Below are 72089 nucleotides of genomic sequence, written 5' to 3' on the forward strand. Positions count from 1 at the left end.
TTTTCTGAAGTCCAACTAAGGGCTTAGTAAAACCATTCAATTGAGGCAGTACAAGACTCCACTCTTATTATAAGGCTGTACCACCTGAGTTCAGGGTAGCGTAGACAGAGCAGCCAGGCTTATTTTAGGAGGGAGAGAGGGCAGTAGACACAATACAAATGAAATTGTAATACAAATGATCCAAAGAAACACTGAAACACTATGTATTATAAAAGTAAAGGATTTATTTAAATACAGCTAGTCCCAGATAAATCTAAGGGTAAGTAAGTACTAACATTATATGAAATCACAGTATAAAAACACAACACTATACTTGAAATCCACAGACCCAAGTATAGACCTTATTTGGAACACCTAACAGTAGTTCTAGGGAAGTCAAAACCTTGTTATACACATGTAGTATAGGTCAAGCCTATTCTTAGGGAGTAAAAAAAACAATGGTTACTTTCATAGTGCATTCAGTAATACAAGGGCAGTAGGCCTTTCCAGTTGTACAGTGACTCCTGGAACAAATCACATAAACAGTCAACTGGACAACATACTTTTGATGAATAGTGAAACACTTATCCTAGGTGCAGTAAAAACCTATAACTACTTTTGTCATAAGTATAAAGGTTTTTTTGAGGGATAAGTACAGGTACAGCTTCTTCTGTCTGCGACCTTATTAATTGTTTAGCTTTTCAACCGTGTCGCGTCCGTGTGGCAGTTGTTTGGAGGAACCAATCCCCTACCTCCTTGGTTAGTAGACAACACATGTGGTTTGCCACACAATGAAACGCGCCACACCAAAGTGTGGCACGTTTCATTATGTGGCAAACCACTTGTTTTGTCTACTTTTGTCATAACACACAGTTATACAAGGTGAGTAAACTTTAAGGATGTAATACACAGTCACAGATGATTTGGAAATCAGGGAACCCCAGATTGAGGTAAGCAAGAACTCTGGTAACTTATTTTGGATGGCACATAGCTAACAAAAGGTAAGTAAAACCCACATATTTTAACTTCACAATGAAGGGGAAAGTAAAACCCAATGTCATACTTTACTGAATAGTTATTCTAGGTAGGCAACAACTTAATGTAGGCTTATTCAGGACAGGCTAGCAGCAGGTCAGGGTAAGCAGGACCCAGTTGGGGGACACTCATACAGTTATCCTAACAGGACTAACCTGGTGATACCAACAGCTGGAGGACACTCATACAATTTCCCTACAGAAATAATCTGGTGAAACCAACATGTTACTTTTGTAAAGAGGCACAACCTAATCACAGGAGGGTAAAATACCTTCACATCTACTTTCTATTAGAGTGTCAACACAGTGGCTAAGGTAGAAAAGATAAACCAACAAAAGGTGGGAACCTCCAAAATCCGACACCGCGAGGTAAAGCAATACATATGAAACAGGTAATGATGCCAGAAACAAGAGAGCAACTGAAGGACAAGGCAAAGGGTGTTACATCAAATCATCATTTTCTTTTATTATAAATTGTGATAAAAAATCATCTTAAACATCTTTACTAAATTCATTTTTATAAAAAACATCCTATATAGCAGACATTCATACATTCATTCAACTTATGCAACTCTAAAAATAATACATTTGATTTTTTTATATGGAAATGTGAGGCAAATGCAACAACAGTTCCATTATTTAGATAAAAGTTATACTTTCAAAAAAGACAATTAATGTTATCAAAAAAGCATTCGGTTAAACAAATACAATTTCTATATAAAGGGAATGTAAAAAACCCTTCCAGTATTTTAATAATAGTGAACCACTATTATTAAAATGCTTTTTTGATAACATTAATTGTCTTTTTTCAAAGTATAACTTTTATCTAAATAATGGAACTGTTGTCTTTCCTTCATCATCCTCTTTGATTTTCTGTTCCAGTGGTCGACATGATTTCAGCTTCTAGGTTTCTGGTATTTATCAGGAACTACAGCACAACCTCTGCATTCTCTCCCCGCATTTTACAAGAAGGGGCATCTGGTTGTCCAATCAGGATAGCCAGCCCTCCACTGGGAATTGTCCCAGTTGAAGCAAGGCGTAAGACAAAGGATGGGGACTCCTCCCCCACTTCCTTTGCTTACAGACTGACTGGAGCCTGGGCGGGGTGTCTAGGGGACTCCCACCGAAGACAAAATCACACAAAGGAATTTCCCACCATGGATGTCAGGGGAAGGAACAAGAAATGAAAAGAAACACTAAAATGGCAGAAAAAGAAGACAGGGGCCATTTTGGTAAAATGAGCACTCTTAGGTGCCTTTACTGCAGCTGTGATCACAGCCTGCATTAAAGGTGCACCAAATTAGTAAAAGGTATCACTGCCACCAGCCATTAAAGGTAAGCTTGTCACTGTAACAGAACTGTTACAGTTTTAATGTGAAATGGGATACATTGTATCTCCCCAGCGCTCGACATAAGGTGGGGTGTGCTGGTTTCACCTAACAAAATGTAAAAGGGATCCAAAGGTCCTTTCTACCCTTGGGAATTGTAGTTCACTCAAGGTTAGCACAAGAAAGTTAAATGGGGAGCCCCTAGGGCAACCCAGCAACAACAGGCGCTTATTGCCAATAAGTTGTTAACCATGATAACTTTAAAAATACACTATGGAGAGTCTTAAAAATGACACCCATAAAAAGAGTTAAAGATTAGGTGAGTGTGGAAAAAGGTTCCCACTCACTGAGGTATTAATGAAAAATATCCCACTAGAAAAGCAAAAAGTTCTGGGGTTGAACCAGTAAGGGAAGATTTACCAGCTCTGTGGAAATCTTACCTAACATGCACTATGATTGCATGAATTTCAGCCCATCCCTTCATTTCAATCACTGCAACCTTGTCTAAATCATTTTGCATATCCCTGGGGAGTCCCTTCCGTAGCATATGATAAAATATCACTTTATTCTTGTCCCAGGGCTCACCTGCGTCCGCCTTCCACATTTTTTGTATCTGGTTTGTATACAATGAAGGGTCTTCATCTAACTTCATGGTAAGGGCCATAATGAAATTGATATCTGATGTGTCTGGGTATGCTGACCTTAACACGTTCCATACTCTCAACTGGTCATTAAACTGTGCTCCATCATGACTGTAATGTTTTATCTGTACCCCTGGGTACCACAACTTTTTCCATATGTCATCTGCCTATTTTCCGTGCAGTGCAGTGTCTTCCTCCATCCTCATGCTCGTGATCAAAGCTGGATGCAGGCTGATGGAGGCGAATGTGGCGGTAGCGCAACCTAGCCCAAGTGCTACGCCCGTCATCCCTGCGTTATGGCTTGTCGGATGCAGGCCCTCATTGCGACCGGTGCTTTGACCTGCTGAGCTGGAGCTGCTGGGAGCGGGCTTGCTCAGATGGATGAGCAGGCTCAGTAGAGCTCTGCATCGGACCACCAGACCTTTGGGGATTCCAGTTGCCACTGTGTCCCTTTCCTGTGTCGCCCATGTATAGGGGGCAAGGTGTGCTGTCATGCCCTGGAGGTGGAACAAGGAATCAGAGATTGGCTCTGGTTTTAGGCTTCACTTCCAGGCCATGGCAAGTTCAGGCAGGTGACATGTTGCATCAAGTTTGCGCTATGTATTTGTTTTATGCCTTATGTTCCCACGTCCTATGACTCTCTTCAGAAAAACATGTATGCGTAATTTTCAGATGGTGTCTTTGAGTGTTTTTGAGCATTTGAGTACCTTGTCTGCTGCATTTGTAGTGGGGCATGGCTCTCTTCATTCTATAGTCCTCATAATATGACTTAAATTCCTTGACCCCTCTGTAATTAACTTTTTGGGAGAAACTGTTGGAGACCTTTTGTTCTCCCCTTTCTGAAATATTTACTATGCCTATTGCTGGGTCTCATACTGCTAAAGTGATGTTTGGACAAATAGTTGAGCATTCTCCTCAGCCCAAGATTGTCTGCATATGGGTTACTAAGGAGCCTTCCCAGCAAAGGCCTACACCTAGGATAATAGAACAGCTGTCCCCAGAGCATGGTACTCCTATTATGAATATAGGCTCGAGTAGTAGTCATGTGACTGAGGTCATTGTAAGGTATACCTGCAGAAGACAGCACCTTATAAAAGAGAGAATGGATCTAATTGAGGAGGTTAATTGATCAATACTGGCCAATCCAATGACAAGCCTGGAGCAGATAAAGAAGAAACTGTTTGTAAGAATTACCATGTAAGTGTATCAGGGGAAGTACCTGCTGAGGGCCAATCGGGAAACTTCGACAAACTATCCATGGCAGTGTCTACAGCGTTGCTGTCCCTTTTGAAGTACATGGAAAATGTTATTGCGGAAGCCCTTTCACAGTTCCACCCGTATAGTGAAGGTCTGGATGATGGTTCCACCTGTGTTGGGAGTTGGTAATCCGTTAAGGAGAAGATTATCTTTGATAGCTGATCCAACAGCACCATTCTACCTCACCCAACCAATGCTGCACACACTCCCCACATCCACTCCCAATGCCCCCTCGACCTAAACCACACACACCTTATCCCTTCCCGCTGAAACACACACTTACCACACACAACCCTATTCATACAACTAAGCAACCATCACCCACACCACAACAATTCTATATACACATTAAACCGCAATGTACATCACAAACATTGTCTCAGGATGAACTGGACAGAGTCACAGCTCCATGTTAAGCAAAAACGTATCCTGTAATATGCCCTGAAATCCAACATGGTGGAACTCTTCTTACCTTAGCCCTCACATCTTGCCTTTACCAAAACACTTCTCTGACTCCATCTCATATGACTACCTGTGTCATCTACCTACCGCAACATCCCTGGAAACATAAAACCATCCACTACCGCAAAATGGGGTAATTTAAAAAATCTGAGTATGTCGGAAGCAGCCTTGCTTTGCATCATGGTGCGGCTTGACAGAGTAGCTACGTGCATGCTAATGCCTGTGGCATTCAGGGGCCTCTATCTTTAAACTATTTCGGCTGTTGTCTGGGAGTTGGTATGGAGAGCGGAGATTAGAGAGCTGAATCACCATCAAAGAGCCTCTGCCAGCATCGCCTTGGTAATTGGAGCGGGGTCTACTGGGGACTGAGTCCTCAGTGCCCTGGGTTGCCGGGTAGCGGGCTTGATGCCACAGCGGCCTTGGCAGCCTTGGTGGTGAGTCCCCCGGTCACCTCAGCTGTCGGCACAATACACTGCAGCCACAGTGTGAGCCAGCATTGGGTGCACCTTCCCTACGCCCTTCCCCTTGTTTTCCTCTGACACTACCCCCACCTCAGCTTCTGAAGGGGAGTCTGCATTGTTTGTTTGTTGCTGAGGGTCGGCAACTTGCTCATGGGCCTCTCTCATCACATATGGATGGGAGCGTGCATGGGGAGGTTGCCAGTAGAGTGGGCACAGTATGCAGTATACATTGTGTGCACTAGGAAACCCATCAGTGCCGACGCCCAGGGTGAAAGCCACCCCATTTCGAATTAAAACCCTTTTGAATTAAAAAAAACTAAGAAGCAGCTTCCTACTCCCATTGACCACGGTGACTGTCAGGCTTTTCCTTCGAGCCATGGCCTATAGTTTCTGGTGGGGACTGCAAGTCTCCTCTCCTGGGGGTCTCAGGAGCAGATGGACGAGCGTCTCTAACTACGAACAGATTCCCCCCGCTGAGGGAGAGGACCTGGTACTTGATCATTAAATCTAATGTCCCGTTCTCGTGACGTTAACATTCCCTCTCTCACAGCTGTGTTGCATGGTGCTCTTGAAGAACCGGGACCAGGTTCAATGGTCCTGTAGCGCTCAATCCTCACACTGGCAAGCTACTCACGGGCAAACAACCTTAGGCTGAATAGTGGAAAAAGTAAAATAATGATTCTAGATTACAGGTATAAACAAAACAACTACAAACGTTTTTTTTTTAAATGAAAGTCCATTGTAAGTAGTAGGCAACTACACCTATTTAGGTTTCTAAATATCTAACCTGCCTTTGCAGGTTTTGTACTCCAATTCGGTGAGCTCTAAGGTCATAAAAAGTAGCTGGTGTATAAGAAGATTATGTGGCTAAAAGGTGGGAACAAAGCCAAGTAGCCTTGTATAGCAAGAGTATTATCCCAGCCATAGTGTACGGGTTGGCCATTCTTCCGGAAGAACTGATTTCATGTTTGTACAAGTTAAAATGGAGAATACTCAACTTACTTATAATTCCTGTCTGTCTCCTGTTTAATTCCTCCTGTACCTGAAAATGGGAACACATACTTAGAACCAACCTATCATATACCAAGCAATCACTGGTATCCAGATATCCATGTTGCTCGGGATCTAGGACTGTGACAAGGAAAGGCAGTACTCATAGTGATGTAGATGACTGGTAAGTAATAGAAGCAATATCTCCTCGTCTGCCTTCAAAGTGAAAGCTCTTACTCGTCACGGATTTTCCAACCAAGATCATCCCGCTAGTTCCAGCGTAGCTACTACGTGTAATAGATATCTGGGATGGAAACATCATTTGAATCAAGCAAGATGAAAAATAATTGCCCGCCTGATTTGTTTCACAGAATCCAAGCATTTGTAGCAAATACATTTGAATTAGATCCCCAACCCTAGCAGCGTTGCACAAATGTGTTGTCAATGTGAGGCCCATGTTGCTGAATTATAAATAGCCATTCCATCCACCTCTGCAGGTTCCACCCAAGAGGCAGACATTCCTCGTGTGGATCCGCTTTGTATCTGTCTAGGGGAGGACTACCCAGCTTTTGTATTTGCAGTAGTAATAGTCAGCATTATGCAACTACTTAACATGCCAACTGACAGCTTTTTTACTTGTTCCAGCAAGTCTACACGTAACAGAGATGGGGTTTCATTCACAGAGCTACTGATGCACTCAAGATAGATCACAAGTGCCTGCCGGACACAGGAGTGCACGGCTACCTCTTCTGAGGAGGCTGGAAAATGTGCTAGTACTACAATGTCCTAGTTTAACTGAAGGAAGAGAGGCACTTAGGTTTAATTCCTGGCCCAGGGCCAATCTGGCCTTATCAGGGAGAAAATAGAAATAAGATTGTTTGATAACTCAAGCTCTCTCTTCACCCAGCCACCTACCAGAGGAAATTGCAACAAAAAAACCGACCTTTGCTGACAGTAATAGCAATTGGGAATCCATAAGAGGTTCAAAGGGAGCACCTTTTAAGGTGAGCAACCACATTGGTAAGAGGATGCGATAGGCGAATGATAAAAGGGTCTTTTTTATTTTATGGAATATGGGGAAGCCTTATTAATATACTGGAAATTGGCTCTACATGATGTCCAAAGAGTTGATACTGAGAGTCCATCTCAAAACCTTGAATAAGAAAGTTAAGGATCAGAAATTACTCACAATTCTGTACATTCCGCAAGATCCTGACATCATTTGTAAAAATGAGCCCAGTATCTTGAATAAGCAGCTAATAAGTTGAGGGAACTTCTTGCCTGCTGGATTAACTCTACTACCCTCAATCGCCATACCGCTAGGCAGAGGCAGTGTAAAGCTGATACTTCCTGGACAGACTAGTGAAGAAGAATGGAGGGGAAGAACTGTGACGAATCCAATAATCTGCATTTGTCAAGAGAGGGCAGGAATCCCCATCAGCCGGCCTTACCAGGGAAAAATCCAGAGTCATTCCTGCCTCTGGGGTGGCTGATAGCAGCATGCACAGCCCCAGCCAGCTGTGGGATGCCTACCATGGAAAATTCCATAGCCAAATCTGCCTCTGAGATGGAAGCTGGCAGCAGAGAGGGCCCGAGTTCCTGTCCCCTTACTTGTGCTGAAACGTTTGTGTGCAGACCACAGCTAACTCATGCCTCTTCAAGTTGGTCTGTAGTCTTCTCTGATCTATTTCTGAAACATCACATCTGTGCAAGAAGAGGAGAAAAACCAAGTGTGCGCCATGAAAAGAGAGCAGACTGTTCAAGCGGAATTGTGCTTTACCTCAGAGAACGGAAACACCGCCCAGGAGAGACGAAGATACTACTGCACTACTGATGCATGCCCATAAACCAACACAGGAAGAGAGGGATGCTGTGTCTATACAAGCTTGTGCAACAACCAAACATCCCATAGACAACCAGGGATGAAAAGGGAAGAAGGATCCACCCTCCCAGAACTGATTTACCAAGGGACCCCATCCAACCAAGTCCTGGAACTCGAAAATAAACATTGGCATTTCAGGGCTGCCATCTTTTGTGTGTGTCAAGCTTACACAGAGAAAATGGGTGGGGCTTAGGCATATTGGCAAGGGAAATCTACTCAATCCTTAGAAAGAAAAAGAGATGTTGTCCCGGGAGAGGAAGCACAAAGAGTGGGTTATTCCGATGAGGTCAGAGATGGAGGATAATCAAGAGACCAGCAGGTAGAAGGAAGGAACGACCACACTGGGACTCCAGCTGAAGACACTGTCCCAGTGCTGGCATTCCCTTCAGAGCTGAAACGACTAGCTTGGGTCCATTTCTATCCCAGTATCTCCGGGTCCCAGTAGGTGACCCGGAGATCGCTTAATCCAGTGCTAACTCCATAATAACCTCAGTGGCTGTTGAGTCTCTCAAGAGTAGGCACCTCAGGGGCATAAGGCCTTGACAGGGAGTTACCAGTGAGACTGGTCTCTCACACTCTTCGGCAAAGAAAGTCTCAGGGTCTAGGACCTCAAGTGCTTCCTCCTGTGCATCTTGCAGAGCTTGCACTAGTTATGGCCTCAACTATGTCTGGGCCAGGCTTGCCATTACCCAACAGACCCGCTAATTGCATAGAGTGTTTGACTGTGACACAGTGATAGGAGGTGTTACCCCTCTGACTAAGCTCTGCCATTGACAAGGGACAGTATGTACGACCATCCAAGGGACAGTATGTAAGACCATCCAACTCCCTTAAAAGCTGCTTTGGTCCTGATATTTACTGTTTTTCCTTCACCCATTGTTGCCTGGCAGCTGTGACCCTCGCAGCAGCATCAAACATAGCAGTAGACTTGTCCCATTAATGGTAGCATGGTTCAGAAATATTTGAGTACTGGCAGGTGCTGCAAACCCCTCAAAGGTTCTAGCATTTTTGCCATTCAGAGTTAGGGAACTGGGTGTTGAGTTATTGGGTGCCTCAGTATTAGAGTTGCCCCAACTCTGGTATGGGATCTCCCTTCAAGTTCTTGAGGAGCTTTGTTGGAATAAGAGACAGAACTTGTATCCTTTCCCTCCTTATGGTTGCTGTGTTTCTGTTCCTCTAAGGCCAGGCTCCTCTCCTCTAAGAGGATCTTCCTCTCAGACCGTTCTGCTCCATAAGGGGAGGCAGTAGCCACCCTAGCCACTAAATGTTGCAACAACTGCAGGCGGGTTATCAACCCAAGGTGTTGTGGTAAGTAGAGTGCATTGCAATAGTTGATCCGACTGGTGATCAAAGAGGCCACTACCAGTGGTCGCAAATGTTCAGGCAAGAAAGGCAGAACTCTGTGCTGCTCTAAGAAGGAAATGGCAAGTCTTACAAACTGTGCTTACTTGAGATGACATTGACAAGTCGGATGACAGAAAGATCCCTAAATTCTTGACCACCTTCACCGGAAAAGGAAAGTCACCCAAAGTAGGGGGCAAGAAACAATCATACCATTGAGCAGTAACTGAAGAAGATCCCACCACCAGAATTTCGGTCTTGTCCCCCTCTAGCTTCAGCTAATTTGCATTCATCCAGTTTCCCACTGCAGAAAGGCACTCCCGTAGTTCATAGACTACAGTCCCCTGGTCCCAATCAAGACAGACCAGGACCTGGGTGTCGTAGGCATAGGAATAACAGCAAAAGCCAAAGGAATGGATGTGGTGAATTAGCGGCTGGATATACATGTTGAAGAGCATAGGCAACAAGGCCAACCGCTGCGGGACACCACAGAACAGAGTGCGAGAGGAAGAAAGAAAAGGAGGAAAAGATAGTGATTGGCTCCTGTCAGCGAGGAAAGATGCAAGCCAATACAAGACGGGCCCAGAGACGCCAGCAGTCTTGAGGCGAGATAGCAAGATGGTGTGGTCGACCGTGTTGAATGCTGCTGACAGATTTAATAAAGTCAGGGCTCCCACTCCGCCCTGGTCCACCAACATGGTGAGATCATCGACCACAGACACAGGACACTCTAAGTGCCCCGCCCCGGATGAAAACCTGACTGAAAGGGGTCAACGAAAAGTGATGATTCAAGAAAAGAAGAAAGAAGATGTGGTAGTAGAGGCTCCAGTAACTTCATGAAAAAAGGGAGAAATGAAATGGGACGAAAGTTAGCCAGCACCGACACATCCAGAAAAGGGTTTTTAAGAAGAGAAGCCATCGTAGACTGCTTCAGCTGAATTGGAACCATACCCATCCGGCAGAAGGAATTCACTGCCTCCACAACCCAAGGATCATGGCCTGCAAGATCGTTTTAAGCGTGGCCAGAGGAATGGGGTCAGATAGAGCTGCTGACTTCAAACGCTCCACTGCCTGTGAAACTTCAATAGCCGAGAATTCAGAGCTAGATGCAGAACAGAAATGTATAAGCACTCTGGATACATTGTCATGGAGGACAAACAGGCTGGAAAGTCAACAATGTAGTTGAAAAGTGGAGGTCTAACTGGTAAAAGGTGCAGACGGGACTTAACCATCCGCTAGTGCCACAAATTGTTGTGCACAAGGTGACAGGGTCACTCTGAAGTGCCTATTCCCAATGTTAGCCAGTTAGGTCTTGAGCTGTTGTGCTTGTGAGTCAAACCAAGCTCAAAGGCATTGAGTCACATTGATCCCAGGTGGAGAGTGGGTGGCGAGTTGGATTTGAGTGGGTACTCTGTGCGATTCGAGGCAGCGTTGAGCAGTGCTGGTCCAATTAATCACCAGGAGTGGTACAATGATTGAGCATGGTTCAAAACGATGAGCATCGCTGGCACAGGTCAACAAGTGACGTAATGGTTCAGCAATGGATTTGAGGAAGAGGTGAATGCTCCTGTGACCAATGTGCTCCGTGGTATGGGATAGCAATGGCTTCTTCAATTCCTAACATTTAAAAATGGCAGATGGAATGCCAGGTACTTCTGGACTGCATTTGATTTGCATTAGTGCATCCATATCTGGCTGTCACGACCCACATCCAGAAGACCCCCTGGCAAGCCCATGGGCCAGGAAGGGTCTTGACTCGGGTCTCCACTAAACCCAGGCATCCTTGGCTTAGGCCTTCTTGGGGCCAGTCCTGGCGCCTTTGGCGCCAGGCTCATACTTGATAAAGGACTTGTGTTGGGAACTACTTTATTTCAGTGCCAGTCAACATGGAGGCATCCACATAGTTTGATTCCTTGGAACCAAGCTATGCGGTAAAGTATTTTTGGGTGTGGTACCATAGGAACTATTTAACCGGGACTACTTTCTTGAAACTATTTAAACCACACCGGACTGGGATAAGACTGCGAGACTTGTCCTTGGCCTCAAGCCCTGGGATTGTATCTCTCCAGCTCTGAAATCGCTTCACTGGCTCCCAGTGGAGGCAAAGATTAAATTCAAAACCCTCTGCATTGCCCACAAGGCTTTCTGGGGCCTAGGTCCAAAATACCTATAGCTATCCCTCTGCAAATACCTCCCCTCTCGAGCTCTTCACATCTCTACCTCCAACTCACTCAGGGTCAGTCGTTTTTCTAAGAAACGAGCTGGGGGTAGATCTCTGTCTTCGGCTGGGGCCTCCCTCTGGAACAGCCTCCCTGCCACTCTAAAACTTGAGGAGAACCATCTCTGGTTCCGGGAGCACCTCAAGACCTTCCTCTTTTCATCTGCCTTCGCTCCCCCTCTCCCCTGCTGATCTGTTCTCTCTTGGCACCGTGCACCTGGCCACCCTCTGTCTTTTGGGCCCAGGTACCTGCTCATCCTGTCACCCTCCCGCACTGCCTGCGGGTCACCCCTTGCACTGGGGTCTGTATCTGTACCCATACAGCACCCCCTTTTTCTTCCTGCACTTATCGGACCTACCCAGTCTGCTGCCTTAAACCTAGCACATGCAAATTGCTGGCTGCATTACCACTGTTTGTTGCCTTTATTATTTATTTATTGTTATTTATCTGTTTCTCCTCTGCTTTGCACTTTCCACCTCCCCCCCTTCCATGCACTTTTCCCCTCCCCCTCTCCCATGCACTTGTGCTTTCTCAATGTCACTGGGCCTAGTAAGATCGCTATTTTGTTCTCCCCTGTTCCCCTCCCTTGCCTTTTCGCGCTCTGAAACACTTGTGTACGAGCGCGATAGAAAAAAAATATCAATCAATCAATCAATCAACACGCTTCGCGTTACTTTGCAATTCTGCAATGTGACGCTCACCGTGTTCAGCTGCACCCGCGAACCTCGGAAGAACAGCATCTGTTGAGAAGGAAAAGGACATCGTTAGCAGCATGAGCTTACCTGTAATTTCATCGTTAGCTGTCTATAGCTCTTGCGATCAGCATCCTGGAACCAGCACTCCTCCCGGACCGTCGGATCTGCAAAAAAGGAAGAAACAAGGCATTAGACATTTTACAATTTAATGAACAGTGCCGAAAAGCTTACCTCGCAAGCCGCTCCTCGACCAGCATCGCCTCAGGAATTCCATGCACTGGGTGAGCATCGCGACCTGTGGGGAAGAAAAGACAACAGGTAAGCAAAAGGCAAGGCATCATAGCGCTGCGCATAGCGCCAACTCACCACATCAAGGTGCTCTAAATACGCCATTACTTACCGGCGAGACCCAATTCAGTCTATGCCACATATTGGACTTCCACGCACCTAAGGAAGAGAAAAAGACATTAGTTAGACCAAAAAAGGCCTGCAAGGACAACGATATACCACAGCAATAAGACCTACCTGAAAGACTCAAAGCGGGCCGGCATCAGTGAAGTAACTTGATCACAATTGCCCACCAAGCACAATGCGCCCCTGCCAAGAAGGCAGGACGGAGAGCACACCTGCATTAAAAACAAGGTGAGGAGAGGTCCAGAGAGGCCGCGGGTATATGGGGTGGTGGGGGGCTGTTTACCCCAGATGCCCAGTCTTGAACATTACCCACCTGTATTCCAGGCAGAACCCTCCCGCTGGTCAACCTGGAAACCGCAGAGAAGGACACCTGAGTCCCAACTGCTAGGTGGCCTCCTCGTGGAACCAGGTGAGCGTAACAGAATGCGAAGACTGCCAAACCAATCCACCTGGGCGCCATGGAGACCTCAGAATTAGACCAATTGGCCCAATTAATAGGAGAACTGTGCGCTGAGGTTATTCTGCCGACAGGAGACTAACGCTCTCCGAAGAGTTTTAATAGTGACTAAGGAGCGCACTGAAGACATTAGCAGACAATTCTTCCCATCCCCCCTTAAGCACTCCCTTGTGCACCCTCTTCTTAAGAAACCCTCTTCTGACCCCTCCAGATTCTACTCATCGGCACACCCACTCCCTCCTTCCCTGCAGCTCTCTGGCCGGCCTCTCTTGGCCCTCTTCCTGCTCCTACCTGCAAGGCAAAAAAGCCCTGGGGTTATCTTCGACTCCACACTCTCCTTCTCTCCTCATATATCTGACGTCTCTAAGAAGTCACACTACCAGCTGCACCTCCTCAGGGGTATTCTTCCCTTCCTCTCCTTCCCCCAGAAGCTTGCTGTCTCCCGAGCCCTGGTTCTCTCGAAGCTGGACTATTGTAACAGCCTCTATCTTAATCTGCCTGCCTCCACACTCCGCCCTCTACAACTCATCCAGAACAGAACTGCGAGACTTGTCCTTGGCCTCAAGCCCAGGGACCGTATCTCTCCAGGACTGAAATCTCTACACTGGCTCCCAGTGGCTGCGAGGATAAAGTTCAAAACCCTCTGCATTGTTCACAAGGCCTTCTGGGGCCTGGGGCCTAAATACCTTCAACTCTCTCTTCCTAAATATCTTCCTTCCCGAGCACTTTGCTCATCCGTCTCCAACTCCCTTAGGGTCAGCCGCTTCTCGAAGCAACAAGCTGGTTGTGGATCTCTCTCCGTGGCAGGGGCCTTCCTCTGGAACAGCCTTCCTGCCCCCCTGAAACTTGAGGAAAACCATCTCCGGTTCCGGAAGCACCTCAAAACTTTCCTCTTTGCTTCTGCTTTCTCTCTCCCTCTCCCCTGCTAATTCTTCACTGAAACTGCACTGAATCTGCAACTGGGCCACTCTCACCGACCTCGGTCCTGGGCCCAGCCACTCTCCACTTGCACTGCCTCCCTGGCAACCCCTGCACTGCGGGACTGTCTCTGTATCCCTACAGCCCCCCATTCCCAGCACTTGTTCTGCACTTACCTTGCACTTGCCACCAGCTGGCCCTTTTATTTATTTATTCTACTTACCTTGTACTGCACTTCCCCCCTCCCCATGCACCTCTCCCTTCCCCCTACCCCTGCACTTTCGCGATCTGAATGACACCTGGCCTAGTAGGATCGTTGTCTGTCTTCCCCTTGTTCCCCCCTCCTTGCCTCGTCGCGCCTTGAAACACTTGTGTATAGGCGCGTTACAAATGCCTTATCATATCATATCAAACTTGCAATCACAAGCAGGACAGACACCTCTACCTGGAAGCAACCCAACGATGCAGAATCCTACTCTGCCATCCACTTCCTCTACTCCGGTACACATTACGCTACCAGGAACAGTTCCTTTGGCACCACCGGAGCGGTTTACAGGTGATCCACGGAAATATGCAGCTTTCATGATCAGTGTCGCCTTCACTTTATTTTCAGGCCAGGAGCATTTCCAAATGACCAAGCTCGGGTAGCCTTTGTTTTATCATACCTGAGCGGTAGTGCAGCAGATTGGTCTGTACCATTGGTGACCCATGATGATCCTTTATTACATGACTTTGGGGGATTTCAAAGGGAAATGGAGAAACATTTTGCTCGCCATACCCGAGAGCAAGCAATGGACAATTAACTCCTTTCCCTCTGACAGGGGAATCAGGACTTGTTAACGTACATTGCTACTTTCAACAGGTTGGTTGCTGAAGCTAGGTGGCCTGAAAACAAAATAACCATGTTGTTTCAACAGGGCTTACGAGGCGAATTAAAAGACGTTCTAGCTCAAGTAGTTGATCCTCCTTGAGACTGTTCCGACTTCATAAATCTGGTCATACAACTAGACCACCGGTTGCAAGACCGAAAAGCAGATCGTTCCAAAATGGATCCTCGGGCTAGTGGACCCCATGCAAATTGGGGGGGGTGACCTCCATTAACAAAACAAGAGCGAGATAAAAGAAGGCAACAACAACTATGTCTGTATTGCGGAAAACCTAGGCATTTCCTCAAGGACTGCCCGGTGAACAACCCAAGGAAGATCGTCGGGGCCATGGAAAAAAGATGAAGAGAAGGAATCTAAATCGGAAAACTACCCAGCTCGACAAATGTAGAGGTCAGTTTGTAAAGTGAGAGAAAGAGACGCCGACTCACACTTTGCAATACCAGTGATCTTAATCAATAACCAACAGTCGTCAAGAATGCATGCCGTTGAGGCATACATCGACAGCGGGGCAGTCGGGAATTATTTAGATCAAGACCTGGCTGCATAGATGGGGCTTCCCTTATGTTTTAAGCCGACTACAGACAAGGTGACTACGGTGGATGGGACAGAAATCGCTTCCAGACCCGTAACCCAATGCACAGCCGAGATAACCTTGCTGTGCCAGGACGAGCATTGGGAACTCATTTCGTTTGATCTCATCAAGGCACCTCAATTCCGGCTTATTCTAGGGATGCCATGGTTAGTCGCTCACAAACCTTTGATTGACTGGCGGGCCAGGAAATTAACCTTCCCCAGTGACTGCTCTGCAGCCAGTTATTATTAAGAACAGAAACCAGCTTTCACTATTTCTACAACTCCCAGAACGATAACATCAACCCTGGGTGTAAATAATACCTTGCCAGAGAAATACTGCGATTTTCAGGATGTATTCCAGAAGGACCAAGCAAACACCCTGCCGCCGCACAGGACCTATGACTGTCAAATCAACCTTGTTCCTGGTGCTCAAGTCCCTTGTGGTAGAATCTATGCTCTAACGGAACCTGAAAATCTTCATCTGAAGTCTTATTTAGACCAATACCTTGCAAACGGATTCATCCGTTCATCGGAGTCCCCTGCAGCCAGTCCTTTGTTCTTCGTGCCGAAAAAAGAAGGGGATTTAAGGACCTGTATTGACTACCGCGCATTGAACCAGATCACTGTAAAGAACCGTTACCCCTTTCCACTTATTCAGGAAATGCTGGACCAGGTCAAAGATGCTCAGATTTACACCAATTTGGATCTTCGAGGAGAGTACCACCTGGTCTGAGTCAGAAGCAGAGACGAATGGAAAACTGCTTTCCGTACCAAATATGGTTTATTCGAATATCAAGTCATGCCCTTTGGGTTATGCAACGCTCCGGCAGCATTCCAATATTTCATAAATGACGTCTTGAGAGAGTTGATGTCTGCGCTCTAGTGTGCATAGATGATATCCTAGTGTACTCAGCCTCAAAACAGGATTGTATCAAGCACGTCCGTTCAGTCCTCGCCAAGCTCCGTGAACATCGTTTATATGCAAAGCTTGAAAAGTGTTTTTTTCACGTAACTGAAGTAGAGTTTCTAGGATTTATCCTTACTCCCGGAGGCATCAGGATGGACCTGCACAAGGTTGACGCCATTCTGAAGTGGCCATCACCAATGTCAGTAAAAGGAGTACAGAGTATGTTGGGCTTTGCGAACTTCTATCGCCGGTTCATACCAGACTTCTCCCAAGTTGTACACCCGATCACCGTATTGCTACGAAAAAATAACAAAAAATTTGCCTGGACCGAAGAAGCAGAAAAAGCTTTTCAGGAACTCAAGAAAAGGTTCACCTCAGCGCCAATCCTGCGACATCCACGTCCAGATCTTCCTTATATCGTGGAAACGGATGCTTCCAGTATAGCAATGGGAGCTGTCCTCTCACAAAGAGATCCTGAAACTGGCCAGCTACATCCAGTGGCCTTCTGGTCGAAGAAGTTCTCACCTCCAGAAATAAATTATGCCATCACGGACAAAGAACTCTTGGCAATCAAATCCGCCTTTAAAGCCTGGCAACACTACCTTCTGGGGGCCAGACACACCATTACAGTTATCACGGACCACCAAAACCTGCAATATCTTAAAACAGCTAAAGCCCAGTCTTCACGCCAGTTGCAATGGGCTTTTTTCTTCACCAAATATGATTGTCATAACATTTCGACCAGGGGTCAAGAATGGAAAAGCTGACGCACTCTCTCGTACTGGCACTGATGACATAGTTTATACGGCCCCAGACCCAGTCCCCATCATACCCGAAGACAAACTCTTAGGCCTCACTACGGCCTTAACCCAAATCGATCTGAGAAAAGAAATTCAACAAACCATGAATCCGGATATCTCCTTGCATGGCAAGTGCAGGGGAAACAATATTCCATCGAAGATCACTTACCCTTTTTTAAGGGTCGTCTGTACATACCCATCAAGGACTTACAACAACAAGTCATTTCAGGTGATCACGATTCTCTGATCGAAGGGCACCCTAGAATTACCAAGACCTTTGCCAAGGTGAAACAGAACTTCTGATGGCCTACCTGGCGTAGAGATGTCATCCAATACTTTCAGTCTTGTGGAGTCTGCGCACAAAATAAATTGCAAAAACAAAAACCATCTGGCCTCTGAAACCTTTGGACATACCTCTTTCACCATGGCACACTCTTTCCCTCGACTTAATCACTGACCTACCTTCCAGTCAAGGGTTTAACACCATTCTTGTAGTCGTAGACCTATTCTCAAAGATGGCACACTTTATTCCGCTCAAAGGCCTCCCTGACGCATCCACTCTAGCCAAGGTATTTCTGGACGTTATTGTTAAACTACATGGCTTCCCATCAGTCCTGATCTCTGATCGAGGTAGCCAGTTCGTCTCCAACTTTTGGAGAAAATGTTGTGCAATGGCGCAAATTGACGTCCGCTATCCACTAGCCATCACCCCCAAACGAACGATCAGACCGAGAGGACCAACCAGACCCTTGAGCAATACCTACGATGCATGTTGCACCATGAACTAACAGACTGGAAGGACTTACTATGGATAGCTGAGTACGCATATAACAACTCCTTGCATTCCAGTACCGGACAAACACCCTTTTACACCCTATCTAGCAGACACCCACATACCTCAGAACTGGATCTCCCAACCAGCTTGGAAATGCCAACAGTAAAAACCCTTCACACCAACATCACTCAGGCTTTCAAAAAGGCCAAATAACATCTAATTTGTGACAAAGACAAGCAAAAACAATTTGCCGACCAACACAGGAAAAAGGCCACAGACTATCAAGTAGGGGAGATGGTTTGGCTGGCCGCCAGGTTTATACCCATCAAAGGAACCCGGACCTTTCAACCCAGGTACTTAGGGCCCTACACCATCAAGACGATAATTAATCCAGCGGCCGTCAAATTAGATTTACCATCCAATCTACACATCCACCGGGTATGTCATGTGTCCCTTTTAAAACCAATGCAGCCTGGTACACGGATTGGAACACCACAGAAACCCATACTTGTTGATGGAGAACCAGAATTTGAAGTTAAAAGCATACTGGATTCTAAGTACTCAACGGGGAAGCTATACTATCTAATTGATTGGAAAGGATTTGGACCCCAAGATAGATCCTGGGAACCCTGTGAAAACGTTCATGCGCCGCGTCTGATCAAAAACTATAATTGATACTTCCCAACTAAACCTGGGCCGGACAGAAGGAACACCTTGAGAGGGGCCTTGGGGGGGAGTGCTGTCACGACCCACATCCAGAAGACCCCCTGGCAAGCCCATGGGCCAGGAAGGGTCTTGACTCGGGTCTTCACTAAACCCAGGCATCCTTGGCTTAGGCCTTCTTGGGGCCAGTCCTGGCGCCTTTGGCGCCAGGCTCATACTTGATAAAGGACTTGTGTTGGGAACTACTTTATTTCAGTGCCAGTCAACATGGAGGCATCCACATAGCTTGGCTCCTTGGAACCAAGCTATGCAGTATAGTATTTTTGGGTGTGGTACCATAGGAACTATTTAACCGGGACTACTTTCTTGAAACTATTTAAACCACACCGGACTGGGATAAGACAGCGAGACTTGTCCTTGGCCTCAAGCCCTGGGATTGTATCTCTCCAGCTCTGAAATCGCTTCACTGGCTCCCAGTGGATGCAAGGATTAAATTCAAAACCCTCTGAATTGTCCACAAGGCTTTCTGGGGCCTGGGTCCAAAATACCTTCAGCTATCCCTCCGCAAATACCTCCCCTCTCGAGCTCTTCGCTCCTCTACCTCCAACTCACTCAGGGTCAGTCGCTTTTCTAAGAAACAAGCTGGGGGTAGATCTCTGTCTTCGGCTGGGGCCTCCCTCTGGAACAGACTTCCTGCCACTCTAAAACTTGAGGAGAACCATCTCCGGTTCCGGAAGCACCTCAAGACCTTCCTCTTTTCTTCTGCCTTCGCTCCCCCTCTCCCCTGCTGATCTGTTCTCTCTTGGCACCGTGCACCTGGCCACCCTCTGTCTTTTGGGCCCAGGTACCTGCTCATCCTGTCACCCTCCCGCACTGCCTCCGGGCCACCCCTTGCACTGGGGTCTGTATCTGTACCCATACAGCACCCCCTTTTTCTTCCTGCACTTATCAAACCTACCCTGTCTGCTGCCTTAAGCCTAGCACTTGAAAATTGCTGGCTGCATTACCACTGTTTGTTGCCTTTATTATTTATTTATTGTTATTTATCTGTTTCTCCACTGCTTCGCACTTTCCACCTCTCCCCCTTCCATGCACTTTTCTCCTCCCCCCGCTCCCATGCACTTGCGCTTTCTCAATATCACTGGGCCTAGAAAGATCGCTATTTTGTTCTCCCATGTTCCCCTCCCTTACCTTGTCACGCTCTGAAACACTTGTGTACGAGCGCGATAGAAATAAAATATCAATCAATCAATCAACACGCTTCGTGTTACTTTGCAATTCTGCAACGTGACGCTCACCGTGTTCAGCTGCACCCGCGAACCTCGGAAGAACAGCATCTGTTAAGAAGGAAAAGGACATTGTTAGCAGCAGCAGCTTACCTGTAATTTCGTTAGCTGTCTATAGCTCTTGCGATCAGCATCCCAGAACCAGCGCTCCTCCCGGACCGTCGGATCTGCAAAAAAGGAAGAAACAAGGCATTAGACATTTTACAATTTCATGAACAGTGCTGAATTCCATGCACCGGGTGAGCATTGTGACCTGTGGGGAAGAAAAGACAACAGCTTAGCAAAAGGCAAGTCATCATAGCGCTGTGCATAGCGCCAACTCACCGCATCAAGGTGCTCTAAATACGCCATTACTTACCGGCGAGACCCAATTCAGTCTATGCCACATATTGGACTTCCGCACACCTAAGGAAGAGAAAAAGACATTAGTTAGACCAAAAAAGGCATGCAAGGACAACGATATACCACAGCAATAAGACCTACCTGAAAGATTCAAAGCGGGCCGGCATTAGTGAAGTAACTTGATCGCAATCGCCCACCAAGCACAACGCGCCCCTGCCGAGAAGGCAGGACAGAGAGCACACCTTGTGGGATGTTTTTACCCATGCATCCGAGCCCTACCACAAAAACTGTGCAGTACTGGCATTGAAAACATCATGATGGCCAGAGCTTCCCAGAAAATGCCCAGGGAAATGCATGAAGAATAGGCTGCCACCCATTTTTGCCGATGTTATGGGCACAGAAGGGCACTGCCTAAAACCACCATTGGACTACCCACACAGTAGCCTGAAACCATTGGGAATGGCAATGCTGATTGCCAAAAGCAACCTAGAACTGTGGGGTATTCATTTCTTAAATCCCAAAAATGGTTGCATTACCAGCACTCACCACTATCAGAAAGCCGGCGTTTTAAAACAACACCAGACATTTGTGTAAAACTGAATAAATGAACCCAAAGCAGGCCAAAGAAAGACTTACTAAGAGGTGGATACAATGTAAAGTTATATTCTGAAGTGACTTGAAGGTTTATAACAAGACTGGCTGAGCTCTGCAGGTCTGCAGCAGCTTAAACTGAAACTGGATTTAAAATTACCAAAAATCGAAATGTGTAAATAAACTGAGGGACAGACTTGTGACTGCCACATAGTTTGGCACTGTTAAAATGTCATAGTTTTGAACTTAGAATCAGCATTCTAGCTGCATGTGTAAAAATTGTTAGTTTATTTGAATGCAGAAAACTGGGTAACTAGAAGTGACATTAGCTGGGGCCTGGCTTAAGTAACTGAATTCTGCCTGACATCTACCCCCACATGAGTTAAAACCTGCTCAGCCACTCTTCCCCTTGCCAAAAGGAGTTGTCACCTCTCTGATTAGATTAGGGGTGGAGCAGCTACAGGGAGATGAACAAAGGCCTGTCCTGTGCCCAGGCAGAGGGTTTATTGGGTGGAGGCCATAAATGGCTTCCTCTTGAACAATGGGCCTTCCAGGGCCCATGCAGATGGTTTATTAGGGGGACCGTAAAATAGCTTCCTCTTGGCAGAAGTTGGGAGGGGCAGGGTCTCTGAGCTTGGCAGAAACTGGATAAACTGGTTTCTACACCATGTGACCTGGGAAACCACACCCCTTTGGGGCCAGAACATAAATCTAAAAAGACGGATCATTCATAGAGCGGACTTGTGAAAATTTTATAAGTGATATCATTATTCTTGTGATTTTTCTGTGCACATTTGAAGACGTGTTAGGACCCGGTGGTATGTTCAGGGGGGTTTTAGCGGAAAAGAGGATATTACTCTAAATGTATGTATGTTAAAAATCTGACACTCCACCACCTAATGCCCACATGCTTTGCGAACATTTGTGTAAATGCGGGGACAAATCCAATATTGGTAACCCGACCAAAAAGTGAAATATGTTGCCATTTTTGAACCCAAGCTCCTAGAAACGACAGAATTGGAACAGGGGCTACCATCAGTAAATGCAAGATGTGTGTATGCAATGCCAAACAACTGTCTATCGGGGAAACATGTCTTTAGGTCAAATATAGATTGTGTGTAATTTGACAGGGGAGTATCCTTTCTGCAAGCCATTAAATGACATTGCTCTGACACTCCACTTCTTTTCCCCAATCAAGAGAGAAAGGAAAGCTTGACCAATGGGCAGTTGAGAGAGGGGCTGGCTAGTGATGCTGCACACACACCCACTTTCAAAAGACATAAAAAGAGCCACTGGAAGCTAGAGAGGATATTCTATTCCATCTGCTGCGGGACGCTCTGCTGGGAAAATCCATACTTTACCTCCATCAACCTCCAGAGAGCCAACATAGAGACTTCAATCTATCCACCTTCAGAGACCAAGACTTTACTTCAGAATTTGTAGCAGAGAGGTCAACTACAAGCTAAATCCCTCTTTAGCAGGCTTCAAATCATTGCCACCATTCACAGCCAGGCGAGCTGTTTGAATTCTTTGCAAGAACTCTTGCCATTTGCCAGAGAGCAGTGTTGTATCCAGAGAGAGACCAGCTGAACCGGAGACCGCTGTTAGCAGAACCAGAGAGCTGACCCAGATCACTGTGAAGTGCCGAGACCAGACCGGAGTCCAGTCCAAAACCTGACCAGATCCGTGGCGAGGCCTAATTCAAAAATATATTGTGAGTACCTAGCAGAACTGTGCAGAACCAATCTCTTAGTTAAAATAATATAATTCAATCTATTTTAATCTAACCAGAACTGCCTCCTAACTGTCACCTGTCATTTGCAAAGCTGTCACTTGTCATTTTCTAGCTGCAAGCTGTAACCTGTCGCTTTGAACTTTTAAAATTTCAAATCCGAAAAACTACCTTTATTTAATCGTCCGTATCTCTGGAACCGTTTGGGCTAGAACCGACTTGCTACTCCTCATACTTTTGCCGTAATCACGATTCTTGCACTCGCGAATTTTTCCGCGATTTGCGATTTGGTTAAAAATCCAGGCACGTGTGAAAACAGCAGCTTCCTTGCTTTCCTTGCTAAAAATTCATTTGCCTCTTAAGAACCATCCCTGAATCATTGCTAGAGTGAACCTGGGCTAATATTAACTAGATACCACTCACCCTGAACCTCTAGAGGGAATTAAAAGCATTTTAGCATATTTTTCACTTCATTGCCAGCACATATAAAAACATTTTGGGCCTATGTTTCAAACTTCTGTAGTCTAAGCTTGCTGGGGTGAACTGAATTCTATTTGATTGCATTCCTGAGAACTGTGTGCTTTCCTTCCATTTCCTTGCATTGCATAAAGGGGGGGAGTGGATTGCCAGAGAAAAGTGATTACATTGTGTTGTTGAAATCATATTGAGTATTTTCTCTGTATTGCATTTTCATTCCACATTGCATCCATTTGAAACCATAAAGTATTGTTGCTATCGTATCCATCCTATAACCACTCATCATTGATTATAAAGAAGTGTGCTAGTGCCGGACTATCCATTATTGATTACTGCTCAGATTAAGTGTGATATTCAATTATTAATTTATTATAAGGTGTGATATATATATATATATATATATATATATATATATATATATATATATATATATATATATATATATATATATAAATTAAATTAAATTTATATATTTAATTATCAAATAAACCTTTTAAACTTGCAAAACAGAACTACTTCTTGGCTCAGTGGGGTCAGGGGGATTCAAAGAGAGGGGTGTTATATAGGGGTAGTCATCCAGAACCCATGAACTGGACGTAAAGATATATCAATAAGGGTTTCCATTCAGTATCCCAGACTAGGCCTTGACTTAGCTGTAGTGTTGAATTGAATCCTCTTACAAATTGGGGGCTCGAGCCGGACGTTTGGGTTAGATCTATCACTTGTGCAGATTAATACAGTGTGCCAGCTGACCAGATACACATATCCGGTAGGATCATCACGCTGTGTTACGCTGTAAAGCACTCCTCAAAGGAACGCTCTAAGGAAAAGGTCTGTTTTGCAAAAATAATATATAAACTTCTGTAAGTCAGGAAGGAACTCAAATTCCAGAATGACGACCTTGGTAGATATGAAAATAGCCAGAGAACACTTCTTATATAAGCTATTTGTGAGAGGTGAGTGGACTCATCAGGACCAAACGGTCTGGTTGCAGGCAATCGCGCAACAGGTCACTGAAACAGGGTCAGATATATGGGGAGATCAGGGTCCCCTACATGTGGCCCTGAGCGAACTATACATGGCCCCGAAGGCCAAGGATGAGCACCACAAGATTGCCAGGGTAGCGGCATATTTATATTTACATATAGGAGCCATGCAGGACAAATGTGCTGAAGGCCAAGATCTGGTGAGTAGGCAACTGCTGGCACTACAGAAGGCCCAATCTGATCTGGACTCTTCTGAGCAGAGGCTGCTCAGGAGCCAGGAGTCAGAAAATGACAGCAGACGGTACATCACTAAAATAAAGGAGGATATGGATGTGCTGCAACAGGAAAAGGCGGACCAGGATACCAGATTTCTGGCCTTGCAGAAGGAGTACCAAGAAGGTTTGGACTCCCTACTGCAGAGCCAGAAAAGGCTGGAGCAACAGTTAGACTTCAATATGGCATGTGCTGAGCAGGTAGTCACCCTGCAAAGCCACCTAGATAGGGAGAAGGCAGAGAGCAATAAACTGATTTTGAAAGACCTGGATACCCAGGCAGAGTTCGACCAGGAGCGCCAGAAAGCTGGTGCCTTCCAAAGGCAAAGGGACGACCTGGCGGCACAGATGCAGGCTCTTAGTCAGGAAAGGGATACCTTAGGCCAGGAAGTCTGCCACTTAAAAAGGAAAATGGAAGAAAATCACCTGGCCCTCCAGGGACTGGGTGACCTCCAAAAAGAACACCAGAACTTGTTAGAGCACACCAGGAGGGTGGAGGATGCTCTAGCAAGAAAGGAGCAGACCAATAGGGACACAGCTCAGGAGGTAACCCTCCTGCAGCAGAGACTGGCCCAGTACTCCAGGACCAATCAGGAGGCACAGAGAGAAAATTAGGCTCTCTGTCAGCACAATGATAGGCTCCAACAACAGGTAGTGATGCAGGAGCGACTGATAGAGTCTAGTAAGGCCTTACTGAGGAACTGAAAGCGCAGGCTCTTGCATTGCAACAGGGAGCAGGGGCGGATAGAGACCAGGTTCGCTAGGAAAGGGAAACTCCTGAGCATAACCTCAGGAGCCCTAGTACCAGAGGCCTTTATCTCTCTCAGTCCATGGACTCTGCCACCCCCATGTCCCCTGACGCACATGAGCACCGGGCCACAGGGTTGGCAGATTACTATCCAGCCAGAAGCATGGAGCTCATAGGCCAGTACCTCCCAGGAATGGATGGGCAGGCATCCGGGTATGGGCACCCAAGCACAGTGCAATTTAGTGGGGAACCCCAGGAGAATAGGCCCATTAAGGGCATCCTGAAAACCTCTGCCCAGTTAGGTCAGTGGGGGGTGTTACCCATCAAATCCTGGTAGCAAGGAGGAATCTGAAGACTCCTCTGAACGGCGCAGGACACAGGAGACCAGGTCCCCACATTCTGCCAGCCACTCCCAGGCTCGCAGAATCCGGGAAAACCTGGAAGAGCAGACAGGAACCTCTGTGAGCAGTGCCTCTGAGTCAGAGGATGAATGGACCAGGGTTACCCGAACCAAAAAGGCCAATAAGGCAAAAAGGGCCTTGCTTAAGGACCCATTGAAACAGATTTAGGCAATCAGGAGTGTCATCACGCCTTATCATAAGAACGCCAAGTACTCTGTTTGGGAACACTTGGAGCTCTATGAGCAAATGATGGAAACTTTTCATTTGAAGGACAGCCAAAGCTGTATCCAATATGTAAAGTGGACCTTCTCACCAGAATACTCCAGTTTCTTTGCGGGGCTGGAGGACCAAAATCATTTAAGATGGTCCACCTATAAGGCGGCCATCTTGAAACATTTTTCTGTTCACAGAAATCCTCAAGAGGCTCGCAAGGCAGCCTACAATTTGCAATGTGGGGAGCATCAGGCCCCACAAGAATTTGTGCACGAACTGAAACGTGCCTTTGCGCAGACCACCAGAAGGGTGCGCACAGACAGCAGAGAATTTGTCAATACATTTTTCCATGCCTTGCCCAAATATATAATGACCCACCTCGTGAGAGATTTTCATGAGAAAAGATCTTTAGACTGGGTCATTGAACAGGCCACCCGGATCTATGAGGTGCAGAAGCCCATAGTAAATAAAAATTATGCGCCCAAAAACCCCAAAACCAACAGCACCCCTGCTGCTGCCAAGGTGGCAGAGGTAAAGGTCACCCCCGTTTTGGATTTGGAGATGGGGGGGCCTAAAAACCTACCTGCACCTAATAATTCACAGCCCAGAAGGCCCTCGGGCCAGTCACAGACAGGGAGCCAAGAAGGCAGTCCCACAAATGGGGTCCCTCGCTCTCCTGATTATGTAAGTCCCCGCTACAAGGGAAACCGACCAATCCTGGGTTATGTGTGGACTCCTCCAGCCCAAGGAGGGGGATCCAGCCAAGCACCTGACCTGGGGAACTTCCCTCCTAACTTCCCCAAGGAGGGCAGAAATTCTCCAAATCCTGGGCAGAACTTTTTCCCCAGGTATCCGCCGAATTTCCAGCCCCAAAATCCTCCACCCTTCTTTCCCCAATTCCCTGAGCCCAGACTACCTAATCAGGGAGAGGGGAGGCCAAGGGTGGAGGGGTACCAAAATCTTCCCAACCAGGGGTACTACCAGAGAAGGGATAGCTACCCTTCCCGGAAATAGGCCCAGGCGAGAAAATAGAGCCCCGTATCAGCCTGAGCAGGTTTCCCAGTTAGAGCGCCAGGTCCAAAATATGGCACGGGATCTGGGTCACATACTGAGGGCTCAACAGAACCCTCAGATGAGCATGCCACCGCAGAATGCCCCAAACTCTGGACCTGGTGCTCCAGAACAATGACGGGGGCAGCACCCCGATAACACACCGGTTCCCAGGGAGGAGGCACAAGGGGAAGGGGGGTGTAAAGCCTTGGAGGAAGCTTCCTTCCCAACTTGTAAACAGCCCCTGGAAAACCAGGAACCGGAAACAAAATCTCCTACCCCTGAAAGCCTGCCTCCCAAGGAGCAGAGGGGGGGTAGGAGAAACAAAGGACCCAAACAGACCCACTTTGTGGAGGAGGTGCAGGTCTTCCAATTTGAGGAAGAGGGAGCATCAGAGGATCCTGGGGAAAGGACCTTCTCCTTCAGAGATGGGGGTACTCCTCCCAAGGAAAAATGGGTCCCAAGGGATGCCAATTCAGACTGGGGAGATATGGAGACTGAGCTACCGCCGCCCATCATCTCATCCCAGAACCCACAATACCAAAATCCCCTGGTTCAAACCCATCCTGATGACTGCCTCCAAAAAGGGGGGTGCGGCCCAGAACCGGAACCAGGGGAACCCACAATGGCTCTGATCTCCAGTTGCCAACTTTTTCTTTCAGATTCCCAAGGCTCTCCACAGAATTCTGCCCAAATTTCTTCTCTTGCAATGTCCAAAACCAGAAAGTTAGCCCACCAGTTGTCCAAAAATGTGCATTATCTGTGCCCCCTTGAGGAGAAGGAGGGAAGATATTATGCCCCGGTACAAGTACAGGGGCAGGGTACGATTTCAGCGCTGGTGGACACGGTGTTTCAAGCTACCCTTCTGTCCAGAAGGGCCTTTGATGAACTGAATGCAGCAAGGGGAGGGAATTACCAAATTCCTCTCACCTCACTTCCTGGACAACTCCAGAACTTTGACGGGAAGGAAATTCCCGTCGAGGGGATGGCAGATTTGGACATTAAAATTGGGCGACACAAGTTGAAACACCCGGTCATAGTTGTGACTCCAGAGGGCACCCCTTGTTTACTAGGGAATGACCTCCTGAGAAGGTTGTCACCCCTAATAGAATGCGTAAACAAGGTCCTCTGGACCCAGACTAGCCGACCCATAAAATTAAAACAGAGTTTCAACCATGTTAGTTTAAACGGCACATGCCACATGGTTGAACAAAATTCTGACCAAGTAGAATTCCACTTCCAGAATAACCAAATTCCAGACGTGACAGTAATAGCAGTAGGACAACAGACTGGTGATGGGGGGGTCCTCTCTATTTCTGAAAATCAACCTTCCTTCCATTCTAAAGTGGTATTCCACGCTGGAAGGAAACACTTTGAAATTCTATACTAATCCACAATCAGAAACTCCCACTCCTATAGTCCAGAAAGATGTGAAATCAGCTCAGAGCCTGGCTGATATTCAGCAAATTGGAGAGCAGTTGTTCATCCCTGTTCAGTTAAACGATGGGAAGGACTCTGTTCTCGCCCGAGTGTCTGTGAGCAACGGTAAGAGCTTCATCAGCGAAGCCATGTTCCGCCAACTCCCAAAAGATCCAGCCATTCCCACATTCAAACTGATAGACAAATGGGAAATGGACCTGGAAGCGCCTAATTCCAAACATCTCCTGCCAAGCAGGTGTATGCTCAAAATCTCCATTGGCAACAAGAGCATAGTCCATAATTGTTGGGTTGTGCGAGACGTCGCTGCCGCCTTTTACTTAGGCAGTGACATTCTCAATCGCTTTGCCATTAGTTTGGACCTAATAAACTTCAAAGCTTGGTCCCGATTAGCGGATAATCCCATGGGCTTTGATGATCCAGAAAAAGCATTTAGGTCAGCTCAATTACTACCTTATGCAGTTGAAATTCAGATCAAAGAGGAAGTCACCATCCCAGAAAGGACCCGACAATTCTCCCTGGAAGTGAAAGCTAAAAGAGGACAACATTTGAAAAACCCTGATGCTTACATACATCTAAACGCTTCTCTCCAACAGCAAGGGTTGGGGGTAAACCCAACTCCATTAGTCAACATAGAACATGACACCATTCTAATAGAGGTGGATAACAGCGACTTAAAGAGTTTTACTCTAGCTGCAGGCACCATTATTGGAATGGCAGTTGATGACCGACATTTTTCCATCGATTTAGGGAATTAACTGTTAGGACCAATCCCCAAGGACTGTTTTGACAGTGACAGTGATGACAATACAACACCAGACAGGATTTTTACCCGGCATGGGGGGAACTTCCTGGTGTACACTTCCTGCCCCTATGGTAAGGAAGATGTGACTTGTGACTTCAGGAGGGATGAGATGATTTTCCAGGTCCATGAGGGTTGCCTTTCCCACCTGAGGCCTCCAGTCCAAATCAGCACTCTGACCAGGGACTTCTCCACCCAGCTGGAGGAGGCCGCTGAGATAGCCAAACCAGAAGTCTTTCCAGGCTTCAGGCAGATGGTGGAAGAGAGAGTCAACCTAGCTGATGCCTGTGTGACTCTGGAACAAAAGCAAAAGTTGAAACAAGTTTTCTTGGATTTCCAAGATCTCTTTGCGGTAGACTCATATGACTGTGGTCGCACTGACATCCACACAACAACAATCCCCACGGACCCTGGCATGACTCCAGTGTTTGTGAAGCAATATCGTTTGCCTCTCGCATCCATGGAGTCCCTTACTGAAATAATTAAGAACCTTGAGTCCAGGGGAATAATCCGTCCCGTCCACAGCACCTTCAATAATCCAGTGCTGGGAATATTGAAGCCAAACGGCCAGTGGAGACTCTGTGCCGACCTCAGGGAGCTCAACTAACGGGTCCATACTTCCCGATGGCCTCTGCCCTACATTGACCAAGGGCTGGCCCAGATCCAGGGGTCACAGGTATTCACTGCAATAGACCTGACCAATGGATACTGGACTGTGCCTGTCAGTAGGGAGGACCAATACAAACTGGCTTTTACCTTTGGGGGCCAGCAGTACACATGGACCCGGACTCCCTTCGGATACCTCAACTCCGGCAATGAATTCAACATTTTCCTACACAAGGCCATGCCCGACCTGGGTGGAAGGGGTAACCTGGCTTATGTAGATGATGTCCTCATCAAAAGTTCATCTGTGGAGGAACACATAGCGGAGATCCGTTATGTTCTGACCCAGTTGAGGGCCGCCGGAGCAAAACTTTCCTTTCAGAAAGCGCAGTGGTGTAGAACCCGTGTTAATTTCTTGGGGCATGAGATTACTCCTCAGGGTCTATGTCCCCAGGAAAAGAAAGTGGAAGCACTTCAGAAACTGAAAGACCCCGCAACTCTGCGGGAGCTAAGGAGCCTCCTTGGACTGACTAATTACAGCAGAAAGTTCATTGAGGGCTACGCAGAGATCACCAGACCCCTGATTCATCTCCTGAAGGGGGGGGGCAAGTGGGAATGGGGTCCAGAACAAGCCGAGGCGGTAAAAAAACTCAAGAGAAGCCTCTCACAAGCGCCTTGCCTAGCTTACCCTGTCAGAAACAAGGAGTTCTTCCTGGAGATGGGGTTCTCTAATACGTGCTTGACGGCGGTATTATACCAAAAGCATGACAGAGTCAATAAAGTAATCTCCTATGCGAGCAAAACTTTATCCTCTGTGGAGGAAAAATTCAACGATTGTGAGAAGGCACTCCTGGCAACGGTGTGGGCATTGAAGAATTACCGCCCGTTTATCCAGGGGGAACACATCATAGTGGAGACTCCACACCAGCCTCTGCAATATCTCCAAAGTGACAGAATCCGGGCCGGAAATGTGAGTAATTCCCGAATTACTTCCTGGATTCTGTCAATGCAAGGCTTTCCTGTGGAGGTCCGATATGGCCAAAACAAGAAGAGTCCCCTCGCGCAAGGTCTGGCTGACTTGCATGATTGTGCCAGAGAAAACTGTCTCGAGGACGAAAGTCTAAAAATCAAGGACAACATGGAGGCATACCTTAATTCCCCACACAAAGTCTTTGAAGAGGACAAGTGTGAGGGAATGCCCACTGTCTATGTGGATGGATGCTCTTACCATGTTGACAACAACGGGGAGAAAGAACTGGTGGCCGGCGTAGGGAATGCATGGGTGAATGAGTTCCCAGAACCCTCCGCTGGATACAAAATTGGTCCCCGAAGTAGTCAGATGGCAGAATTGATGGCTGTGCATCAAGCCATCCTCACTGCTGTCCAACATCAACTCCACCAACTGGTCATAATCACAGATTCGGATTATGTCCGGAACGGGTTCGTGGAGCACCTGGTTAATTGGAAAACCAGAGGCATGTTATGTGCTAATAACAAACCCTTGAAACATGGGAAATTGATCCAAAACATTGATGATCTGGTCACCTCGAATGAGATGACCATCTATTGGAAAAAGATCAAGGGTCATTCCAAAGTAGAGGGACCAGACAAAACTGGAAATGACTTAGCTGATTAGCTGGCCAAAACCGGGGCCATCCAAGGGGATCTAATTGAGATTGAGTCCCTGTTGGGGGAAATCCAGGTCACTGCTATCACTAGGTCCCAGACAAATGCTCACAATGATCTTTCAATTGCACAATGGAGTAAGGAGACCCCTGATGCTGATTTGATTACCGCTCAGAAGGGGGATCCAATAATTGGTCAATTTTACCAACACCCTGAGGACCCTGAGAACTTTCCCCTGACGGATACTGATTACATTGGGAAAGAGGACCTAAGAGTGTTGATGAAATGTCCAAAAATGTTCCGAATCCAAGACGGTTTGCTGGTAAGGAAATCCAAAGCTGGCCACGATCAGTGGGTGGTTCCTACCTCATTCCGAAGCCTGATGTTAAGTCACGCCCATGATGCGGCCACCGCCGGTCATAGGGGGTTTCACACAACATTGGAAATCTTAAGAGAGGTTGCATACTGGCCACACATGGGGCAGGACCTTGACCAATACTTGAAGGGGTGTCTTGTGTGTGCACAATTTCAGCCATCATCCCTCACGCACCGTGCACCCCTCCAAAAGAGGGGGATGACACTGCCATGGTCAGATTTGCAAATCGACTTTGTAGGCCCTGTGATTCGCTCGTCTAGAGGAAATAAGTACATGTTGACTGTGACATGCTTCTTTACCAAGTGGGTGGAATGTCTCCCAGCCCCAAATTGCAAGGCAGAAACAGCAGCTGCCCTGATGATTAACCACATCTTTTCCCGTTTTGGTCTACCTCAAAGGATTGAGTCAGACGGAGGTAGCCACTTCACCAGTGAAGTAATGACAAAGATGTGGGAGATACTGGGGGTCAAGAGAAAGCTACACATTGCTTACCGGCCAGCTTCTTCTGGGGGCAGTAGAGAGATATAACCGAACCATTGTAAGCATATTAAAGAAGTTTGTGGCAGATTCTGGGCCAAGTTGGGATATCCGATTACCTCTGGTCCTAATGGCCATCAGATCTACCCCTTCATCTGCAACCAAAATGTCACCATTTGAGTTGATGACTGGACGCAAGATGGTGCTTCCGCAGCATTTACTCTACAGGACCCAAGAGCAGACACTCATAAATGCCTCCACAACTCATGAGTATGTGGAGAATTTAAGGAAACACCTTCAACATGCTTTTGCCTATGCTCAGCGGAATCTAGAAAGATCAGCTGAGAGTATGAAGACCCACTATGACCTGAAAACTTCCAGGAAGGAATATCAGGTGGGGGACCGGGTCTATTTATACAATTTCCAAAGGAACCAGGCCAAACAGAGGACATTTTTGCCTACATGGAAGGGACCCTTTGAGATTATAGACAAGATCTCCCCTGTGGCCTACAAGATCCGCATCCCCAAAGGTGGTTTGGCAGAGGGGGAAGACAAGTGGGTCCACATTAACCAGTTGAAGTGTTGCCATCCCAGGCACACTCTGCAACAACTGGAGGAATCCTCTGGAATCCTAGAGGGTACTGTCTCAGATTAATTCAGTTCTAACTTAAAATATCCTATATATCGCCTATCAAATTCTGAGTTTCTCAATGTGGGTGTTTTTGTTTTTGAATGCAAAAAGAAATGTGCATGTTCATATGTTTTGACTATAAATTTATATGCCACCCCACTATATCAATGGTGGGGGAAAAATGTCTATGAATAGATATTGCCGCTCTTCCTTTGTCATCCTAGGAGAAAGAAAACCTTGAGACTGGCCAGGGAGGATGATCCGGAGACCGGGAGCAGAGACGCAAGGGGCCCGGGGTACCGCCCAATCTTCCCATCAGGACCGGCGAGGAGAACCAATCGATCAGTACCGGATGGAGGAAAAGATGCAGAACTGTGCCATCTACCGGAAGAAGATGAGGGAAACATCCCAGATCTTGCAAGTTCCATCAGTGAAACAGAATGGCCATCGCAAGAGGGGGGCTTGTGGGATGTTTTTACCCATGCATCCGAGCCCTACCACAAAAACTGTGCAGTACTGGCATTGAAAACATCATGATGGCCAGAGCTTCCCAGAAAATGCCCAGGGAAATGCATGAAGAATAGGCTGCCACCCATTTTTGCCGATGTTATGGGCACAGAAGGGCACTGCCTAAAACCACCATTGGACTACCCACACAGTAGCCTGAAACCATTGGGAATGGCAATGCTGATTGCCAAAAGCAACCTAGAACTGTGGGGAATTCATTTCTTAAATCCCAAAAATGGTTGCATTACCAGTACTCACCACTATCAGAAAGCCGGCGTTTTAAAACAACACCAGACATTTGTGTAAAACTGAATAAATGAACCCAAAGCAGGCCAAAGAAAGACTTACTAAGAGGTGGATACAATGTAAAGTTATATTCTGAAGTGACTTGAAGGTTTATAACAAGACTGGCTGAGCTCTGCAGGTCTGCAGCGGCTTAAACTGAAACTGGATTTAAAATTACCAAAAATCGAAATGTGTAAATAAACTGAGGGACAGACTTGTGACTGCCACATAGTTTGTCACTGTTAAAATGTCATAGTTTGAACTTAGAATCAGCATTCTAGCTGCATGTGTAAAAATTGTTAGTTTATTTGAATGCAGAAAACTGGGTAACTAGAAGTGACATTAGCTGGGGCCTGGCTTAAGGAACTGAATTCTGCCTGACATCTACCCCCACATGAGTTAAAACCTGCTCAGCCACTCTTCCCCTTGCCAAAAGGAGTTGTCACCTCTCTGATTAGATTAGGGATGGAGCAGCTACAGGGAGTTGAACAAAGGCCTGTCCTGGGCCCAGGCAGAGGGTTTATTGGGGGGAGGCCATAAAAGGCTTCCTCTTGAACAATGGGCCTTCCAGGGCCCAGGCAGATGGTTTATTAGGGGGACCGTAAAATAGCTTCCTCTTGGCAGAAGCTGGGAGGGGCAGGGTCTCTGAGCTTTGCAGAAACTGAATAAACTGGTTTCTACACCATGTGACCTGGGAAACCACACCCCTTTGGGGCCAGAACATAAATCTAAAAAGATGGATCATTCATAGAGCGGACTTGTGAAACTTTTATAAGTGATATCATTATTCTTGTGATTTTCCTGTGCACATTTGAAGACGTGTTAGGACCCGGTGGTATGTTCAGGGGGATTTTAGCGAAAAAGAGGATATTACTCTAAATGTATGTATGTTAAAAATCTGACACTCCACCACCTAATGCCCACATGCTTTGCGAACATTTGTGTAAATGCGGGGACAAATCCAATATTGGTAACCCGACCAAAAAGTGAAATATGTTGCCATTTTTGAACCCAAGCTCCTAGAAACGACAGAATTGGAACAGGGGCTACCATCAGTAAATGCATGCTGTGTGTATGCAATGCCAAACAACTGTCTATCGGGGAAATATGTCTTTAGGTCAAATATAGATTGCGTGTAATTTGACAGGGGAGTGTCCTTTCTGCAAGCCATTAAATGACATCGCTCTGACACTCCACTCCTTTTCCCCAATCAAGAGAGAAAGGAAAGCTTGACCAATGGGCAGTTGAGAGAGGGGCTGGCTAGTGATGCTGCACACACACCCACTTTCAAAAGACATAAAAAGAGCCACTGGAAGCTAGAGAGGACATTCTATTCCATCTGCTGCGGGACGCTCTGCCGGGAAAATCCATACTTTACCTCCATCAACCTCCAGAGAGCCAACATAGAGACTTCAATCTATCCACCTTTAGAGACCAAGACTTTACTTCAGAATTTGTAGCAGAGAGGTCAACTACAAGCTAAATCCCTCTTTAGCAGGCTTCAAATCATTGCCACTATTCACAGCCAGGCGAGCTGTTTGAATTCTTTGCAAGAACTCTTGCCATTTGCCAGAGAGCAGTGTTGTATCCAGAGAGAGACCAGCTGAACCGGAGACCGCTGTTAGCAGAACCAGAGAGCTGACCCAGATCACTGTGAAGTGCCGAGACCAGACCGGAGTCCAGTCCAAAACCTGACCAGATCCGTGGCGAGGCCTAATTCAAAAATATATTGTGAGTACCTAGCAGAACTGTGCAGAACCAATCTCTTAGTTAAAATAATATAATTCAATCTATTTTAATCTAACCAGAACTGCCTCCTAACTGTCACCTGTCATTTGCAAAGCTGTCACTTGTCATTTTCTAGCTGCAAGCTGTAACCTGTCGCTTTGAACTTTTAAAATTTCAAATCCGAAAAACTACCTTTATTTAATCGTCCGTATCTCTGGAACCGTTTGGGCTAGGAACTTGGTTTAACTTTCCTCTGAAAGCTCAGAATCTCAGCGTTTCAACGAGCTTAGAACCGACTTGCTACTCCTCATACTCTTGCCGTAATCACAATTCTCGCACTCGCGAATTTTACCGCAATTTGCGATTTGGTTAAAAATCCAGCCACGTGTGAAAACAGCAGCTTCCTTGCTTTCCTTGCTAAAAATTCGTTTGCCTCTTAAGAACCATCCCTGAATCATTGCTAGAGTGAGCCTGGACTAATATTAACTAGATACCACTCACCCTGAACCTCTAGAGGGAATTAAAAGCATTTTAGCATATTTTTCACTTCATTGCTAGCACATATAAAAGCATTTTGGGCCTGTGTTTCAAACTTCTGTAGTCTAAGCTTGCTGGGGTGAACTGAATTCTATTTGATTGCATTCCTGAGAACTGTGTGCTTTCCTTCCATTTCCTTGCATTGCATAAAGGGGGGGAGTGGATTGCCAGAGAAAAGTGATTACATTGTGTTGTTCAAATCATATTGAGTATTTTCTGTATTGCATTTTCATTCCACATTGCATCCATTTGAAACCATAAAGTATTGTTGCTATCGTATCCATCCTATAACCACTCATCATTGATTATAAAGAAGTGTGCTAGTGCCGGACTATCCATTATTGATTACTGCTCAGATTAAGTGTGATATTCAATTATTAATTTATTATAAGGTGTGATATATATATATATATATATATATATATATATATATATATATATATATATATATATATATAAATATTGTTTAAATTATCAAATAAACCTTTTAAACTTGCAAAACAGAACTACTTCTTGGCTCAGTGGGGTCAGGGGAATTCCAAGAGAGGGGTGTTATATAGGGGTAGTCATCCAGAATGCATGAACTGGACATAAAGATATATCAATAAGGGTTTCCATTCAGTATCCCAGACTAGGCATTGACTTAGCTGTAGTGTTGAATTGAATCCTCTTACAACCTGCATTAAAAACAAGGTGAGGAGAGGTCCAGAGAGGCCGCGGGTATACGGGGTGGTGGGTGGCCAGTCATAATTTCGAAAAAAAATGTCAACAGACAAAAATGTCGACAAAAAAATGTCAAAAAAAAAATATCGACTTTCGTTTTTTTTAATTATATATTTATTTTAGGGGTTCGGGAGTTAAAAAAAGGGAACAATTAAAAAAAAATTAAAAAAGGGGGGTTGGGGGGGAACCCCCCCCCCATTTAAAAAAAAATGCATTGAAAAAAAAAGTCGACATTTTTTTTTTCGACATTTTTTTTCGACATTTTGACTTTCGACATTTTTGTTGTCGAAATTATCACTATAAACCGGGGTGGTGGGGGGCTGTTTACCCCAGTTTCCCAGTCTTGAACATTACCCACCTGTATTCCAGGCAGAACCCTCCTACTGGTCAACCTGGGAACCGCAGAGAAGGATACCTGAGTCCCAACTGCTAGGTGGCGTCCCCATGGAACCAGGTGAGCGTAACACTGACATCTTGCAGCCAGTACTAAAAGTGGTCTTTCTGCAGAAGTGGATAAGGAGTCATAAGTGACATCAGATAAGAATCGTGTCTGCAGTTCCATTGTTAATAATATATTGGAACAGTCCTCACCTCTTTGTGAGGGCTTAGAGAATTCCAGGAAATATTTTGTGAGGCTTTGAGACACAAATGTGGAACATGTGTCAGTGCGACTGGAAAACTTTACATCCGATGTACATCTCCGAAGGGCACACATTGTGATCTGAATCCCTTTTACAGACACACAGTTTGGTAGGTAGGGCACAGTAAAGTGAAATGATTTTCCCAGGATCACACACTTCGCTTCAGTGGTGGAGCTGTGATGTCAGCCCAGTCTTCGAATTAGGCAATGGATCACATATCTTCCCAACTGTAGTTGGTACAGATATGTGTTATTAAAGATCCTAAACCAATCTCTTGGTTTTACAACTGTACTATGGTGACTTAAATTCACCAGTGAAAGAAAAATGCACAGTATGGTTACCTGCTTGTAGGTGATTTTCCCATGATCACCCACTTGGGTTAAGTTGTGAAAGCAAGATGTGAACCCAGACTTTAAATTAGTCACTAAAAACATATCTCCCCAACTGTAGTTGGTACAGTTAGGTTGTAATGGGAGCCTAAACAAATCTATGGGTTGTACAGCTGTTCTATTTTGTCTTAAAGTCACCAGTAAAGGAAAATGCATAGTAAGGTCACCTGAATAGAGCTTGTTATGCATCCCTCCCATTTCTAATAATACATGCACACTTCTTTAGGGACATTCATCTAACAATAGTGACTGCCAATTACCCGCTCACAGCTCTGCTTGGCGTAATCCACCACTAATTACTCCTCACGTTTTATATGTTCTTCTGACCGCAAAGACATCTTTTTTTTTTTATTATTTATTTATATTATATACAATATATACAACATATCAGCAACAGCAATATTAACAAAAACCAAAAACAGGAAGTACACAAAAAGAGTTAATAAAAAAAATATAAACAATCAAGAAATAACCTAAAAGAAATCATTAAACACATTCCAGATCTTCTCATATGTAGAACATTCACATTTCAATTTATAAATCAATTTCTCCGTCCGTGACAGGTTATGCATTTCCTGTATCCACTCCTCATAGGAAGGTGAGACCCGCCCTTTCCACCCACGGAGAATCAGCCTCTTGGCCACAATGAATGCACGAAAAATCCACTTCTTGTGAGCTGAGCTGACATCACCCAACCCGGAAACATCACCTAGGATTACCGTCCTAAAATCAAGGACCAGCCCACCTCCTGCAATCCTGTCACACACATTACAAACTTCACTCCAAAAATCTCTGACTCTCACACAATCCCACCACATGTGTTCCAATGACCCGACTGCCTGGACGCACCCCCAACAGTTAGAATTGTCAGACATGCCTCTTTTATGCAATGTTTCAGGGCACCAATATACCCGGTTCAGGATCTTGATCTGTCGAGACCGTTCACCTAGATTCAAAGAGCACAAAGATACATTACTACACATATTCTGCCAATCATCCAAATCAATCTCTGATCCTATTTTCTCACTCCATACTCTCCGCAAATTGTCATTACTCCGAAAATTTGACACCATTAGCTTGTAAAACCGACTGGCCAGACCGCCACATTTCCCACTAGAATCTGTCAGCAAAGCACACACATCCAAAGAGTCGGACCAGTCGACCTCACCAACCGCCCTCTTAAGCCGTCGATATGCAGAGTCGGATAAACCCTCAAAGTTCCATCTCTCTCTCAGCTCCGCTGCAGTCAACCATCGATCATCATTCCCCAAATCAGAAACCTGTTTAATATCCATCAAAAACCATTCAGGCCAAAAAACTGTCCTCAAATTGTCCCTAATCTTAGGATTCAACCAAATAGAGGCACTCTTACACTTGAATGCATCCCGCCAAGCCATGATAAAACTGCAATCCAAGACAAAAAAATGACGTTGCCAACAAATCACCACCCTGAATCTTGGTATTAGTGGTCAACAAGGCTGTCGGTCCCAGCGGCCCATAGGCACTCGATTCTGCCACCGCCCAGTTGTCCAATTCACTAGTTAAAAATGGAACAAAAGAATGAGCAGAAAAGGCCAAATGGTAGGCCCAAAAATTCGGTACCCCCAGTCCACCTAAATGAACTGGAAGCTGCAACTTCCATAGACTAAGTCTTGGTGGCTTTTTGTCCCACAAAAATTCCTGAACTAGGCGGTCCAAATCATTCCAGTAACAACTCTTAATTTTCAGAGGAAGCAAAGTTGATCTTAGGAGTTGTATTCATCTTCAGGGCATTAACTTTACCCCACAAAGAAAGATTAAGCAAAGACCACCTTTCTAATTCCGATTTACATTCTCGAATAACCACACTCATATTCTCATCTACCATCTTGGAAAGAGGATACGTCAGCCATACCCCGAAATAACGCAAGCGAACCTCACACCACGTAAACCCCTGCCCCGTAACCAGGGTCTTATCACATCTGTTCGTCAGAGGCAACACTTCAGATTTCAAACGGTTAATTTTATAGCCTGAACAATCATGAAATTCAGACAAAAGCCTCATCAAACTGAGTATGGACACTTGCAAATTCTCCAGTACCAATAAAAGGTCGTCCGCATAAAGCCAAGCCTTTTGAGTCACACCCCAACAACTCACTCCGCGCAAATCTGGGTCATGTTTGATGCTAACAGCTAGAGGCTCAATTGCCAGAATGAACAACAGAGGCAAGAAAGGACAACCTTGACGCGTGCCGTGCTCCAAACTGAAAGGTTCTGAAATTACTCCATTAGTCCTAACGGCAGCAGTCGGTCTGGAATATAGAAGAGCAACCCAAGAGATGAACTCCTCACCCAAATTCATCCTCCTCAGTACAGAATATAAATAATCCCAACTCACTCTGTCGAATGCTTTTTCTGCATCAAGCAACAGGACAGCGGCATCACAGTTCGTCCTATCCGCCATTTCCATAGTAAGCAATAACCTCCTGATATTACTAGATGTGCGCCTATTTTTCATGAAACCTGATTGTTCCTCTCCAATCAAAGTAGGCAATAATTGCACCAGGCACATAGCTAGGACCTTAGCAAGAATCTTATTATCTGTATTGATTAGGCTAATCGGACGGTAACTGGCCGGGAGATTACAATCTCTACCTTTTTTCAAAAATACCGAAATAGACGCATGATTAGTACTTTTAGGCAGCGTCCCAGTCCGTTTGCTAGAAACAAACACATCTCTCAAGAGCTCCAAGGCTGAGTTTGGAAGAATCCTATAAAACTCACAAGGGAGGCCATCAGGACCCGGGGATTTGCCTGTGTTCAGCGCAGAAATCGCCCCTTTGATCTCATCCACCGTAATCTCAACACCAAGTAGATCACGATCGTTATCTAAAACCTTCGGCATCGGCAAATTACCAAAGAAGTTCTCACCCTCACCGGTAATACCCGCCTCATTGCTATACAGATTCTCATAGAAGTCACGAAATGTCAAGTTAATTTTATTTGGATCAAATGTAATTCTACCATCCTTGTCAATAATAGACGTAATTGCAGACTCCGAAATCCTTTTCTTCAACCTGTATGCCAACCATCTGTCACAACGCTCCCCCTTCTCAAAATATGTACATTTAGAATAGAACAAGCCTCGTTCAGCCCTCATCATCAAAAAGTCCTCCATTTCTTTTTTAAGTTTCCTCAAAGTTGCCAAAGAAACAGAATTAGTCGGATCAAGCATCAGATCCCTCGAGATACCACTAATACGTAGATCTAGATCACGCCTCTTACACTCCTCCTTTTTCCGTTTAACACACGACAGCCCTAAACAGACACCACGCATACAGCATTTAAAGGCTTCCCACGTGTTCTCAACACTGATCTCCTCTGCGCGATTCTCCATAACAAAGTAATTCGCCTCTGAAACAATCCGTTATAAAATGACATCATCTAACAGGATAGACGTGTTCATCTTCCATGAGAAACTTCTTTTACACTGAAACATATGTCTCAACTTCATCTCAACAGGGGCATGATCACTCAATAAAATATTACCAATACCACTTGAGACAACACTCTCCGAAACATTCCCACCAGTAAACATCATGTCCAATCTAGAGAACACACCATGCGCACTAGAAAAGAAACTGTATTGTCGCTTGTCTAGGTTCTCCAGACGCCACGTATCTTTCAAATCGTGTTCTTCCAAAAGTGAATGAAGCGCCTGATGATGATAATCACAACGTAACACACGCCTGACCAGACTTCTATCCAGATCAGGATCAACTACCGTATTGAAGTCACCCCCAAGCAGAATATTAGGATGATTCAAATCTAACAGGGTCTGTGCCACCATTCTAAAGAAGGAGCCATCGTCCACTGTGGGAGCATACACATTGCAGAGGGTCAACAACTCCCCTTGAATCTCAACCAGCAATGCAATCATCCTGCCATCTTTATCCGCACATTCCTTCAAAACTTTAACAGGCAATTTCTTACGCAACAAAATGGCCACTCCCCTCGACCTTGACGAGAAGGAGGATCCATAAGATGATCCCTCCCACTCCTTTTCCAACTTAGAAAAATATCCTCCAAAATATGAGTCTCCTGTAAAAAGCATATGTCAGCATGCATGTCTTGTAGCATTTGAAAAACCTTCTTCTTCTTTAACATATTATTGACCCCATTCACATTCCAAGAGACAACACACAGGTCATTTGAGGTCCCACCTGTGCAAGAAGTCATTATAACCTGAAAGTCAGGAACATCCACAGCAAAAAGAAAGTAAAAAGAAAATGAAAAGAAACCAGAAAAAGAATACAAACATGAAAATGAGCCAAAAACACAAAATAACAAACCAAAAGAACATATAAGACTGTGAAGTCTGTTCAGCTCAAAAAACAAATGAATCCACATTCGGAACCAATCCCAGGACCCCTCCCAATATCCAATAAAAGCTTCTTAAATATTAAAAATAAGTCAACTAACAATAATAAAACTTCAAAGCAACATTACCCTACTTATAAAAATAAAACAGTGCATAAGTGAAATCCAGAAAACTAACATTAATGCACCTCCAACCCCCACCACCAATGACAAAACACAAATGTGTTAAGAGAATAATAGCGCCAGACAAAATCCAGAAGCCATAATCAAACAACCCACCCCCCAGCAACCACCATAATGTCACCTTCAAAAACAGAACTCAGAACTGCGATATGAGTAAATAAAGGCCAAGGTGTATGGTGTCATGTCTGGGAACTAATCAACCACATAACCAGAGTGAACAAGAAGACCAGCATGAAATGACCTGTCATGAAGAAAACGTTGACGCCTACATGCCTTCATAACAGAATACACTCTTATATATATGCGTTGTAAATACATTTCAACCATGCGTAGAACCATATCAAAAGAGGCCAAAACTGTGTGCTAAATGGCCAAGGTAACAAGTCTTTCTGCATTAAAAAAAATTATTAAAACATGTAATGTCATATTTTGCACACAGATAATAATATCGGTTCGTTCCAATGTGCAGAGGAAGCAGATCTTGCAGGTCAGCGATTACACACAATCTAACTTAATAGTTAGGATGAGACAACAAAATGGTTTATATGAGCCATGATGTATGTACACTCATAAGTTTCATGCGGAACCACCTAGTTTGAACCTATCAAAAGTCCTGGCGTGAGGGATAACCAATGTATCTGCATTTAGGTGGTAAAGTACTGAAGGAACCATGGATGCAACCAAGATAGAGTATGGGCATGTGCAACACTTATATGTTTCTCCATTAGTCAGGATAGGTTATGCTAGTGCAACCTGAATGTCGCACGCATTACAGTAGCCCCGCCATGTCACCCGCCTCGGTGTCAGGCACCCCAACTTCACCCTCTACCTGCAGGAAGACGACATCCCACGAAGGCAATGAGAGCAAGGGGAGGGTTACTCAAATGAAATCCCGCTCACTCCATTATCCAGCATTCCCCTCAGTCCACCAGATACCGCTCATTTCCATAGAAGCAGATGATCAGCTCCGAACAGACGTCGCATCCCACCGCAGGCCACCGCATCATTAATCAAGCGAAACCGTCCCCTTCCCGTAACTGAACGCAGACTAGTCAGCTGACAGCACGTCGCGCACACACGCCGCTAGGTGCCTTCCTCTAAAAAGACCACGGCTCCATAAACACAGCACGAAGCGCGGATCGTAGCAATGGAATCCGAAGTAAGTCACACAGAACACCAAAGTATGCTCCAAATTCCAAGCCTTTTCAAAAAACGTAAACTGCCATATCCAGTCGGCGCCATCTTGTGAAAATCCATATGTAGTAATAAACGTAATTAAAACAATGAAAAATAAAGTTAAGTCATGGTGGGGGGGTGGAAGGCAACCAAATCATGCACTGGCTACCGCAGGCATAGGATGACCCCTTTTAAATGTATTCAACCATTCCAGTGCCTGAGCAGGATCAGATGTAGACTTCTCCCCATCAGGAAACACAATAGTCAGGACACAATTTCTGCTGAGAAAGGACTTCAGACAGAGCTGTTTAGCCAAGTCTTTGGCTCCCTTAAATGATCTCCTCATGAGTAAGACTTCCTTAGGATAGTCAGGGTAAAGAAAGACGGATTTACCTTTGTAGGAGGCATTTCCAATCAATCTTGCAGCTCTCATCAAGCTTTCTTTTGATCTTAGGTTCATAAAAGAAACCAAAATATGCCTAGCCTTGCCCCCCAGATGTTTACCAATCCTGAATATATTGTCAATGTCTTCAATCTTGATGGTATCACAATGAAAACAGTCTCTAAAAACCTGAAACACCAGGGAAAGCAGGTCCTCATCTCAGCTCCAAATCCAGACATTGGTCTCTTTCTTTTTTCAAATCAGACTTCAGGCTCTTGTAGGATTGGAAGCTGCCTGCAATCTCAGAGCTCATTGATGTGGAAGATTTCTCCAGCTCTGTGACCCTGCCATCTAGTTGTCCGGTTTTCAAATTGAGCTCAGCCATAGTCAGCTTAATCTCAGTAACATCTTGAGCCACCAGAAGAATGGTCTTGTAAACATCTCCAAGGCTTGGGGTTTCCTCCATCCCAGGAACCTGCTTGGGTTTCTTTGAAGCAGGGTTATCAGCTTCACCAATCTTTTTCTTAGAACTCATTTAAAATTTCTCTATAAATATCTTCAGGGAGAGGTCCAGAGCAGTTGAGTTAAGCTGCTACTCCGCTGCCATCCATTCTAGAATCCAGCAAAGACATCTTAAAAACATACTTGATAGGTACTGTGCTGTCATGTTGTTTTCTTTGTACTTAAGATGCAAAGCAAAATCATACAGATAAACAGGAACATGGTTTGTAAATTGTATTCCCTAAATAATCGCATTTGAAGAGTTGTATATTCGGAGGCGCTAATGGAAATGCGTTATTGCGTGTGTGCTCCGTGAGGTAGGGGCGAGTGAATGGGATTGAGCTCCAAAGAGACACAATGGAGGCCACATCATTCATTACTAAGAGGAGCTCTGCAGAGACGCTCTCTCGATAGGCAACTCTAGTGGTATCCAGTCAGCTGAACCACCATATGCACTTTTAGTTTCCAGCTTTGTTTTTCGTTCAGCATAACAATTAAAATACATGTGAAGTTTGCAACTTCTCACAAATCCCATTCCCTAAGGATGACATGTCAGCTTTTCATCCTTTACAGGGTGGTAAAATACATGTAAATCCAGAGGGTGATAGCACCTGCTAGCAATGCCTCGGGGAGTTCATTTCATCACACATTCTATTTCCTCTGGCCACTCCAGTGCTTCCATAAGTGTTGCACGGAATGCTGGTAAACAGTAGCCCTAAAGCTCTAGCAGACATGGAGGGCAGTACATTTGGCATAGCTGCGCAGTTACAGAGTCCAATCCCAGTCACTTAGCTCTGCATGTTAGAGTGCCTGCTGCTTAGATCCAGGTGTAGCCCACTGGTGGCAGGTTCCAATGGGAGTATGATAGTTTTGCTGGCTAGTGCGTTTCCTGCAGTGATAATCTCAATCTCCTGGGCCCCATCCTCCCACTCCCTAATGATCGAACAACAGGCCCCCGAAAATGTAACGCAGCCCTGGATAAAACTAGCCACCTTTTAGTTACGAAAAGCGTGAAGGACATTTTACAAAACACGTTCAAAGTGTTTTTGCATGTATATTACGTGATGGCATCTAACTCACCGAACATTCGGCAAGTGAATGATTTTCAAGTTAACAAGTAGTGGGTGATCAAACGTATAAACCATGCGAGGCACGCTGTCCTTTTGGAAGGCAGGCAGTGTTCTTGTTTATTCATCATTAGGCCCATTGTGTACTCACGGGCGTTTCCCGACGTCCTCAGATTAAGCAGGCTTTGAGTTAGGTGTCTGGATATATTGTGTCAGCTTTCCTTTGCTGTTTCCATGTTAAGAGCATTCTCACTACACAATTATGTGTTATCTGCGTCAATTATGCTTGCTGATTCTAGTCATAAGCCTCGTATTTATAATATTTTATTTGGTATTTTGGCATTTTATAGTCGAAAAAAGAAGATTTCTAAACAGATTCTTCTCATTGGGCAATGCAGATTTGGCACAAGCTTTCAGGGGTAGGCTGAGTGCAGTTAATGACGTTTTCTTTTCTCCCACTGTGGCGGTGTTTAGAATGATGGATGAGCTTGGTCTCACTACAAAGTATTGAGAATGCATTAGTAAATATTATGAATACATTAATGAATCAAGAAGCATGAGAATGCATTTGTAAATGTTACGAAGAAATGTATGATTTTTTTTATATTAACAGAATAGTGATCTGCTTATGTTGGTGCTTTAGTCATCACATAAACAGAATGGGTTCTGTTTATTGTATTAATATTGTAATTGTATTTTCATTTCGAAATGTGAATTTGTGTTGAATGCATTATTAAAATTGATATACTTTTGTCTATTATCTTATGTATTAATTAAGTATTGTTGATGTGTAAAAGTTCACATTTTGAATGAAAGCACAATAAAAAAAGAAAATTAAAAAAGAAATGTTCTACAATCCACAGTTAAACCTAGAAAACATCACTCAAACTAGTATGCAAAAAAAAAGAAAAACATTCTCCACGATTTACCAAGAAAAATAAACGTGCATTTTCAGGACTCTAATGCTCTCTTCTCCAGAAACACAAGAACTGCAACTGGTTCACCGAGTCATACGTTTCACATCAGAATAAAGAACGATGGTTACTCATGGTAGTGTGTCAATGGTGTTTGGTATTGCGGCATGAGTGCACCATTTCTATGTCTGTGTGTCAACTCACGTGCTTTATCGTTTGCGAAGCATGTTTTCACACAATTCTTCCACGATGCAAATACTAGAGCAGTGGCGGCTGGTGACTTCGTTAGGTGGTGGGGTGCAAGTTTTGCAGGCGCAATTAGCCAGTGAGCGAGCTCAGCGAGCCAGCCTGACCCATATCAAATGGGTGCAGGGGGATTTTTCCCCCTTGAAGATTTTGGAGAAATGGCTTCCAAAATGAGTGATTTACTGTTGAAACCCGCACAAACATGACCGAAAAAGCATTAGGTTTTAGGTACTAGTGATGGTACATTATTCTTACGTGTGTAAGTGTGATGGATTTTACAGCAGCTTGTATTGAGATTAGCTTGTACTATGTTGTATGCATTCATGAAATTCATTATATAGGTTTCCAGTAACACTGGAAAAATATAATTGTCTCATGCTGGCCTAATAGGCATTGTAGGTGGAGGCCTGAAGATGGTTATAATGAATACATACAGTGCACGTTTACACAATACACTTCAAATGTGCACTGCATGTATTCATTGCAGTGATGGGTCCATGAACTGGGGAGATAATGCGCTGGTGGTTGAAGTCATGAAGCACTACAGATGTTTAGTCAACTAAGAATACTGTGTGGACTGCCAAACATTACAGATGCTGGGGAGGAATAGCAGACCCAAACAAGCAGCGATCTGTGTGTGACTTGCAGGTCGAATCACGACAAGACCAACTCTGTCTTTCTTCCTTCCGAGGTCGATGAGTACCAACTTCAGTTGGGTGATATTGTGTGTAAATATGTTCTATGTAAAGCACTTTGGCAAATGCGCTATATAAATAACACATCATTATTATAATATAGCAACAGTCAGAAACTGGTGCGATTACCTAGGCATATGATAACAGTTCCTGCCAAATGCCTAACACTATGTCCATGCCAAAACTGTGTTTTTTCTTTTACAGCACTTCAGTGCACAAGTGCACTTTTATTACACCAGTAGCACATTCTCGGGAGGATAGCTCAGCGGCAACATGCTCGCCTTGGAAACAAGCCGACATGGAGCAACACAGGTTCGATCCCTGGGTCTGCGCTTAGAAACCTCTGGGTATGAAGCGCATTATAAAAAACATATCATATCACATTTACAGTGACAATAAAGCCATGTACACCTAGCAGATGGCTTACAAATCACACTGGCAGAACAAGGTTCAATGTTAGTGCTTGATAGAATGAACTCAAAGAGATCCCTAGAGGATGTGTTTTGGGTTGGGAGGGGTACGTAGTGAGTGGAAATGGCCATATGGATTAGAATGATTGTGAGCAGTCAGTGGGTGGGTAAATAACCAAACAACACTCACAAACTGTGTGTTGCTCCTCACTGACATCTTTCTCATAGTTGTACTAAAAAAACAGCAGACATGTGGAAGTCATTGGGGCATGGAGCATGTTGGGAGTGGGCAGAGGCACACAGGAAGTCAAAGAGGGGAGAGAAAGGAAGAACATATGTTACATTGCAAAGAAGCATGCTAAATCAGGGCACTAACCCAGCAGGTCCTGCAATAGTTCTGCGAATGACCAAAAGCTTTTTGTAGCCAATCCAAAAACTTTACCAACCCAGTTTTAACGCCATGATGAAAACTTGTGACATAATGGTCAGCTGGAGGTGGTGAGTTTAGAAGATGCAATTCTGAAGGATCAAAATGATAAACCAATTTAGAACCATCTAATGCATAAATCACAAGTTGAAGCTTTGAATTACAAATCCAGGCTATGGTTGTAGGTTTGCCATTTTGAGTGCCAGGTTTCAAAAGGGAGTTTAAAAAAAAAAAATGGGTTTTGGGATTACCTTTGCATTTCACATCGGCATATTTTGAATCCAAAACTTCAAAAGCGAAAGCCCGGAATTTCTAATCTCTTCTACCAGTTTGGCATCCATGCTGCAGTCACATCCATCAGGGTATGTTGTCCTTTTTGACCAATACAATGGCTGCAATTCTTTCTTTAAGATGTGACAAACAGTGGCCTTGAAATCAGCGATGGCTGCTCCATCAAGGATCGCAGGTGGCAGCTGCTTGCACTCAGCCGGCTCCTTCCAGCTCAGTGTTTATGGTGTAGAAGCTCAAAATAAAACGTCTAAACTAGAATGAGAATCAGTCTGTGACGGACAGGCAGTAACACCAATGTGCAAACCTTTAATACCACTGGGTTTTTAGCTTTCATCGTATCAAACATTTTCTTTCCTCGCCAATGGCAAGCTCACTTGGACAAAAGGTTCAACAGCAGTGCTCTCACTGACATGTTAAAAGTATGCACTTCTGTGAACACTATTTTTCCTTCTATTTTCTGATGCGCCACTTATCAGGTTCAGTGTTTCAATCAAAGTTAATGGCAACGGATCTCTTTCATGAGCAGATTAAAAGGTTGCTCTGCACAGCAGCGGAAATCAAAGTTCCAAAGAGGTTTAACCACTAAACTGATGAAATGAAGGCCATCCGAATAATTCCTAACCCTTTATATGACAACGGTTTAACCACCCTTCGAAGCCCCCAAATATTGCCATGACAAGCGGGCTTTAATCTAGTTATATTTGTCCCTTTGTATTGTGGGCGGTGTAGTCCTGCATTGCAAAAAGCAAAACCCCTTCTACTTGAACGCAAAGGATAAAATCATTAGTGTGATTTTACACGCCTGATAGAATGGAGAGCTCCGCCGGTCACAATATGTGGAGGCATTGAAGGAACATGTAAGCAGCTAGGAGCGGTATCACCGAGTTGATGTAAATGACAAAAAACGGGTAACAACCCTGTCTTGATGTAAGAAAACACTGGTGGTTTGTTCTCTGGAAAAACCAAGAGAAACAGAAAAATAATGTCAGTTTTTGGACAGTTTTTGGGCAGAATGATCTGAAATGAGTCGGCAGCAGACACGCTAAAACAATAGGTTAATATGGCCACACCAGAAAATGTGCAGAGGATTCCGCACTCAAGGGGTTAAATGTGCTCATTTGCTCTACGGAATGCGAATAACTATTCGTACTAAATAACAACTGTTTGATACCTGTTTAGCAGTTAATCGTGTATTTACACACGCTGTGCGTTCAATTGGTTGAATAACATTTATGAAAGAGTTGTTTTCATTCTCCAGTGGTGTCAGGAGAAATCCCAGGCTTGCCCCCTTGCTTACAAGGCTGTGACCCTTAGGGAGTGAACCACCAAGAATACTACGGCCCTTAGGCTGAGAAGTGTGGGCTCCCTTTGCTCCCATTACCTGATCCCTACCTAAGCAATAACATAGCAGACCAGTTTTGTTTGTGGAAAAATTATAGGCCGTAGGCATTTTATTTTCTTACAGAAAATACATAACAAAAACACCAATTCACAATCATTTGCTTTTGGGCACCTTGTGTCCAGTTATGGAGTTGCCCAAGGCTCCTCCCGAGTATTTGTTACCCTTGGGCCTCCGTTCCTGGGCACATGCCGCCTACGACTTTCTTGGACCGTGTACCGAAGTAAGTACTCGACGTTCCGGCTCCTGCCTGTTTCCACCTTCTTCCGTTATCTTTGTAGGGTGGGTTGGGTGGCAAAATGTATTCCTTTTCCCTTTTCCTGGCCCTAGGAGCTTACCCGAGAGAGGTGAGCTCCTTACCTGGTTTGTTCTGCTTACTCCTTCCTGGGGTTACTTATACCCCTACTCCCTTTTGTTCTTCCCCTGGGGGCCGGGCTTCCCCCGGCCCCCTGTGCTAACACCTTGCACCTTTCCCAGGTGCTATTTCCTGCTCTACCTGGACCTTTTGTGTTTTGGGCACCATCTGCACGCCCCTCCCTACGACTTTCGCGCCGTTTCCCCCCCACCTCGCGCCTAAACTCACAGGCCCTCTATCGGCCCGTATTCCATACGGCCCAAGGCCTGGGGCATAGGCTGAGTAGTGTGGGCTCCCTTTGCTCCCATTACCTGATCCCTACCTAAGCAATAACATAGCAGACCAGTTTTGTTTGTGGAAAAATTATAGGCCGTAGGCATTTTATTTTCTTACAGAAAATACATAACAAAAACACCAATACACAATCATTTGCTTTTAGGCACCTTGTGTCCAGTTATGGAGTTGCCCAAGGCTCCTCCCGAGTATTTGTTACCCTTGGGCCTCCGTTCCTGGGCACATGCTGCCACACCTGAGTGGGTGCTACCCCACCCGCTCAGGTCCCCCCCAAAAGCACCTCTACCTGCCTCCCCGTTCCTGGAGTGCCCTAAAAATGTTGTCAGTGAAAAACCCCCATCCCCTTGGTTGACAGGTGCACCCCGTCCTGGTGACACATTTCTGGATTGTTCTGGGAGAGCCCATGTTTTATGAAGTGGAGCCCCGTGCTCTTGCAGTACTTCTCCACTGCTCTATTCAGCTTCTTTCTGGCTGTCTCGATTGGCTGCCTTCTATATGCCCCGTACCAGACCCTTCGTGGTATTACCTTGGACATAAAGGTTTCAGTCTTCCACCAACTGTGGGCTATGCTATCTAGGAATTCTTGGGTGATGCCTCTGGGACAATGGTCCTTCTCCTTGATGCAATTCAGGTCTATTGCTCTCCCCTTCCCTGCTTGGTCCGCTTTGGATTTCCTTAACATTATAGACATACCCTTGCTTCCCCTACTAATATCACTCCTTGCCAGGCCACTCCCTGCCACCGTTTTACTGGCCACTAGCTCCCCTACCCTGAAGGCCCCATAATATGCCAGAGCGAATGCTGTCCTGAACAAAGCTGTCTCGTATGTGCTACTGCATGTATTTTGCAATACTTTTAACAGAATCACTAGCTTCCCCAAAATTCACTGGCCTTCTGCTGTCTGGTTTCTTGCCCTCCAATTTCGCCCAACCTTTCATAGCATATCTTTTTCTAGGGCTGTCAGTTGGATCTGATACACACATTTTTTCTGTTGAAATTCCCCTCACATCTTGCACTCCTGTTTCAACCAACACATCTTTTACATGTTTTCGTACTGCTTACCCGTTTTGTACGTTAGGGCATTCCTGGTCAGTTTGTCAATGACCCTTTCCATTCTCTGTGGTTCTCCCATTTCCTAAGAGTTGACCTTGTAGCCAACCGTTCTTTCCTTTCCAATGTTTCCAATGGGACCCATACCTTCTGCGGCGTGGGCGTTCTTTCCCTGTCGGCGTCCGGTCTCAGCTCCCTGAACCTTTCCCACTGGAAACAAGATAAGGCATCAACCACCACATTTGCTTCTCCAGCGATGTGTCTTGCCCTTATGCATGTATTCATTTTTAGGCTTTCCAGTGTGATTGCTCTCATCAATTCCAACACTATTGGGCACAATGCACTCCCTTTATTTAACACGTGTACCACTGCCATGTTATCCGACCATACTGCCAACTCCTTGTTTTTTAGCTTCTCCCCCCATGCACCCAATGCTACCCGGATTAGAAAAAGTTTCAGCCGCGTTATGTTCTTTGTCGATTCTGCCACTTGCCATGCTTTCGGCAATTTTTCTGCACACCACCTTTTCCCCAATATTGCGCCAAAACCAAAAACCACCTGCTGCATCAGTGAACAATACCCTTTTCTCTTCATCTTTTATGGGTGAGCGCCAGATGACTGACCCATTGAAATACCTCAGGAATTCTGCCCATACATCTATGTCTCTCTTAATTTCTCCCCCTATCCTAACTCTGTGGTGCCCCCTTGTGGTCCCTCTTGTTCCCGGTTCAATGCTTCTTTGGAACACTTTCCCTTGTGGTATTACCCTCCCTGCAAAGTTTAGCTTTCCCGCTAGTGCTTGCAATTCTCTTACTGTTGCCTTGTTCCTTCCTTTTAGCTCTTTTATTGTTTTCAGTAGATCTGTAACTTTGTCCTCTGGGATCCGGCATACCCCCCTGCTTGAGTCAATTTCTATCCCTAGGAATTGGATAACCTGTGTTGGCCCATTGTTTTTCCCCCCTGCTAGTGGAAAAACCCCACTCACGTTTTATCTCTGCAAACTTGCCCAGGGTTGCCTTGCATAGCTTTGAAACTTTGGGCCCCCCAAACAAGAAGTCATCCAAGTAGTGCACTATCCTGGCCTCCCCCCTCTCTTTTGTGACTGCCCCTTGCAGGAATTGAGCTTACGCTGTCAAAGTATGCACATGAAATGGCACAACCCATCGGAAGACATTTGACTATGAAATATTCCCCCTCCCACTGCATACACAACCATTTCTGAGATTTGCTGTTGACTGGCAACAGCCGGGATGCTGACGTAATGTCCGCCTTTGCCATCCATTCTCCATTTCCTGCTTTCCTGCCTAGTTTCTACTGCCTCCTGAAAATCAGAGTAGGTTACTGTTGCATCGCTTTGTGCAATGCCGTCATTTACAGAAGCCCCTGGGGGGTATGATGGGTGGTGGATTAGTGTGTATTCCCCTTCTTCCTTTTTTTGTTTTTTATTTTTATTTTAATTTTGTTTTTATTTTTTTGTTACTAGCCCTAGTGGTGAGCATATACATTTTTTTAAATGGTAACCTGGAAAAAGGGGCCACCTTACCTACCCAGTTCCACCTCTTTTTGGATTTTTTTGGTAACTATCTCCTCGTTCTCGGTAGCAGATTTTAGGTTTTTTGGGATGTCCTGTGCTCCTTGCCCTGTAAATGGTATGTGAAAACCCTCTAAAAAAACCCTGCCTGATCACATTCGCAGCTTCCTGATCTGGGTATTTCCTGAGCCACCCTTCCATTCTCTCAATTTTTTTCCGGTGTGGCTCCCTTCTCGTCCCAGCCCCTAGTTCCGCTTCTCATTGCCCCTGCTGCTTGGTGCTGCTGCCCTTGTGCACTTGGAGATGCTGTGTTCGCCCTTACATCTCTCACACTTGTGGCTGAACTTGCACTTCCATCCCCAGCTGCATGGTACCCCCTTCTCAAAATTCCGAAATTGTCCTGGATCTGCCCTTGCTGCCCCCCATGCTCCCACTGCCTCCACCCTGCGTGGTTGGCGGCAAGCTCCTCTGCCACCCTCTCTGTGACCCATAGTTCCTGCTACAAAAGCTTTGATCCCTTGTTCTGTCATAGTTTTTCTCCTCTCTTCTGTTATTGTATCTATAATCAGCTCTGTAATCATTCTGCCAATACTGCCTCCTCTGCTGTCCTCCTGAGCTTCGCTCCCTGGTTTCCCATTTTTCTTTCAGTACATCAAATATGGAGAGATTAAAATTCTCCTCATCCCATCCCATATCCGGAAAGCAGTCCATCTCCTTTCTGAACTCGTGATCATATTCCTGCCATGTATCCCCACCGAACTCTGTGTGTACTTTTAGTACCCTCTGCTGATATTATGTTGAAGGCTGCCATCCAGTTGTCAAAATTTCTTATTACTGGTCCATTCTTTAGTAGGCCTTTCTCATCTTCCTTTATGTCCACCAGCGCCACATTCATCCCTCTTTTTTGGCAATCTAGTAAAGTATAAATATCCATCAATTCTTTCCTTCATATTTTCTTCTTTAATTTGTCATTTATATACCAAGCCATTGCCTTCCTGGACCTGCCCTGCGCTTCTTTACCCATTGTTGGTCTGCCATACTTTGTCATGATTGGGCCCCCTTCCTTGTCTGCTGCACCTGCTGCTGCTACCACTGGTGGTACCACCCCTTGCGGTGGGTTCCCTGCCACTGGTACTGCTGTTGCTCCTATTGGTGCTACCGGTTGGACCCCTCCTGAATTTGCTACTCCTGGTGCTCCCAGCGGTGTTGGGACCGGGGTTTCAATGGGTTCTGCCCCTGCCCCCTTCTGTTTCTGCTTGCACACGACACCTCTCCTCTTTACCCAAGCCTTTAGGTAATCCCTCTCTTCATCCTCGCTGCTCCCTCCCTCTGATGAAGAAAAACCCCTGCCCCTCCCTGGGTCCCCTATTGCCTCTGCCCCTTCAGTCATAGGTTCTGGCCGACTTACCTGTACCCGTGACACAAGCTTTCAATATTTTAACAATTTTTCTCCCCACCTCATCTTTCACATTACCTTTGTTCGTCTCCTTCTTTTTCTTTCTTCTTGGTGCTTCCGGCTGTTCCTGCGATCTCCCCAGCTCCTCTCTCCTCCCTTTTTGTCCTTGTGGCATTTCCTCCTCTCTTTCACTGCTGCTATGCTCCATACATAACAAAGGTGAAACTGCCTTTGCCCTCTCCTCCTTCTGCATTACATCCAGCACCCATTGTGCCCCATATTCCTTCTCTGCCTTCTTGCCCATTCGCTGAACTCATGGGCCCTTCTTGCCCTTTCCTCAGCCATCTTTCTGATCCGAATGTGTCCTTCCTTCTCCTTGTTTATACATTTGTGCATGCCTCCAATGTTGTGCCAATACCTTTCTGCTTTCAGCGTTTGATGTGACTGGGGAAAGAATTGCCCCCTGCTGCTCTGATTTCCTCTCCCAGCTGAGCATGTGTGCCTTTTAATGGAATTTGTGCCTTTCCCCCCAGCTGGGCCCTGCTCGAGTGGTGCGTAGTAGTCGTCATTACGCTTTCGCTTTTAAGAAATAATTCTGCCTGCCCCTTTAAGGGCCTGTGCTTCTGTGTTTTGCTGCTCCCTCTTCTCCTCGCAAGCCATGCCCCCTGCCATTTGCGGGCTTCCCCTGGCCACAGCAATTACCTGTTGCGCCGGCGACCTTCGGAAAGCAACAACCGGCGGTTCTCTTTTTTTTCCTTTCCCTCTTTTTCCTGCGACGGCGCTGTTGCTGTTGAAAAATCACTGTGCCCGCTGTCCGGGATGCCTCTTGACACGGCCCTCGACTCGGCTCCCGGTGGCACTGCACTCCTAGCTTCCTTCTGTGCTCGTCGCTGGCTGGTCCTTCCTGATGCGGTCTCTGACCCACGCGCTCCTTAGCCCTCACTGCAGCTGACTACCACCGGCACGGCGCCCGTCAATCTTCCCATACTGGCTCCGTCGAGGTAAGTGAAACGATGCCGCCCTTCTCTGCTGAACGCGGCTGCTTCACTGAAAGAGAAAGTTAGGACAACATAAGCCTGCAAGAGCAAACGTTTTTCCTTTCCTTTAGCTGAAAGAGAAAATTAGGACAACATAAGCCCGCAAGAGCAAACATTTTTCCTTTCCTTTCGCTGAAAGGGAAAATTAGGAAACCATAAGCCCGCAAGAGCAAACGTTATTCCTTTTCCCTTTTCCAGGCCCTAGGAGCTTACTCGTGAGAGGTGAGCTCCTTACCTGGTTTGTTCTGCTTACTCCTTCCTGGGATTACTTACACCCCGAATCCCTTTTGTTCTTCCCTTGGGGGCCAGGCTTCCCTCAGCCCCCTGGTGCTAACACCTCGCACCTTTCCCAGGTGCTATTTCCTGCCCTTCCTGGGCCTTTTGTGTTTCGGGCGCCATCTGGACGCCCCTCCCTATGGCTTTTGTGCTGTTTCCCCCCCACCCCGCGCCTAAACTCCCAGGCCCTTTATCGGCCCATATTTCATACGGTCCGGGGCCTGGGGCTGTTTCTCTCTCTACACACACTCACCAGGGTCCCTCGGGCCTGGTACATTCAGCCCTCTGTTGATCCCCTGTACTCCGCCCCGAGCCACTGACCCATTTCCCTCCCACTACTGCTCAGATCTTGAAGCCCTCTCCACCCTACGACCTGTTGCTTCCCACGGAGGCCAATGAGCCCATTGCAGATTGTAGACATAGCCCGGGGCCCAGCAATGCCAATCCACATTCCCCAGCATATCATGCCCACCTGCTTCCCCTGTGCCATGGCTCGGTCTGCAGGATGACCTGGCTCTGACTGTCCACATGTTTAGTATCAATGTCTGATATTCTGATAACACTGCTTCCATCCTGTCACAGGTGCACGAGCTGGACACAGGCAACCACTTATCACTGTACTGTTACCGTTTGGACTTTGGAGTTGGACTGTCACTGGGGTCTTTTGTTAATGCAACCGAAGGCCACACCACGCACGTGGTGCCCCATGCCTATGCTATCTACTTCGTTCTCTGGCTCAGGCAGCTGGGCCCACCACGCCCTGTCTCGCTTACTGTACTGCAACAACTGAACTGAGAAGGTGGCGCACGTGCGCCCATCACCCCACCCACACACTCATCATTAGCAAATTTCATTGGCTGACACACAGCCATTGAAAATTCTTAAGTTCTGTTACCATGTCGAAGAAGATCCTACTGACACACACTGCACTTTTTGTGCAGAAATTAACACTGGCAGGGCCACAGCACTGCCGCCCCACGAGCCTCCTACAGAATGGCATTATGAATGGATTACGTAAACTGTGTGGAGACTATGAGCTCTGTGCAGTCTATACAGTAGTTCCAGCCACGACACGGCCCAGCCACAACACAACACAAGATCATTATTCATTTATTTTGTAAACATTGCAGCCACGCCGCGCATAATAAAATAAATGCACACAGACAAGTGAACACACTATTCTCTATGCTCTCTCGAGAGGCTTGGGGCGCTGCGCCTCCACGCCCTTAATAAGTGGCCGCCACTGTGAGACAAAGAGGAAACTGATGGAGCAAATGAGTTTGACTCTTTTGTACTCTGTCCTTTGCTGCTCCGCCCAGGGAGCGGTTAAAATTGCTTGCAAAGAAGCCCACAGCACATACATGCGGGAAAGGGCACGGGTGTTTGGCATTTGGAAACGTTGCTGCTGCTGCTGCCGCCAGAGGACACCTGTTGCCATGCCCCCTCCTAACCTTACTTCAAAGAACCCAGACCCTTAAATCAGGGTGAAGCCAGCGGGAAAGGCGTCAGTGTTTGGCACCCATAGGGTGTTCGGCGCTCTTAGGGGAAAGTGTGCTCAGTTGACCCTGGGGATTTTGAGAGTTTACACAGATACCTGTGGCTGGGATTGCTGATCATTTTGTCCAGGTGAGTGCTACAGCCTTCATGCCCTTATTGACATTGGTAAAATATTGCAGACATGTTTTTGCCCCCTACTTAAAGTGATCTTGCACAGCAGCCGTCACATCTAAAGAGCTTCCACTTTTCTCTGCCTTGTTCTTAGCTAGTCCACCTGCTGAATTTGCTCACCATGCTTACACCTGTACGTAAACGGAAAATGCGTATGGTAAAAAGGAAATTACTGGTAGCACCACCATCACCCCCACTGTGTGTGATGAAGAACCAGTCCAGCCATGCAAGACCCCCATGGGAGGCCTATACTTTGATCAGCGAGATTCAACAATTCCTCGGCTCTTTTAATGTCCCTGTAAGTTTAGACCCCTGGTTGGGGGGGGGGGGGAATAATTGTCAAGACAGATATCGAAGTTGATCAAGTCATATGCATCAATAATAAAGGCACTGGTATTGCGCTCAGCCCGGCTGCCGAAGAACAGACCAAGATAAATTGATACTTTACTGCCCCTAGGGGAGTCCTACATCAGCCCACCTCTGCTTATTGTTGTACTTTGCTCATTTTCAGCCACAGGGAGATCTAACAACCATGAGGAATCAATGGAGACAACAGCCATGACGCCAGCAGCCTTTTTTCCTTCACCATATGGTCGGTATCTGGCGGACGGCCCTCACTACACCAAAACCCCCAGGACTGTTGTATCAATTGGGGAAAGGGGCGCCTCATTGCATCTAAGATGGTTAGCACTGCCAAGATGCCCCGGTGCACCATGCTAACTTTAGGATCACAAAGTTCTCAAGGCGTGGATCCAATGGGTGGAGCATATTGTCAGATGGAAAATGGGGGAACTGGGGCCAGGTGGATGAAGGACACATCAATGGGGTAATCAGTGACTCCAAGTCGGGTAGCAGCCCGTCCTGCCCACCATGCCACCTTGAACAGACAAAAAAGTGTACCCTCCATCTGATTGGAGATGGGGCCTCAGCAACCAATGAGTGCAAATGCATTATGGTACTATCAAATGAATTACAAAACTTTAAGAACTTAGTCCTATTCTTGATTGAAGTGATTGGGAAGGGAGCGGTCGAAGAGCCGCCATCAAATAGCTCAGAGGGTGGAAAAAGGACTTCAAACGCTGTTTTACAAGCTGCACCAACCTTTGCTGAAGCCTGTCCCAATATTATAGGAGCCACCCAGGGTGGGAGGGGGCTTATCAGTGAAAACAGTGTAAACACCATAAACATTGTGTCTTGCAAAGGGACAGGGACCCCAATAGATGTAAGTGGCAACAAATCCATCCTGAGTATACAATATCCCATCTCTCCTCCTCTTTCGCTACAGACTCCGAGCTTGAGGGCAGATGGTGCGCACAGGTCAAACAATATAGCTGTCAAGGTCGTAGGTAGGGCCGGCCATGCTCCATCTACTCCCTCTACCAAACGTTTGAAGGCATCAGAGGCCCATGAAGAGGGGCGAGGGGGCATTATACCTACATAAGGTCCCCAAATTAAATAAGTGCACATATTGGTTACAGGCAGTAAGATGCTGTTTGTTTGTAACCTGGGTGCATATCGTGAGCTGTATTAGCATACGCCATCAGGGGGGAAATAACTTTGATTCTTTAAGGATTGATTTTAGGGATCCTGATGTGGCCAAAGGAATACTGAACTTTGGCAGAAGATGCCACCCCCCAATGAACAGCAAAATAGTACGGAGTGCTCATCCTATGGGTACGACAGATACCCCTTGCGCAAACAAACCACATATTTCTGTGCTGTCGGTAGCAAATGTTGGCCCCCTGGGAAAAAGGACATTGGGTAATCCGCTTTGGCCTAAAACCACTGTAGTAAACGGAGCCCTAAGGGCCTAGTGGTGCCGTTCAATATATGACAAGAGGGGTTTGTTTTTTGGGCAGTAGGTCTGCTGTATATTCTGAAATTACAATGTTTAAATTATTAATGATGTTGAATACTTATTATGTTGTACTTGGACGGCCGAAATAAAGTTATTGATGATGATAAAAAAAGAAGAAAGAATGCTATCACTGATGGTCCTGTGCATACATTTAAAATTTCATATTAGCATATGGAGATCATTATTGACCCCGGCTCAGCCAATCGGAATGTTCAGAGCGCAGTCAATAACTAGTAGTATTTACTGCATTCTGAACATTCTGTCTTCAAAATCCGACTGGGAAGGGCATTCCTAGTGAAAATAAATGCACATCAACACTTAATTGCACCAGCCATCCTGGATGAGCCCGCAGCATGGCAATTAAAAACACTTGAGTTATCATTATCTAAGGAAAGATGGGAATCACTGGAATTATTAGCCATCTAACCACAAACATGCTATATTGACTTTAGGTTCGATCGAAACATATCTGTTATGGGCAAATAACCCAAATAAAAAATAATTACCAGAGCAAGATTTAATGTTCTCCCTCTGAGAGCGATCGCCTCACGGTGGTCAGACAATATATATATATATATTTTGACTGCTGTAAAATGATCAGGGCAAGAACCCTGATCCCTATTTTAAGAGAAATACAATGTACTCAATGTCGCAAAGCCTTGCTCTATATATTATGTGCTGACACACCAAAGGCTCTGGAGCCATTTGTTGTACCTGAGGCAGGCGTTGTCTAGAAATAACTTTTTACTTGAACCCCTAAAATAAGAGAATGCTACATGCATTATTTACTATGGTTTGGCCTCTTTTACCCACTTTCTTTTTCTTATTTGATTGTATGTGTTATAAGTGTACCTAATGAACATCTTTCCTCTCCAATCTTAAAAAATACGTTTTTATGCAAATGTTTACTAGTAATGATTTGTTTTTCATTATGTTTTGTAAATGGTTGCTGTGTTTTTATGGAACTTTTATTCTGAAATAAACATTGATTGAGACAGGGAAGCCACACTGCAAGTTAAAGGCATGGGTCCTTTCAACAAGACACTTTGCTTCTGGGAGGGCCTCTTTGTTTGCGACATCATCCCATTTAAAACACCAGGGAGAAAGCTAAACCATGGTAATATGCATTGACATACTTACAAATCATTTACTTTTACTTCACACCTAATAAATGGTCATGTTAAACCCATTCCAATTTAACCACGTTTGCAATGAAAATTCTTAATTTACGAAGACAATTTCGCTATTCAAACAGTACAAAATAAAACAACATTTAATTGACTAACTCACTTTGTCTATCTACTTTACACACTATTAAAGAAACATTTTTATTTCACCACCAAAACTCCAAAACATGCATTTTTACTACAACTATGAGCTAATAGCTTTATAGTCCTCAGGAGGAGTTATTATCCCTTTGGATAACCTTTGTCCAACTTCTGGCCTGAGGTCTAATAAGGATATATTAGCATAAGGACGTCATTATTGACCTCCTCCAAGCTAATCGGAATATTCGGAAGGCAGTCAATAACTACTGGTGTTCACTGTGTTACAGACATTACTTTTTTTTAATTCTTATATTTGTTATTTAGTTTATAAAAACTTTTACAAAGTCAAAGATAAAAAATAAGATACAAAGAAAAAACTGTTTTACATTCTTTCATTTTGATTTTGAATATAAAAGCAAATCAACTTGTACTTCATTTACAGCAATATACCTTTCATAAAAAATATTTTTTTTCAATAAAATTCATTAATTCATCACATCATTTCATTTAGTCTAATTTACATACATTTTTTACATAAAGCTAGAACTCATAGTCTCATAGACATTGATTCCCCATGTAGCATTTTTAGCCATAAGCGATCTCTCAACAGCCAGATATTATATCATGGATACATTCTCCAAAATACATTTCTCTTTGTATTAACAACTCCAGGCATACAACCATTAAATGATCTAATGTTTCCGACTCTTCCTTATCGTTACAGAATCTACATATGCCATTATTTGTCCCACTTTGTTTTCTTAGGCATTTTATTTAATTTGTTTGAAGTACATTCATTCTAAACCTCATGAAACCGATTTTCATATTCTTATTTGGAAACTTCTTTAAATATGATTCTCGTTCTTCAACCCTTTTTCCTGCTGTTAATACGTGTGCATACAGTCTTGAATTACAGATTGTCAACCGAGTTTTTTCCCAGTCCACTACCTTACGTTTTTTCTTAACTAGGTTTGGATTTGTTTCCATCACTTCCATTGGGATACCTATGTCTTCAAGAATTATTTCACATTCGAGCCTTAGAGTTTTGATAAACCCCTCTTTATCATTCAATCTCAGCTGTTGGTACAAGGTTACAGACATTACAACTGTAGAAGCAGCCAGAGAAGCAACGCTAAGCATGTCTCTACATTCAAGAAACAGCAATGCAATTTCCAAGCAACATTTCTTTCAGCAAGACACTCCAACCTAATTTAACACAGGAAAACGAAAGCCAAAGCATGGATCAATGCTTTCATTTGGTACCAGGTCTTTTGATTGACCCAGACAGCTTGTTGCTACAACTGCTGGTCAGTAAGTAGTCAGGAATATGAACTGGTAGACTCTTGAAAAAGGTCGACCAGACCAACTGAAAGACCCCAGCAGGGACCCCAACTTAACAAGATAAGGAGGAGGCTGGCGATGGAAGGGGTGGGGCTTGAAGTGTGGGAATGCATGGCAGGGTTATAATTGTCAGGTGGGTGTGAGCTGGGTTGTGAGGGGTGGGGAATTGTATGGTGGTGGAATCCTGGTTAGGGAGGGCTGGAGTTAACAGGGGTTATCTGAGTGAGTAATACAATAGTGAAGCACAGAAGTGATGGTAGGGGGTGGTGTTGAAAAGGCAAGTTGGTGATGGAGTTCAGGTGGAGATGAGGGAAGGTGGTACAGGGGAGAACCCCCTGAAAGGAAAAGAAGAGGGAGGGCATTGGGTAGCGGGAAAGAGAATAAAGGGAGGTTTAGGGATTGGTGTAAGTGAAGAGGTTTGAGCAGTTGCATATGTGACTACCTGGGGACGACAAATATTCAACTACTAATAGGTAGTAATAGGGGGCGAGCAGTTGTGGTTGACCAGTAGTAAGGTCAACCACTTGCTTGTCTATAAATAGTCACGCATCTTACATTGACCCTAAAGCAAGCTCATGATGAAACTGTTAGAGTTCAACAAGTTTACAGTTAAAATGGTTACCTTATAAAGACATGTTATTTAAATATTACAAAATGAAACTACATTTAATTTACTAGCATGTTTGTGTATCGTTCTCATTATTAAACTAACATGTTTTACTTCATCACCCCAACTCAAAAAGCCTTATTGCTACTAGCACAATGTGCAAATGGTCTTATAGCCCTTGATAATGAGCTGTTCAGAATTTATAGCATGAGGTGACAATCAACATTTCCTTGGTCAATCATGATGTACAAAATGGGGCTTATTGTCACACCAAATATCCAATTCCCCCCACCACATTAATGGCATACTACAAATTAGTCAGCCTGTGAACTCTATTTTATGCAGAGGATCATTTTGTGAAAGAGGCAATTGCGTACAAGAGACCACCAACATTAACCCTTGCATGGTGTTGGGACCCCTTCATTCAATTTTCCATTTTACAAACTAGAGTTGAAAATGAAAAAATAAAAACAGGTGAAATTGACTTTGCTCTTTAGTCTTTCTCTCAGTTATTCCTAAAATATAAATGCTGCCTCCAAATTCCACTTTGCAGAGAGCGTTTACAATGGATTCCTAAAGAATCTGCATGCTGTTGGCAGGTGCTAAATGCCAACGGATTCAATAGGAATCCATTAATTTTACTCCAGGATTTATCTATCACACCGATCTAAAACAGACCCACCACCCATCATGGATGAGCCAAGCCAGCACAGTGAAAATACTGAGCATTCCCTGAGATGCACAATGCAGCTGAGGGTGAGCACATGGATTGGTCATGGCTATCCTTTCACATATTTAAGTTCCCCACTGTGGATGCCCAATTGGGTATGCAAGGCCAGATGTGTTTTGTTTCCCCTGCCTTGTATGGCCCATTGGGGATGCAGGTTGGGCAGTGCAGGCCAATTGTGTGCTGGGAGAACTTCTCTGCCTCGCAGAGCATTCAGGGGTCCAGAGGCATTGAGCTGGAGCTGCTTTGCCTCCTCCGTTCATGGGCAGAAACCATAACTCTCTCCGTGCTTCATGCTTCATGGTTTCTGTTTGTGCTGTGAAGGAGACAGAGGGTTGTCGTGGGAGTCTGAGGCAGAGCAGAGTCTGGATGGACCAGGGATCCAGGTAAAGAAAGAAATGTATGTATGTGTATATTTGTGCATGCAAGGATTTGTGCCTGTAAGTGTAAGTGTGAATGTCTGAGTGTATGTTGTTTGGGTGTGCGGGTGAAAGAGTGTATGGATACTGCACAGATGTATGGGTGGATGTGTATGAATACTGTATAAATGCTTGTGCTTACGCATGTGCAGGGGAGTGGGCCTCTGATTCAGGGATTTGGAAGTGTTACATTTGTGCAGAGGCAGTCTGGATATGTTTCCTTACTGTGGCATGTCATTTATTACTGCAATGATGTTAAAGCAAACATGGTGAGTGTTTTTAGATGGCTAGATTGACCTACCTATGTGCAGCCAGTGAGTATATATTGTCATACTGCAGCATGCCATTTTATACTGGGCATCAAGTGTAAGGCAAACATGATAAGGGTTCTTGGGTGGCCATTCTTGCCTGCACTGGTGCAGACAGTCTGAGCATATTTTCTTGCTGTGTGGCATGGCATTTTCTATGGACATCGATGGTAAAGCCAGCAATATGAGTGTTCTTCTGAGGCCATATTGGCCTGCACCGGTGCAGCCAGTCTGGACATATTTTCTTACTGTGGCATGTCCTTTTTTTATTGGGCATCAAGGGTAAAGCAAACATGATAAGTGATCTTATGTTAGCATGCTTGCCTGCACTGGTGCAGCCAGTCTGGACATATTTTCTTACTGTGGCATGGCATTTTTTTACTGGGCATCAACGGTAAAGCAAACATGATAATGGGTCTCACATGTTATCCACCAAAGCACCAAAAGCTCTCTTATCCTTAGGAGGGACCATCAATGCTCAACTCAACACAATTGATGAATTTTATTAAAGTGTTGAACCAATACATGAATACATATGTATAAAAGCGAATAAGTAACATGTAAGGCACTGCAGTTTATACGAGATGTATTTCATTTAGCTAAAATACAAAATATGAATGAAACAATCTTAAGGAAAATATATATTAACAAAGCCTCATTAAAAATTACTTAATGTTTTTGGTCATCAGACCCTCTTTAGAAGCATCAAAATCTAGAAAAATAAAATGATAGACTTTTTAATAGCAGGGCTCAGTTTCAGAGTTAGCAAAGCACACTCCTCCACCCCAACTTAAGTTGTCCTTAAAAGATGCCCCAGTATATAAATCTCTTTATGTAACAACTTTTCTGTCCTCCCAGAAAAGCATACAATTAATCTCCATATTTCATAATTTAAGAAATTGGAGATTGCCAATATGTTGTTAAAGCTTCAGTGAACTGTAAAGAGGTCCACATCATCCAAAGCCTACAGAAAGATTGAAGAAATCAATACAAACCAATCAAAATATAAGGATTCATCAGATAAAGTAAATAGTGACAATAATGCTACCAACATGTAACAAAATATAGGGAAATCCCTTTATCCTCTCTTACCAGTTAACATTCTGACAACAGAAGGAAAGATATAATGAAGATTCCAAAGGATTGCCATGGAATCTAAACATGTGTTAACAGTAATAAGTGCACGTATGAGTGATCAAAGAGTTGATTAAATCCATTGATAAATTGGACCAGGAAATGTGGGTCTTAAAGAAAAATCTCTCACAATTTGCTTCAAGTGCAGAACTCTAGAAAATCATAGAAGTTATTGATCATAAATAATCTGGATATAAGAAAGAACTGGAACAAAGGAAGAATTCTACATTTTGCAGGGACACCCTTGACTACAAGAATGACATGGTGGATATGTGGCAGGAAGTTTATTGTGGAAAAGCTTCTAAGTTTAGTGAACAAAAATTCACTACTGAGAAATCATCTGACTCTCAAAGCCGTCGAAGCAGTAGTGAGCAACCCTCTCATGGAGGATCAGATGTGAAAACCAGATGAATACATATTTAGGTAAAGGAGGGGACAGTGCAGGGATCAAGTAATCGGAAGACTATCTTTTTATTCTTTTTAGAAAGAAAAGGCACATGAAAAGTGAAAAGAAAAAAAAAACATCTCAGATACAATTAATCATATCAAGTTATAATCTTTCCAAATTTGAACATCAGACATTACAGCAAGGTCTATCATTTGCACCTAGTTATATTTCCACCTTACCCAAAGAAAAGCTAGGTCTGGTTTAATGTGTGAGACCAATACAACTGAGGTTTCTTTTATGACCTTAATACATCTGATGAGATGGATTCAACTACTTCTTTGGATTAGAAAGAATCTACACATAAAAAATGCTTAGGTATGTTTCTGATGCAATTTATCAGTGCTAGGTTGCCCTCTGCTGTCCAAAAAGCAAAGTGCACCTCTGTGGGCCCTTCCACTTCAACAACAGCTATCATGTTAACAAACATAATTAACATGGCTCTACAGAGTCACCTTCCACTATTGCAAACATTCAGAATAATTTCAAGTTACTTCTCTCCACCCCCACCTCTCTTCACACAGGGCACAGCGGTTCCAGTGTCAATGAACAGTTAATTACTCGATCAATGTTCCAGTCTCCAAAGAGTGAAAGACTTTATCACTATCACAAACATTCAAAATAATTTTAAGTTACTTCTTTCAACACCCACTACTCTTCACACAGGGCACGACGAATCCTGTGTCAATGAACAGTTAATTATCGGGTCAACGTTTCAGTCTCTAAAGAGTGAGACGCTGTAGGACGAATGCCTCCTCACAAGCTAAAATCGAAGTAGGACCTGTAATTATCTACTAAGCAATCTTATGCCATCATCAGGACTCTGCAATGGAGCAAAGTTGACAATTACATGTCTACAAAGACACATCATAGAGGTCCATGGAATCGATGGATTAAACTTAGATACTGCTCTCATACTGTGCATACCTCTCATTCCATCTGATACAAATATGCCTTTCAAATTGAAAAGAAGACACTTTTCCCATACATTTAGCCTTTTCAGTGACCATTAATAAGTCACAGGGACCTACGCCGCCTTCCTAGAAGCGATCAGGCGGTTGTTTTGATATTTAAGAAGGGGACAGAAGTGACCCTATGATTTATCGAACGATATTGACCTATAAGATATGCTAAAATGGCGTATGCTATGCCAGGAACAGCTAGTTTATACCTAAAAGTACATTTTGCCCCAACATCCCTAATCGGGCAATTGATACTGGTGTTGAAGGATTTGAAAACATTTCCCTACAACATCACTCGTTGAAATACATTTTCTCACAATGAGAGAAAGGTTGCTAACAACGTATTCAATAACTGGAAAATCGCTATCAAACATGTTGATAAGAGGGGTTCAATCATGATTATGGACACAGACAAACATGATAAATCAATGTATTATCATTTAAATTATACTAACACTTAATTGTTACTGGACCATGGTCAATCAATCAGTTAACAGTGCCCTCAAAAAGGTCCAAGACTGTAAATGAATTTCTAAGACAAAATTAGTGTTTCTTACTAATTCTCATCCTACTATGCCAGGATTTTATGGATGGTAAACAATCCAAATGGATCTACAAAATTTCCCCCTCCACCCTAAAGGTGCTGAGACAGGTGGTCATTGGAACCTATGGCCCAATATGTAGATACCATTTTACAACCTTTTATATGGGAGATAAGCACTTTTCTAAAGGATACTGGACATTTTTTATGGATATATTGGTATCGAAAGAGAAATTGTGAGAACCTTGTTTACTTTTTACCATTGATGTAGTTAGCCTAAATACTTCGATTCCTCAAGAGAAGGGCATATTTTTAAGTTGTTTATTGCAGCCCAGTCCTAATATGTTTATTAATAATCTGCTTCTGTTTGTACAGTTCCCCCATCCCAAAGTACCTGGGAATCCACAGGAGAACAGGATACAAGACAATTCTGGGACCCCTTGATGAAACCTGAGGATGGAAGATGTTCATTCTTGTCACAGTATCTTGGGTGCCTTGGAAGTGACATGGTGGAGTTTCTCTGCTTTACTCAATGATGCTCCTCAAGGATGGAGCCCCCCTTGGAAGGAGTCAATGGGATGTCATTGTAGAACAGGTAACAGAACCAAGCAGTGTCAGAAAGGCAGCAATGCAGGTCTGTCGCAGTGGTTTACGTTGTCAGATTGCTAGACCGGATGTGGATGTCACACGATGTCACACTCTGAGTCCTCAGACTCTTGGCTCACCTGCTTGTTTCTTGACATTTTCTTTCTTGTGTTCGCAGGTTTCTCCTTCTTTATGGAGGTTCGGGTCTTGTACAGGAATGGGCGTGTCTCCTCTGACGCCAGTCTGCAGGCAGGCAACAGGTAGATGATATCCCGGGCTCCTGCCGAGATGGCCCGGAGAGCATTCAGTGTTCCAGGAAGGATTCCAGGAAAGGTCGGGTGAGTAAACCAGGAGGGAAACAAAAGAGTCCAGGAAGTTCAGAAGCTGCTCACGTGGCTCAGTGAAAACGGAGATAGCGACTAGCGGCACGGAACAATAACACCAGGAAGGAAGGGTAAAAGACTTAACCGCATGCAAAGCCAAAGGATTAGAGATAGCAGCATGAGGGAAAGGAACCAGGAAAACATGCCGGAACGAAGAGCACGGACAAGCTTAGCGTTGAGATGCACCGAGCTGTGGGGGAGTGGCTCTTTTCAAGGAAGCAACAGGCAGTACTAGGAGACTAGGCCATGTGTTCCCCCATGGCATCAGCCATGTTGAGTGTAAAAATTGATGCAATACTACGATGTTTGAGGGACCAAGTCGTCCAGAAGGGGCAGAATCAGTGATTCATGACAGCATGCCCCCTTCTAAACTCCGATCCCCCAGGTTTGCCTGGATGAGTCAATCATGCAGGGGGCATTCATGTTGGATACAGGCTCCCACGTCCGTTCACTGGGTGGATAACCCTTCCACTCCACCAGGTATTGGAGACAACCTCTCCTATATCTTGAGTCATGTATCCTGGAGACCTCAAATTCAACCTGATCACTGATGAGAAGAAGAGGAGGTCGAAGAACTGTCCTGGTTGACTGGTGGTATGGTTTCAATATGGAAGTATGGAAAACAGGATGATTTTTTTCCAGGATTCTGGTAGTCGGAGTCGAAAAGCCACGTGGGTTGATGATTTTCGTCACTATGAATGGTCCATAGAAGCGAGGCGCTAGTTTGTTGGGTCTGTTTTGGCTGTAGTCGAGAAGAAAGCTAGACTTTGTCACAGATGGCCTAGATAGGGCCAGGTCACCGTTTGACATCTGCATATATCTTAACGTCCATCCTGGCTTTTTCAAGATGTCCCTTCACATCCTTGTGTACTGAGACCAATCGAGCTATCCAGGCATTGACTGAGGGAACCAGGGTGGCATGAGGCAATAGTGTGGGCAGAACAGACGGATGGAATCCTTGATTGCAAAATAAGGGACTTGTCTCGGTTGCTGAGTGGTCATAGTTGTTGTAGGCAAATTCAGCTAATGGGATCAACACCAACCAGTCGTCCTGGACTTTAGAGGCAAAACATCGTAAGTACTGTTCAAGGGTTTGGTTTACCCTTTCGGTAATGCCATTTGTCTGAGGATGGTATCCCGAGGATAAGGCACGTTCAATACCCAACAGCTGACATAGGTGCTTCCAGAACCTAGAGACATATTGGGGTCCTCGATCTGAGATGATTTTGGAAGGAAGGCCATGTAGCCGAAAGATGTGGGTCACGAAAATCCCTGCCATTTCTTTTGCCGAAGGCAACTTGAACAGAGGAGTAAAGTGGGCCCTGTGGGAAAACAGGTTGATGGTAACCATAATGGTGGTATGACCTTTGGAAGGGGGGCGATCCACGATAAAGTCTGTGGCTATAACCTCCCAGGGTCAGGATGGCAGGTCTGGTTGATGGAGCAATCCTGCTGGTTTCCTGTTATCGGGCTTGGTCTGGTTGCAAACTGCACATGCCTGTGAGTACGATTGAACAGCTTCGATCATCCTAGGCCACCAAAAATTTCTCTGAATGGTTTGAAGGGTGGCCTTAATACCATGATGGCCGGAATGATATGTGTCATGACAAAGGTTCATTTTCTTGGTTCTAGTGATCTGAGTAGGAACAACCAGATTCTTGTCTTTGAAGAGGTAGCCATCCTTGGCAAACAGGGACCAGTGATGGGTTTCAGAGTATTCCTCCCAGAGCTCCGAAGTCGGGGTCTCAGTCCGGATGTTGTCGAAAAGTGTGTTGGCCTGGACTATGAACACTGTGTCTGGGAACATCTTGGGAAAGGTGTGTGCTTCTTCTGGTACATAATCTGGTCGTCTGGATAGTGCATCAGCAATTATATTGGTAATCCCAGGTACGTGCTGAATGCGAAACTAGTATTAGGCGAAGAAAAAGGCCCAAAGAGCTTGACGGCTGTTTCTACGTTCCATTGATTGTAGGACCTGCAGATTCCGATGATCGATCCGTACCAGTACTGGGTGTTTGGCACCCAAGAGGAGATGGTGCCATCCCATAAAGGCTTGTCGAATGGCGAGCAGTTCTTTTTGCAGGACCGAATAGTGTGTCTCACTAGGGTGCAACGTCCGAGACAAATATGCAATGGAGTGTTCTTGTTTATCCCCAGATTCTTGTTTTGACACTGCCCCGATTGCATACTCCGAGGCATCCGTTTCTACCAGGAAGGGCTTTGTTGTGTCTGGTTGAACCAGGAGGGTTCATTGAGTGAACTTGTGCTTTAACTCTTGAAAGGTGGCTTCTTGAACTGCTGACCAACAAAAGGGAGTGTCTTTCTTCAGTAAGGAAACAATAGGTTGCACAATGGATGAGAATGTCGGAGTGAACTTCCTATAGAAGTTCCCAAGTCCCAGAAATGACTGGACTTGTTTAACCGAGTTTGGAGCGGGCCAGGAAAGAATGGCTTCAACCTTGGCTGGATCCATTGCCACTCCTTGAGGACTCAGCACGAATCCTAGATAACAAACTATAGACACATGAAAGATGCATTTCACGGGTTTGGCCAGTAGATGATGGTCTCGTATACGTTGCAAAACCAAGGTAACATGTTCCTGATGTAAGGCCGAGTTGTTGGAGTAAATCAATATATCGCCCAAATAGCAGTCACAAAAAGGAACAACATGTCTGAGAAGACTCAGGCCCATTAAGCGCTGAAATACAGCTGGGGCATTAGCGAGACCAAATGGCATGACTAGGTATTCAAAGTGTCCAAAAGGTGTTCGGAAGTCAAGTCTTCCATTCATCGCCCTCTTTTATACGGATCAAATGGTAGTCACCCCGTAAATCCAGCTTGGTGAAAATCGCAGCACCAAGTAAGGCTTCCAGAATGTCTGAAATGAGTGGTAAGGGGTATCAGTACTTGAGGGTACACAGATTTTGACCTCGGTAATCCAAGCATGGTCGGAGCTCTTTAGTGTCCTTTTTGGGCACGAAGAACAAAGAGGCTCTAGCAGGGGACTTGGAAGGACGAATGGTTCAGTTGGTTTGATTGGTATCCAAGTATTCTCGTAAGGCTATTTGCTCGGGTTCAGAAAGGATGAATATCCTTCCAAACGAAATGACCGCATCCTCTTCAGTGTTGATTGCACAGTCCTCAGGTCGGTGAGGAGGTAGGGACTGGACAATGGCCTTTGAAAACACATCTGAGAATTGATGGTAAATTTCAGGAACCTGAGTGATGTTAGAAACGGTGATGCATTGCTGTTCTGGGATTCTGTGTGAAAGGCAAAACTCAGATCCCAGCAATAAAGATCCCGCAGCCCAGTTGATGTACGGGTTATGTCTCTGCAGCCAGGGCATGCCAAGAACCATTGGGTAATTAGCTGCTTTTATTATATCAAATCATAGCAACTCCTGGTGATTGTGTATAGAAAGCAAAAGTTCTGTGGTTTGTTGAGTTATGGGTCCTGATGACAGTGGTCTCCCCATCTATCCCTTCTACCGCCTGGATGACGCCTTTGGATTCTCTCAGAATTTGAAGCTTTAATGCCCATTCATCAACCAGGAAGATGGCCATGGCTCCACAATCCACCAAGGCCAGGACGGGATAGGTTTCCTTTTCGGCTCTAGACAGGAGTTCTTCGGAAGTGAGTCCAAAGAAAGAGATGATTCGGAGCAAGAACCAGTCTCCCGAAGCTGGGCTCCATTCAGGCTCGGGAGCTGGTGTTTCCCGAACGTCTTGGAGGGGCTATCGGGCAATTTCTTACCAGGTGTTTGTCAGAAGCACAATACAGACACAGTCCACTGTTGATCCGATGAGTCCTTTCCTGAGAAGTGATACGTCCCCGTAAGGAACCCAGTTGCATGGTTTCAGGTTCCGTGGAGTTTGATATAGCTGGCTCTTTGGGACTAGAATATTCTGATGAGGGTTTCTGTGGAGGAACCGTGTCTTTTTTTTCTCTGCTTTTCTTTCTTTTATCCTGAAATCGATTTGCAAAGACAAGTATAAAAGGGCCTGGAAGGAACCTGGGCGGGCCACTCTAGCCAATTCGTCTTTGATCTCCCATTTAACACATGTCGAAATAAGGTAAAGCATGCTTCGGGGGTCCAGTCAGCATCCTTAGCCAATTGTCTGCAGTGAGTTACATAAGACAACATATCTTGATTTCCTTGTTGAAATTCCAACAGATTCTCTTGAGCGCAATACACCTTTTCTGGACGGTCAAACATGGCCTTAAAGGCATCTATGAAACCATCATAGTTGTCAAGTAAAGGGTCCACCGTGGATACCAGGGGTGTTGCCCAGGCCAGTGCATTCCCAGAA

This window comes from Ambystoma mexicanum, chromosome 7q, assembly GCF_040938575.1.
Source record: "Ambystoma mexicanum isolate Mex_15411 chromosome 7q, UKY_AmexF1_1, whole genome shotgun sequence".
NCBI classification, from domain to species: Eukaryota; Metazoa; Chordata; class Amphibia; order Caudata; family Ambystomatidae; genus Ambystoma; species Ambystoma mexicanum.